Source organism: Pinus tabuliformis, chromosome 5_2, assembly GCF_031772625.1.
Source record: "Pinus tabuliformis cultivar Carrire ecotype Pingquan chromosome 5_2, CPIR1, whole genome shotgun sequence".
Lineage (NCBI taxonomy): Eukaryota > Viridiplantae > Streptophyta > Pinopsida > Pinales > Pinaceae > Pinus > Pinus tabuliformis.
The window spans coordinates 650,937,832-651,009,920 of NC_142306.1; the positions used below are offsets into that span (position 1 = coordinate 650,937,832).

Consider the following 72,089-nt stretch of genomic DNA (forward strand, 5'->3'; position numbering starts at 1 on the left):
TTGTCGATAATGAACTACAATAGAGAACCCTTCACCCACCTCTATGAGTGGAAGAGACACTCCCCCTCCTTTGCATCTTTATGCTCAATCTTCTGGATCTTGGTGGTGGCAATGGTGGCTTTGGGTTTTGCAACAACAATATTTTCCCCTTGGATTTCCCCTTGTTGTGTTCTAGCTTAGAGTTAGAACATGCATCTAACTCTAAAGCTTTTAACTTGACCACCAATGACTACTTGGCGCGACACTCATTTGTGTTATGGGTGGGGCTCTTGTGGAACTCACACCATTTTTATGTGTCCTTCTTCATCTTCTTGATGATATTCTTTGCCATTGGCTTTGAAGGATTGTTTTGGGTCATTCCACCTTTGATTTGTCTTTTGTTTTATAGTTTGGAGGTGCCTTTTTGTAGCATACCTAGGGGGGATATTATGGGGTATAGAGGGAGGTACCCAAGGGAATAATGTAATAATGTGATGGGTCATAGTTAATAAATAAAGTGGTTAACCCGCATCATGTAAGGGACCACAAGTAATTAGAAATAATGTGATAAGCCCATTGTATTAGATATATGGTATTGAGAGATCCATGGTAATCACCTATGGTATGGTATGTATGAAACCTATATAGAGGCTAGAGACTCCCCATTGAGAGGTGAAGGATTATTGTATTGGCAAGCATATGGATTGTTGAGTGTTCTCCTTCCTTAAGGAATTATGTTATGGTGTTACCCTACCTTAAGGGTTTTGATTAATAAAGAGAGGCATTTCTATATTCATATCTTGTTATTTCTAGGCATATTTCTATTTTCATATATTTGCATGTCAGATTTATTACAAGTGGTATCGGAGCACTTTCTTGGGCGAACATTTTTTTATTTTTGCAAGATTTTTTTGGGCCGACGAGTTTATAGATCAGATCTAAAACTTCTTTGCGAAAAAATACCCAAATTCAAAAAAAAATTGGCTGAATCAGAGTCCAAATGAGAGAGATATCGCGGATTTAAAAATCAACTATGTTGCAGAACTTTTTCTGACGAAATTTCGTGGACGGCCAATATCCAGTCAATTTTTGTAGTTTTGTGGGGAATTTCGAAAAACTAATTTCATATCTGAGATCCTCTTGAAAAATTACCCAAATTCAAAAAAAAAATCAGTCAAATCGGAGTCCGGATGAGGGAGATATTGTTGATTTAAAATCAGCACTTATTTTCAGAATTTTTTGTGACGGAGGGATAGTTGCAATGCGAATCTGAAATTCCAGAGTGCCTAGATCAGGATTTCTATCACATAAGAAGATACAGAATGGCTGTTCCATTTCCAAAAACATGCTATAATAAGGATTCTGAGCCATATTGACCGAGTTGTGGCCATTTTAAATTTGCCTCATAAAGTAGGTAAATTTTTTTCTTTTCCTCATTCTACTTCATGGCTTCTACTGAGCTAATTTTTATAGGAAAAGATGATGGCCTTACTATTGAAGAATTCATAAAAAGGAATAAGGAAACCTTTCAGCAATTTTGGAAACCTTTAGCATGGATTAAGTTTAGAGATGAGGCTACCAAATGGCAGAGATCACTAGACAAAACAAAGTTTTTAAGCCTTCCCGATGAAGAATTTGAAAAAGCCCTTTTAGAAAAATGGTCTCATGCTAGAAAAAAGGAGAATGAAACACGGAAAGTGTTACTTTCTGATGATATCTCCTTATTACAGGTTCATGGATGTATTCAGAAGGAGAAGATCATTGTGTTTATCAATCATGTTGCAAGTATAATTTTATTAATATATGAATATAGAAATATGTCCAGAAATAACAAGATCTGAATATAGAAATGATTCTCTTTATTAATCAAAACCCTTAAGGTAGGGTAAGACCATACAATCACTCCTTAAGGAAATAGAACACTCCACAAGCCATATGCTTGCCAATACAATAATCCTTCACCTATCTCAATGGGGTGTCTCTAGCCTCTATATAGGTTCCATACATACAATACCATGGGTCCCTCAATCCCATATATCTAATACAATGGGCTTATCACATTATTCCTAACTACTTGTGGTCCCTTACATGATGCGAGTTAACCACTTTATTTATTAACTATGGCGCATCACATTATTATATTATTCCCTTCGGTACCTCCCTCTATACCCCGTAATATCCTTCCTAGGTATACTACACTTTTCCTTGCTTCTAGTTCACAAATCCAAAGTCTCACTTCTTTTGTTTAAATTTTTGCCCGATCTTGACAACATATTGGTATGCACCGCCAAGTGAGGAGATGTCCTGGAACTCCATTTCTACCTATATGTATTTGTGTAGACAACAGCAGTACTTGAGTACTAGATGCCACTCAAAGCACTTGATACCAAACTTCGTGCGAAGGGTATGAAAAATATTTTGTGAACTCTAGCACATCTTGGTCCCTTCCCTACTGTAGTGTGGCCCACTTTATGTACTTATGTTCATAGCTCCCAATAGGGTAATAATGTTCCTTGATGGAATCTTGGAAATATTTCCAGGAGGGTGCAACTAAAAATAGTGAGGGTTCCTCCTTGTCCCTCTACTCACACCAAGTTTCCCACTAGTCCTTGATGTGGGGGGTGGCTTTGAGGAGTGAAAAAGTAATATTTTCCCTATCAAAAAATTATCGAATTTTTTTTTATCTTTCTAGTAAGTTTAACCATTTATCTAGGGCATGTATGTCTATCTGGCCTTCAAATATAGGAATGTTAAAATTAACTTGTACCTTAAAGGGGGAGGCACCCCCAAAGTGATTATTGGATGAAGATGGTTTTCCTGTTGATACCCGCCGAAATATCTAGGAAATGTTATCCATCATCTCATTCCTTTATCGCTTTAGGGCCTCTTCGAGCAACATTTTGAAAGGATCTCATGCTCCCTCATCTTTCTTTTCTTCCATAATGGTAGGTCGTCAAGGTCAATGAGGCTAGTCTTGCAAGGGTTTAACAAGTTCAAGTCCCAATTCCTTACATCTCAACCTCATTGAGGACATGAACAAAAAAATAGAGAAAGAGAAGACCGATCTAATACTAGTGATCTAGATTTATGAGGAATAAAATGAAATACAAATTAAAACTAGAACATAGAGGTACAAAAGAACTTAAATTCAATTAATAAATAGGAAGTGCTTAAAATTGTTTATATATGATAAAGAATCAAATTAGCTTGGGCAATGGTAGCTTTTCTCTAAGAAGACATGTGATGACTACATGTCTTCTGAACTTTGTTACAATGAGTCTTGTAGACCTTTTTCTCATCAAGAAACAATGGAAAATCTTAAACTTCCAGAAACATAGCCCTAAGAGATGAAGCACCAAAATTTTGTGGGCCCCGTTGGCGTTAGTTGGAACGTCAACTTCCTCAGGTTGTAACTTTGGCATATGATACCTCATTAGAAATATTTATCCAAGGACAACAAATTTTGATTCCAAACCCTTGCTGCAAATGATAAGTTTGCCCTTTTTCCAAAAATATGTCGTTTAAGGCCTCAAAATGGGAAAACTACTAAAAGTAGGAAATTGTGATGGAAATTAGGAAATTGAAAGGAAAAAATGTTGGGAGTCCAAGTGGAATAGGTAGGCGACCACCAATATTGACCTAGATCAATGTATTTCTCCCCATGGATGATAAAAAATTGGCATGACCTCCATAATTTATTCATTAGTAGGAAGATTGTCATTGAGGAATTCATGAGAAAGTGGATGGTCAATAGCCCAGATGAGAAAAGGTTAGTTTTTTAATTCCTCACCCTAGGTTTTACCCAGTGGGGAAGTATCAAATGCCAACTAAATCATTTGGTAAGCAATCACAACCAAACTTAGAGTCATTTTCCCACTATATAGATCAACTTCCAAAGGAGAAGGAACCACCCAAGGAGCATGTGACCGATGGAGTCCATTAGTGGTGGGGAATATCATGTGTATGGGAGAAACATATGTTGAAAGAACATTAGGAAGGGGTATAGGAAACACACCAATAAGTGACATTTTTTTAAGCATGCCTGCATGAAAACTCTCATAAGATGGAGGGTTATATCCAATAAATGACACAATGGTGCTTGTAGTGCTAAATTTAGTCATCAACAATATACTAATTAAGCTAATCAATAGTGACGATATTTCCTTTGTTGGGAAAGCAAAGAATGTGAAAGAACGATGACACAATAATAGTCATAGCATAGAACCAACTATGGCTAACAAGAAAAATATAGTCCAGCAGGGCATCAACAACTTTCACATTAACATTGATAATTTTTCTCCCTGACTCAATGGAAAATGTTGGAAGAACACCCTAAGGCAACAAAATATTGCTAATGACAAATTGTTTAGCCTAGTTTTGTCTTTAGTTCTAGTGTGTTTATGAACATTCAGTCTTTTCTTATGCATTTGTTATTTAGTTCTTAGTTTTGAATAACTGAATTTCAAAGTTTGCATTATTTCTCAATATTTTGGGCATTAGGTTAGGATAGATTAGGTATTTAATCCTACATATACTTTCTTGCATCTATACGTTTAGAAGCTCTAGTTCAATAACTTAATGTTGGAAATATAAGCTTTTAACTATCCCAACATTTTTGGTGCCATTTCCAGAAAGGTGCTAAAAATGGATTAGAGCATTGGAAGTTTAGTTATTTTTTTATTTTTCCCAACATTTGTGACTTGGGGGAGGAGAATTAGTAAGAAAAAAAAATACCTTATTTCAGAATCTTTATGGTGTAACAACCTGATACATCCACTTTAGTTAGTTTCTCCAAACCCTCGTCATGTTTGATAATTGTGTTTTTATGCAGAGTGTGTTTTCTTTTATGTTTGATTCATGGAAAGGAACAAGCTCACTCTTGATGAATAGATAATTGTTGTCATAAGGTCTTAGTAGTGTGATGACATCCAAGTACATGACAAATCTTGCTTTGAAATTGTTTTCTTTTAGCATATTTTATTTATTTGTTTAAAAAGTTTTTATTTGTGGGGTGTTGTGAGAACTTCCCATACTAATCCATGTGCTAGATAAGGATTATAAACCAACAAGAGGAACTCAAGATTGATTAGGAGTTTAAAGAATATTCGTCTAGGAAATATATCAAATTCTTATAACAACTAGAAAACTCTATGCACCTTAGGGATACCAAATATTTATAGAAATCGAGAATATATTTCCCTCTTCCGAAGTGATAAAAGAATGAAATATCCATGAGCCACCTCTACAAGAAGGTCCAAAATCATTCTTTGGTCATCATTTCCAATCTTTTAAGGGGGGGAAATAATCATGGATCGAATCCGACAAAGAGTAGCCATTAGAAATAGAGATCGATGAATTCTTAACATGCCTATCATCAGATCCAACATGCACTAAGGAGACCAACCATGTGATAGCAAAAGATATGTATGGCATTGTAGAGGAGGCCATACATAGTGGACCAAATGAGAAAGAGAGCTAGGAACATCATTCCTATATTGAAGGTTGGTTCCAAACGAACATCAAATATCACTCTCTTATTCAACAACTCTTCTCATAATATAATTTAAAGTAGTTTGTCTCTCATGCTCTGGTATACATTAAAGCATACTTTTAAAACCTGAGTATTAATATATTTCCATATTGTTATGCACATGGTTCCATTGGAAATACTTCTACACTTGGAGGAGAATCTTCTTTTCCAAGTAGGATCTGATAGTATAATAAGTAGATGAATAAAATAATAAAGATAAAAATAGTGTAGTTGTTAAAACTAGGTAACTAGCACAATTAGACATGAGTCTTTCTTGAAAACCAAGACTTCTAGCTGGCAAGATTCACAATAAGTGTTGTAAGTTCATCTTGGTTCCAGTGGTTCTTCAAAATCCTTTTGCTTTTATGCTAAATTTGGATGATTTGGGATTCCCTAAGGCCCATCTTCCAACATATCTTGTCCCATTGAATTCGACCCATTATTTGGGATCAAGATCAAAGTTTTTTTTTTTAGTTCCTTGGAATTTACATACATCAATGGTGAATCTCCTTGCTAGAAACAAGGGAATGCCTCAATGTCTCTTAATTTTCAAATACTACAAGTGACTTGACTTCAACACATTTACTTGTACGTATCAAAATGCACTCTTTCATGTTAACACTCATTGGCATCAATGGTGAGTTGTCTCACATTGGTTAATGACATCCATTAATGGTTGATAATCTAATGATTTGTTTCTATATTCAACATTGGAAAAACTTATTCATATAGATAGAATCTTTCTAAGATGTAAGTTTATGGTGAAGAATGTCGTGAGAATATCTAGTTCATTATTCTAACAACAATTTATAGTTTACAACAACATGCCAATAAAAAGGGGATGTCATTCTTGTTGTAGAATCTCTAGCATAAACTTATAGTTGTTTGCTTTCAACAATCTTACCATTAATAATTTTCAAAATTTCTAGAATTTTCAAACATGTATGAAGGTTAAGTTTCATTTATTTTAGTTTAGGACAACAACAATAAGTCTCTATCAACATCATCATTTACTCTATCAGCTCCAACTTTCTTCAATCACAACATTTGTTTCAATTAATATTTCTATCTTCATGGAGGAAATCCTATGTACTGCATATCAGTCCAAACTTTCTCTTCATAACCTCCACATGCTCAAGTCAAACAATCATAATAGTGAGTACTAGCAACTAAATAATTTTTTAGGTAAATACACTTTCAATTATTTAGATTTATTAGGGATAAAGGAGATTTATCAATAAGCAACTTCTCATATGATTATTATTTTATCCATGTTCCCACCCGATTTAATTCACCATTTTCATACCATGCCTATTATCTTCACTATTTTCTATCCATCTTATAACCATAGCATGAGAAATATACATCTCAGTACAAAAACTTGATTCTTGCCTTCTGTTAGAAGGATTTCACACCATATGAAGCTAAAAGAGGATGTTGAAGAATCCCCTTCCACAAAATTAGTGGGGTAGGATATCAAAATTATGAACATAGACATTCAAAACTTCTACAATACCTATGTAGGATAGTAGAGTAAGGACTTACTTTGGAAATTTTTCATCACAAACAAAGTTACTTGATAGCCACTTACCATTGTTCATTGTCTTTAATTAGGACTTGAATATGTCTTTCAGACTCTCTGGCAGTAGATGAAGCATCTGAATTATGCTTTTGGCATTGAATTTTAATTTATTTTCTTGGATTTTCTCTACTCATGAATGAAAAGTGGTGTTGCAGTAGAAGATTTTTATAGCTTGTACATATTAAAGTGCCTAAGGAAGGGAGAATTTGAAAAAATTTTCTTTGATTAGTACACTTCTCAATAAAATGAGTAAAGCTTGACATCAAGAGGATGAAAATGCATGCATTGAGATGTACTCATATTAATTTGGAAATGATATATTGGGGTCTGCAATTAACACTCAAATTTCTAAAGAAATTCACATTTTGGGTCAATGTTCTCCTTTATTAATTCATAGTTTCATAGTTTTGAAGGGTATGGGTATATCGGAATTAACCAATGCATCTAAAGCTACATTGGGCATTTTTAGTCATAATCTAAAGACAGGTGAAAATGAAATTGTTCCCAAAAGAGATGGAGAAGCATGCACTACATGGGGTAGGCAACTTTGCACAAAAATTCTTGGCTTGAGGAATATGGTTGAATTAAACTAAAGTAGTTTCACTCATTACCATTTTGATAATAGAGTTCATTTGATATGGAAAAATAATAGTTGTTGATCCAAAGTACTTGGGAATACAACTTTTGGGTAGGCGCTATGTGTTTCCTACTATTTTTCGTCTTCTTGAATCAGTTCAGGTGGAAGGAACATTTCCAAAAGGCTTGAACTTACTGTGAAGATGGAAATATTGAACTTGCATTGTATGGGTCATTCCTTATAACCCTAGTTTGGATCAATTTACTATCGTAGAAAAGAAAATCTAGCCAAGCACCTGAAACTCACTATGGTCACTCCATTAATTATACAGGTATTTAGCTCTTAGTATTTGGTGGCTATGGAACAACTGTAACATTCTTGATAGGGCATCAATGCAGTGGAGCACCTAGATATTAGATGAACCTCCACTAGCTCAGGTATATCATTCAACGAAATTCATTGGTTCACTCATTTTGTTGTCTGTTGGTTAATATGATAGAAAATATACTTTTGGTGATATTTGGTGGCTCGTACCTAAAGATGACTGGAGAGAAAAACATTCACTTTTGTCTGCAAGGAATTGCATATATTCCATAGATTCTACTTTACAAACTCCAGATTTAGCATCAGTTTGTCAAGGAAACTAAGAAAGGGAATTTCATTCCTATAGGAGAAATGTAGTTGAGACTCAAACTTGTAGCATGCCCACTGATGAGCCCCAGTGTTGCAACAAGAATGTTGCAACTCCCAAGGCTACCAACTTTAATTATCAACCCGAGGTTTGTACAAAATTAAGAGGTGACAGTGTTGTATGGATAGTAAGCTAAGATATAATCAAGATACTATGAGGCAATGGACCAAACCGGGTATACAAATACCACTCTATCAAATGAATATAGATTTGCAAGAAAAAAAGATTGCATAAAAGGAAGTTCTAATCGACTTGTGGGAATGGAAATGCTAATCTATTTGCAGAAATGGAAATGTTACTCTACTTTGCATAAATGCAAAGGATAACCTACTTGCATAAATGTAAACGCTACTCTATTTATAGAATGTAAACATTAACCTACTTGCAGAATTTAAACATTAATCTACTTGTAGAATGTAAATGTTGCATCAAAGGGAAAACCTAGTCTATGTATAAGAAATAACAATGCTTGAAATGGAACCCTAGCTTAGAAAGCATCAAACAGAGAAGGAACACCTAATATAACTTGTATAAATTAAATAATTAAATCAACCTTCAATAACTGCATTGAAAATATATTATATCTTAGTAACAAATTCCATTAAGTTCTTCATAAAGTAATCATGTAAATCATAGTTGTTCCATTCAATTCATGAACGTGTTTACTAACCCTAATTGCAAAGATAAATTGTTGTGGTGAAGAGACAAGTCCTAAGTTGCCTCTAATCTTCATCAATTGTGGTTTCAAGGCCTAAGGGGCACTATGAAGCGCTAGGAGGTAAAATTCAAGTTTTAAGGACAATTCTAGTTAAGTTTGGAGAGCTTCTACAAGGTGCTACAAGATTGCTACATGATTTCCCTATTTTTCTCCAAGATTGAAATCGTGAACATTCTGAGAGATGAAAAGGTCATATGAAGGTGAGGAAGGGTACTGGAAGGTGGAATAATGTTGTATGAGGTCCTTCCCAAGCTTAGTACCCCTCAGGGGCCCATCTTGCATAAGGATAAATGCACATGGTGTCCTTCAAAAAACCATAAATGAACTCTTGGTGAACAATATTTTGAAGGAGTTGTTGTGGGAGAAATAAAGGAGATTATGGTATGATGAGAAGTGGAAATGATAGTGCTATACCCTACAATCCAACTGTAGAAAATGCACACCATAAGAGTTACTCAATATTTCCAAACATCCAGGGCATGCTAACAATACAAATTGCAGAAAAAATGAAATAAAAAGGAAAGGATGAGTTGAATTTTATTAAAGATATAACTATTGCATTAAAATGAAAGCTATCTTGTAGTCTGCACAAGTAACTTTCTCATAAAAAAAATTATACTAGAAAGGGAAGGAAATATTGCTTGCTAGATACAAGAAAGAAAATGCATGAATAAAATACACAAAGGAGAGAGGCTAGAGCCTCAAGGTTGGGTTCTAACCCAAGGGGAATCAACCCTCTAAATAAAACTTAGATTTAAGATAACATAAGGTTTCTCATTAATATAAAACAATGCTCAAGTACATGATGAAAGGAATAAAAATGACAAGTACAAGTTCCTAGATCTTAGTAGTCTCTATCTTCACCAACAATTTGAATCCTATTGAGCCCTTAGGTTTCCTTATTTATTAAAAAAATGAATGAGGGGTAGCCTCTTTGGGAAAAGGGTTGCTTCCCTCAAAAAATCTGTAAAAACTTGGATCTAACTCCCTGAGATCCTTGCAATCTTTGAGTGCATCAGCTGTTAGTAGATCCTCAAACAGCGTGTGAGTAAATATAGGGAGAAACTCGAGTTGTAGGTGAGTAAATGTAGGGGCAAAGCCTCCTATATCTTCTGCAACTTCCTCCAACATATTACTGCACAATCAATGCACCCTTTTCTTGCACATTAATCATGTTAGGCCACAAGATATGATAAAAATCCTTTAGTATTCCTAATAAACACATTATAGTTAATCATTTGTTATCAAATGCGAGGAAATAGGTAAATATATGTTGATTGATGGATAGATGGGCCTTGTTATATACATATTAATGAGGCCCATCAACACTCCCCTTCTAAAGGTGTTACGCACCCTCTGAGAAACTCAACCACTTAATTCCATTTCATGCATAGCCCTGGTGGTTTCCCTAACATCCCAAGGTATCTCTAAAGGAGTTCCATCTTGAGGGTGGAACCCTGCATTTTTCTCTATCTTTTCCTACTCTTACGACTCTTCAATCTGCTCTTTTCTTTCTTGTATCCCTAGCAATAGAGGAGGGTTGAACTTAAGCCTAATCTAGTTGGCCTTCAATATTTGAACTATCCTTTTGTATAAGTTTGTCTTCTCCAAGGCATTCCTCAATCTATCTGGGGAGTGCTACTCTCTAATTTGTAAGCTATGGGGTAATGAGTTCCATCTATTTTGACAAGCCTACAAGCCCTCGGTCCCTAACAGTTTGAAATTGTCTTCAAAGTGCATAATGGCTTTCTCCTACTTCTTTATGCAGAGTGGTGCCAATTTTGGATCCTCATAGATGCTCCTATGGTTGATGATGACAAGGTGAGGGGTCATCAACTTTCCTCTAACCCATAGGGGCTCATTAGTTTCTTTGGATATGACCCTTTTTTTCCTTTTTAGCCCTTGCCTCCTCATGAATCATCCAAGAAGTCAATGCCAAGAATTGTACATCTCCCATCTTAGAACTTGGATCTGAGAATTTCATGTCAGTCAATATGAGGTTATGCATGTAGAATTTTTCCATCCTAGCTTTGTCCTCCACACTAGCTCTATGACAAAATTCAATGAACTATTTGTAGTCTTGGAAGGGTAGTGAACTATATTGTGCTAGAGTTTTTATTTGAAATTGAAGCCATTGCTCTTTGAGTAACATGGCATATTTTTTGAGGGATTTCTATATTGGGTGGCCTCCATAGCCAAGCTTTCCATCATGGCAAGTTTCCCTTATTTCTCCTGCAATTGCTCTTTCAATCTCTTATTCTCCATTTGTAGTTGTTCCCTCATGGTTGCCTCTCTTAGCCTCAAATCAACCATCTCTTCACCCATCTTTTTCATTCTCTCTTCCATCAAGCCCACATCCTCAACTCCCTTATATTTTTCAATATGCATCCATCGATGGGTTCGACCTCTTTCTCTTTTTAGCTCAAGGAGGATTTAGGCTATAAATTTGATGGGTATTATTTGTCCTTGCTCATAAAATTTGTAGTAGGACCCAAGCTCTGGTTGAGGAATAGGCCCTTATAGCTCATGTGGTCCTTTTCCTCCCTCGGAGTTTGCGCAACATTTTCCTATAGCACTGCCTTACTATCCTGTAGCATCTCTCCCTCTTTTTGTAGCACTTCCCTTCTTTATTGTAACACGGTAGATTCTTCTTGCAACTGTCTCATCTTGGCTCCCCTAGTGTTTGAATTCCTTTGTGAGGTTTGGGGCTACTTTCCTTTATTTTTGAGGGAGGTCACCTCTTCAATTTGCTTCTTACCCTTCTCTAATTCTCCCTCTTGGTGACTAGCTGACCCCTCAATGGTGATGGGGGTAATTGAGGAAGGTTGAGGCTTCCCCTACTTAAGTCTACTACTTCTTCTCCTTTTGAAATACAAAGGGTCTCGCTTTGACTACCTCCTTTTCACTTTGACAAGTGTACTTAGGGCTACAGAGGTGGAAACCGCTTCTTTTTCAGTGTTTCCATTTGAAAGGCTTGCTTTCTATTCTTGTCTCCTCCTCCTTTGAGGCCTAGAAGGTTCCCCAAAGGCTTCTATTTATGTCTCTAGTTTTTCCTCTTCCTTCTCTTCTTCAATTTCTTCTCATTTTTCTTCCTCCTTCTCCTCTCCAACCTCTTCTTTTGTAGAGCTATGTTTTGTGGTATCTTCATGTTCTAGTAGAGTTTGGGCTTGAGTTTCAATGAAATCCTCCCTTTCCATGTCTACAAAGTCTATCCATGACACACGGTTATTGATATTCTCTAGAGCATCCATGATAATGAGCCTTTTGAGCGCATGATGAGAAATGTGTTGATGTTTACCTTCTCTCACCCTTTAGCTCATTTCCACTATGGAATAAACAAGGAAGTGGGGAATACTTAGTCTACTTGGGATAAGCAATTATACTTGGAATCTTAGTGCATAAAGTATCCTAAATTGATAGGCATAAACAACACTGAGCCTCCCCTCACAGGATATGTATTTCAATATGTGATAGGATAATTTATCCTATGGGTAGGGAAAGCTCTCCCTTCTAACCCCATTCTAATCTTTGATTAGTCTCTCTTTAGGAAGGAAGAGCTTCTTTTTAACTGTGATGACTTATGTTCTATCCTCTTTTTCCCACCAAACTCCTAGAGATAATGTGGTCACCTTGCTAATGATTTCTGCATTTAAATGGATGACAAGCCCCGTCATAATGGTGGTGGCACTATCTTCCCCTTGAGGTAGGAGGACTACTGTAAATTCATGGGTAATTTCATAAGCAAGGAGCGCATATGGATCTAGTCTTCCTAAGGCAACAGAAATGAATCAAGGAAAAAGCAGTGGAGGACCCTCATTCAAAGACATCTTAAAAGGGAAATCAGCTGCCTCAACCAATCCAAACCAGACACACAACATACCCAGTCCCTATATCGTGGAGCAGCTAAATCAAGCCCCAGCATTGATTGTAGATCTAGCATAAACAAATGATTTGCACGTAACTTATGAGGCCCAAGACGTCATCTACATATTCAATAGTTATTGGCCAAAACCAATGGATCTATTCCACTGGATTTTTACAACTTGGACAATAAACTGCAAAATACACCTCTGCTCCAAAGGATTCTTCATAGTAAAGTTTGCATCATCAGAAGAACGAGAATATATATTGCGTGAAGGCCCATGGTTTTGGGGATCTATGGGTCTTTTTATTACCCCATGGTTCCCAGATTTTGATGCCAATACAATGGTGGTATCAAGAATGTCGATGTGGGTTAGACTACATAATCTACCCCTACATTTCTGGCATCATAAAGTACTAGAAGGCATTGGGAACCTCTTAGGTCAATACATAAAGACTGATACACAAAGAGTGGAGGAAAGAATCTTCACTTTTTCCAGAATCTGTGTAGAGGTGGATCTTAGCAAAGGGCTACTAGATCGAATCCTCTTGACACACAACAAGGAATGTTGGACTCAATTCCTAAACTTCAAGAACACGACTTTCAGATGTCGAATATGCCAAGAAACAAGACATCTACAAAATACATGTCCCAATGCTAAAAATAACCATGCAGGAAGAAGAAACATGGGCCCCATGGGGCCAACAACATTGTGCGAAAGCTCTGCACAATCAACGTTCTCCTGCATAATCAACTTTTTCCTGCATAATGAACAATTAAAACTAAATTTCATAATAAGATTTATATAAACACCGTCTAAAAGGGGATTCCTTTCTAAGAGAATATGTTGACATGTACGTATAATTAGTTTCAAATATATGAAAGCGCTTTTCTATCGTAATAGTTCTATTCTAATTATGTGCATTAGGTTAATATTGAGATATGCATATATTAATAACTAGTGATAATTATACATTGTAATATGAGTAAAATTATTACCGTAGAACAAATGAGCATATTATATATTAATAGGTAACTATGAAGCATAATACATAAGGAAGGGATAAATCCATGTTTTCATTTCAATGTACACAACATAGCAACAACACATAGTATTCACAAACCCATTCATAGTATCAATCAATTGGGGAGTATTTGTATCTTGATTTGTAAAATTTGCAATACTTCAAATTGACCGCTAATATGAAAGTACATAACTCACACATTGAACAAGTCATTGGTGGCAACCTGGTTGTACGGAGGAAGCATGTGTGCAGGTGGTTGTGCGGAGGAAACGTGTGCGGAGGTAGTTGTGCAGAGAATGACTATGCATAAGATGTTGTGCAGAAAAAGCATGTGCAGAAACAAAAATGTGAATTTTGATTTCATTAATTAGTAATAACTGCAAGCAAAAACTATGCTACAGTACAACTATTATCCTTATTTTTTAAAATATTTATAATTATATATAAAACAGAACTATTTTGTTTTTTATTCTTTAACAAAATATTTAATTAAAAATAAATGTAAATATTATATATTTGAAACTCCAAAATACAACACATTAGCATCTCATTAGTGATTGGCAACAATTTCAAGCCTGCCAAAAGCTATAAAAAAATCCTACACAAATTTGCAATACAAAAATCTATCGTTGGACAAGGCTAAAATTTGCCTCTTCAATTATAATAATAATTATAATTATTATAATTAATAATTATAATTATTATAATAATTATAATTATAATAATAATAATTATTATTATTATTATAATAATAATAAATATAATAATAATTATTATTATAATTATAATAATAATTATTATTATATTTATTATTATTATAATAATAATAATAATTATTATTATTATTATTATTATAATAATAATAATAATTATTATTATTATTATTATTATTATTATAAAGAAAAACAATGCTTCATATTCAGACAAGTCAATGCATTGGTTAGGTCGGTGAACAATGCTTTCTCTAAAAGCAACTCTACATTTAAAAAATAAATAAAAGCACTTCAAGTTAGTTAGATCCTTGCAACAAACTTTGAAGAAGGGCAACCACAAAGTTTAAACACAATGCATTGTACGCTGGTTTTTCTCCTGTCATAAGTTTCTGATAACTTTACGTGATGCATCCAATTAAAAACTCCTAGGTCTATCCACTTCAAAAATTATTTGCATTTTTTTAAAGGATATCGTTTTATATGTTGAATATGAAAAGTGTTTGTTTTGGATTATGTTGGTTTTAATTTTGTAATGTGATGAAAGTATCCATGAAAAAAAAAGCATCTTTATTTTTAAAAATGTGATTAATTGAGGTTGAAGGTATAATTTTTTTATTATAATATTGAGTACATTTAATATCACTTTCACTTTCTTTTCTAGGAGGGAATTTTCTTTAGAGGTTAATTTTAATAAGTATTTATTTTCGCAAATTCTTATAGAATTAGAATTCAGTCTTATTCTTTCATTACATTTTAAAAATGTGATTAATTGAGGTTGAAGGTATAAATTTCTTATTATAATATTAAGTGCATTCAATATCACCTTCTTTTTTAGGAGGGAATTTTCTTTAGTCATTGATTTTAACAGGTATTTATTTTCCAAAATTTTTATAGAATTAGAATTCAGCCTTATTCTTTCATCACATGTCATTTGGCAAGTGTTGTGATTTTCTTAATTTAGGCACTAGATTTGTTGTTATTTATTTTACAATTTTTGCCCAGAACTTGTATTTAACTTTGGCTATTTTAACTCATCATTAAAATAAAATGACTTCCTATGATTTAAATGCTTCTTTTAATAAAACACATACATAGTCAAACTTAGATGCTAGGTCTTATGGATATCTATTTTGCCAAAATATCTTGGGATGTGAATCTAGTGTATCCCTTTTTAACATGGCATTCAAGGAGTGTGACCTCATTTACTATAGAGGTTGGATAAGGGGCATCAGTTAAACACACAATTTCTTCACCTTAGATGTTAAATTTGATTAATGTTAACTTAACATGAACCTCCTTTATCTTAGATGATAGATTTGATGTGTGTTGATTAAACATGAACTTCTTTTAACATAGATGCCAACATTGAGAGGTATCCACTAAACTTGAACTTTTGATCTCGAGAATATAAACTAAACACACACTTTATTTGGATTAAATAAATTAGGTGTAAGTGGTAAAGACAAAATATAGAGGCCCTTTGACTAAAATGCAAAATCTAGGGGGTATCATTGAAATACAAACTCCATTCAACTTAAATGCACATTTGAGGATATTAACAAAACACAATTTTCCTTTAGCTTAGATTCTAGGTTTGAGGGTTATTTAGTAAACATGAACTTTATTTGACATAGATGTTAGGTATGAAGGATATCACATAAACACAAGGTCCATTCAACTTAGATGGCAAGCTTAATGTGATCTTCTATAAACATGAACCTTCATCCTAAACACTAGTAGGTATGAAATACATCAACTAAACATGAAATTCCTTTACCTTAAATGCTAGTGGTTGTAAGGTATATCAACTAAACAAAAAAATTATTCATTGTAGATGCTAGGTTTGGAGGGTATTAACTAAACTTGGATTTCCATCATCTCATATGCTAGGCTTGAAGGGGTATCAATTAAACAAAAGCTTCCTTTAGCATAGATATTGTTAGCCTTGTTGGCATTTGGCCCAAAAAATGGATCCAAAACACTCCTAAAGTCTTCAAGAGTTGATTTATATCCTCCCAAGATCGAAACAATCATATGCCAAAAGCCCTCAGAAGGGCGGAAATACAATATCGGGAGGCTAAAATACTCCAAAACAGTGAAAAAATAGAATATTGCAGGCGCGAACAGAGCAACACACAACTGCCGTTAGATCTAGCCGATCAACGGCCCAGATCTAACCGGCTAAATCGCAATCGGCCAAGCTGAAGGGACAGTTAATCGGCGAGTCACATCGGCAGTCACGGCGGTGGAGAGCATAATCTATAAAACCCCGGCGTTGAGTGATCAACGATTGTGATCAGATCGCATCGCTACATCGGAGCGGAACGTTACCAAGGGTCGGGGGGCCCACATCGCATCGCAGGTTCGAAATCGGCAGGAACATACGCCATGTTATATGAAGACCATTGGCTGGAGCGATATGCGATTGCGATCAGATCGCATCAGAATATTGCGAAGGAGCAGGGCCTCTATACAGGTGGTAAAGCCGATTACGATGAATCCCAAACCTAAAAGGGTTCAGTTAGCTCTGCTATGCAACGCTGACTTTCTATGGTTAGAAAGAAGCATGGATTGTTTGGTTATGTCCAAAGGGGGCTCACATTGGTCACTTTTCCCTTTCTTCCTTCACCCCGCTCCCATCTCAGCCGATAGCCTCCGCCAGGCCATTTCCGTTATCCATTTCCCCGATCTGACGGTCATCTCTCCCTCTCATCCCAACTATCCACTTACCCATGCATCCCACGTCCTCTAACCATTATGTTTCCCAAAGAAGGAGATGACCAGCTCTGTCAGCATCAGTTACAGTAATATCCCCAACAACCATATTTAACATAAATCATGGCCAAAGGAGAAAAGGACACAACACGACTCTGTAACTGAATTTATCAGTCATGGACTCCACTGGTACGAGCACTCCAACCGCCTAAAGGACAGCACAACACATGAACAGATTGAATTCACCCACTGAAACAAGAAACCTCGTTCAGAGACTCCATCAGGCAGTTAAATGTAGTTGGTGGTCAATTAAGACCCCTCCATACCTAAATGGCCAAGTGCCATAATAATGTAAACTTATAAATATCCAGAAGAAAGATGTAATCAAGGTTGGCATTTGATGTAAGGTTCAACTTCTGGAGACTATGTACATTTTGTCACTTGCAGCGTCTCATCTTCATTTTCAGCAAATACAAGCTTCTTTTGTTGTTAACTGCTCACTGTCCATTTTCCTCTATTCTAAGCTTGTACCTAATATGTTGTGTTCTTGATCTCTTGATGTTTAGCACTAGATAACTGTCATCTTATCTCTGTGTTAGAATCTTGAATGCATCACTGAATAGGTTGCTCAGGTTTCTTTCTATCTAATGCAGGAGAGTTGTCATCCTGTCTTTGCATTAATAGACTAGATTTGCAGGTTTCTGTACTAGTTGCAGCCGGCCATCACATGGTCTTGTGTATCTGCTGGTGTGGTTAGTATTCTCCATATTCACCTAATATCTAAACTGTGAGCATTGGTGGTCTAAATCCTTGTAGTTTGAGGGTGTTCATGCATGTCTGAAGTGAAACAGAGTAGAAGTGGTTATCTGGCTTGAACCAAACCATCATTCCTTCCATTAAGCCTGCAACAATAGTTTAATTTATATGTTACCAGGCATCTCTGAGCTACAACCTAGGAGAGTTTCTTGGAATCCTAACATAATTGGCGTCGTTGCCGAGGAAGAGGAGATTGAAGCTCAGCTTCCCTGGGAGAACGACACAGATCCAACTTTGATGATAGACAAAGTTTGGACACATTTTTGGTTGTAATCATCTATCTGGCAACTCTACTAGAGGTCGAACCTCTTGGCGACTCCACATCACAGTTCTGGCTCAGTTTGTGAGGCATACTCAGAGAAATCCTCAGAAATCACTAGCTGACCCAGTACCTGACCCTGAGAAGATTGTCAAGCAAAGAAAGACATCACAAAAAGGAGCATCAGGATCAGGTAAGCCTAAACAATCTTATGTATCTCTGCAAGAAAGGCTTGTAACTGAGCATGCACATGTTGAAAATATAGAGCCTAGCACTATCAGTGAAGAAATACTCTCAGAGATTCATAAAGCTCCTTATTCAATAAGTTCCCCTTTGGATATTAGCCCAAAGAAAACCTCCCCTATAGTCCATCAGTTTCCTTCAGCCCTGTCATTCATTTCTCAACTTCCTATCATCCAAACTACCAGTACCCTTCCATCTACCCCAGTCATGGCAGGTCCACAAGCACCCACCAAAATGGAAAGAATCATAGCTGCTAGGTATGGACCCCTGGTCCTACCTATTCCTTTGAATGCCATGCCTGTAGGAGAATATCAGAAATACATGCCTAAGTTCACTGGTACAGAGGGAGTAACAGCTGAAGAACACCTTGAGTCTTTTTATAGCTATGCTGATAACCTAGATATCAGTGAATATGATGTGTGGATGAGAGTGTTTGTCCAAAGCCTTGATGGAGAGGCTAGAAAGTGGTTCAGAGAGATGACCCCTAGGTCTATAACAGACATTGAAGCATTAGATGATGTGTTTTTAAAGCATTGGGGAGATAAGAAAGACCTTATATACTACCATATTGAGTTTGGCAACATGAAAAGCGAAAATGGGGAGTCATTGTCTGATTTTAATAAAAGATTCAATCGTATGTATAGCAAGATACCAGCTAAAGTCAAGCCTATCCCCACCTCTGCCAAACTCACCTATGCCAATGCCTTTGATTCTGATTTCTGTCTGTTGTTAAGAGAGAGAAGATGTGCTTCTCTAGCTAAAATGCAAGATGCAGTCTTGGAGGTGGAATCCAATATCATGGCTGCAGAGAAACTCAAAGGACATGGTGATAGAAGGAGGCAGACAGGTGAGTCTTCCTCTTCTTCATCTTCAGAACCCAAAATAGAAAAAATGACTAAAATTATAGAGTCATTGGCTGCTGAAATATCCAAGCTGAAGGTTGAGCAGAATTCTAGGAAAGCAAGGCTTCTTAATACATTTGCTCCTAGAAATCCAAATCCATTCAGAAGAGAAAATGAACAATTGCAGATCATTCAGAGGGGCAAAGAGGTCAGTGAAGAACAAAGGGTTAAGACTCCTTTCCAGAATGTAGTCATGGAGGAGGAGCAGTTTGATGAAGAGGATGAGATTCACTGCATGGAAGACAAGGGCAGTGCTGCCTTTTTTACATTAGCTGCCTACGAGGAGTCATTACTCAGGGACCAGACCAGTCAAGAGTGGGACAGAGAAGCTGTTCTACAGACTGAAGACCAGCAAAGATATAACTTGAGGTCAAGAACGAGTAATGTCAAAGAGAATCCTGCCCAAAGAGCTGTTGTCCCCACAGAGCAGCAAATCAGCAAGCAGAAGCGACCGACAGCTGATCCCATCATCCTCAAAACACCGGCTCAAGAGGTAAGAGGCCCTGACAAGTCCCCTTCCCCTTTCAGTTTTGAATCAGAAGTCCAGAAGTTAAAAATATCTGTACCTCTGATAGAACTTGTAAAGAGTGAGGTCTTTAAGAAGCCCATCCTTGATGCCCTTGAGCTGAAAGCCACACAAGCATCCAATGACTATGTGAATTTACAAGATGATAAACCTACAGTTGTGCTTAGCCCAATGACTGAACCTACTAATGACAATTCCCCATCATTTTATGTCTCCTTGACCATTCATGACAAAATCCTCCACAACTGTCTGTTGGACACAAGTGCCAGCAATAATCTGATGCCCAAAGTTGTCACGGAAGAGTTAGACCTTGGTATTACCAAACCTTATCATGACTTGTTCTCCTTTGATTCGAGAAAGGTGAAATGTCTGGGGTTAATCAAAGACTTAGCCATCACCCTAACTCAGCTGCCCATGAAAAGCATGATGATGGATATTGTTGTAGCAGATATCCCCCCTATGTTTGGTATGCTACTCTCCAGAGGGTGGATGAAGAGGTTGGGTGGGACATTGCAAAATGACTTGTCTTATGCCACCGTCCCAGTTTTTGGAGGAGAAAGCAGAAGACTATACAGGGAAGCCCAGCTGGCCTACATCATCAGTGGTGAGAAGAATCCCATTTATGCTGTGGACATTGATTTTGGAGCATGTATTCTCCAAACTGAAGAATCCCATAAGGCCTCGGTGTAGCTCAAGAAACCAGTATGTCAGGCCATGGAAGAGGAAGGAACACAGGCTTGGGATATGTTCTTTGATGGAGCCTGTTCAAAGGAAACTGTAGGAGCAGGAGTGGTGTTGGTGTCTCCAAAGCAAGAAAGCACACATTTGTCTTTTAAGCTGACTTTTCAGGTCACCAACAATATAGCAGAGTATGAGGCTCTGATATTGGGCTTAAACGCTGCCAAAGACATAGGAATTAGAGACATCAAGGTGTTTGGAGATGTTGATCTCATCATTCAAAAAGTGAAAAAAATGTTCCAAGCAAGGCATCCAAGGCTGAAATCATACAAAGATGAGGTACGGAGACTCAAAGACTCTTTTGATAGCTTTTGTATCTCATATATTCCTAGAGTAAAAAATCAGCTTGCTAATTCCCTTGCTGTGTCTGCTAGCATGTTCATCCCTCCCATGCCCCCTAGATTGTCTTATCAAGTCCAGATAAAATATAGACCATCCTTACCTGATAATGTCCAGCACTGGAAAGTCTTTGAGGATGATGATGAAGTAAATAGGTTTCTGCAAGTCATTGATGAATTTTGTGAAATACAAATTGATCAAGAGAATGAAACCTTGGAGGAATGTCCCCAGCCCCAACTAAGAAACAGAATTGGCCAAGACAGCATTGTTCAGTTGCCTAGCAATCATATACCTAAAGGGCTAGTGCCTCTAGAGAAGTTGTTTGACCATAACGATGTGCCTCATAAGATTGCCCAAAAAGAAAATCAGTCTGCAGTCCATAGGCATAACATAGGGAGTCCAGATCATCCAAAGTATATAAATCTGTCCACCCATTTGTCTGCTGCCCAAAGTTCTGAGTACTGCACCTTGATGAAGCAATTTGCTGATGTCTTTGCCTGGGAATACAGTGATCTTAAAACTTATGACAAAAATATCATCCAGCATAAGATCCCATTGGAGAAAGACACCATTCCTTTCAAGCAGAAGCTAAGACCCATTAATCCTTTGCTCCTCCCTCTGATTGAAAAAGAAATCAAGAAGTTGTTGGCTGCCAAAATCATAGTTCCTCGAGGTACTCAAAGTGGGTAGCCAACTTGGTAGTGGTGAGGAAGAAAAGTGGAGAAATAAGGCAGTGGTCTACGGTTCTTGAAACCTCACAAGGAGGCTTTCATCCCCAGAAGGAGCCAGTGTTAGCCTTGTTGGCATTTGGCCCAAAAAATGGATCCAAAACACTCCTGAAGTCTTCAAGAGTTGATTTAGATCCTCCCAAGATCGAAACAATCATATGCCAAAAGCCCTCAAAAGGGCGGAAATACGCTATCGGGAGGCTAAAATACTCCAAAACAGTGAAAAAACAGAATATTGCAGGCGCGAACAGAGCAACACACAACTGCCGTTAGATCTGGCCGATCAACGGCCCAAATCTAATCGGCCAAGTTGAAGGGACAGTTAATTGGCGAGTCACATCGGTAGTCGCGGTGGTGGAGAGCATAATCTATAAAGCCCCGGCGTTGAGCGATCAGCGATTGCGATCGGATCGCATCGCTACATCGCAGCGGAACATTACCAAGGGTCAGGGGGCCCACATTGCATCGCAGGTTCGAAATCAGCAGGAACATATGCCATGTTATATGAAGACCATTGGCTGGAGCGATATGCGATTGCGATCAGATCGCATCACAAGATCGCATTGGAATATTGCGAAGGAGCAGGGCCTCTATACAGGTGGTAAAGCCAATTGCGATGAGTCCCGGACCCGAAAGGGTTCAGTTAGCTCTGCTATGCAGCGCTGACTTTCTATGGTCAGAAAGAAGCATGGTCTGTTTGGTTATGTCCAAAGGGGGCTCACATTGGTCACTTTTCCCTTTCTTCCTTCACCCCGCTCCCATCTCGGCCGATAGCCTCCGCCGGGCCATTTTCGCCGTCCATTTCCCCGATCTGATGGTCATCTCTCCCTCTCATCCCAACTGTCCACTTACCCATGCATCCCACGTCCTCTAACCATTCTGTTGCCCGAAGAAGGAGATGACCAGCTCTGCTAGCATCAGTTATAGTAATATCCCCAACAACCATATTTAACATAAAGCATGGCCAAAGGAGAAAAGGACACAGCACAACTCTGTAACTAAATTTATCAGTCATGGACTCCACTGGTACGAGCACTCCAACCGCCTAAAGGACAGCATAGCACCTGAACAGATCGAATTCACCCACTGAAACAAGCAACCTCATTCAGAGACTCCATCAGGCAGTTAAATGCAGTTGGTGGTCAATTAAGACCCCTCCATACCTAAATGGCCAGGTGCCATAGTAATGTAAACTTATAAATATCCAGAAGAAAGATGTAATCAAGGTTGGCATTTGATGTAAGGTTCAACTTCTGGAGACTATAGACATTTTGTCACTTGCAGTGTCTCATCTTCATTTTCAGCAAATACAAGCTTCTTTTGCTATTAACTGCTCACTGTCCATTTTCCTCTATTCTAAGCTTGTACCTGATATGCTGTGTTCTTGATCTCTTGATGTTTAGCACTAGATAACTGTCATCTTATCTCTGTGTTAGAATCTTGAATGCATCACTGAATAGGTTGCTCAGGTTTCTTTCTATCTAATGCAGGAGAGCTGTCATCTTGTCTTTGCATTAATAGACTAGATTTGCAGGTTTTTGTACTAGTTGCAGCTGGCCATCACATGGTCTTGTGTATCTGCTGGTGTGGTTAGTATTCTCCATATTCACCTAATATCTAAACTGTGAGCATTGGTGGTCTAAAGCCTTGTAGTTTGAGGGTGTTCATGCATGTCTGAAGTGAAACATAGTAGAAGTGGTTATCTGGCTTGAACCAAACCATCATTCCTTCCATTAAGCCTGCAACAATAGTTTAATTTATATGTTACTAGGCATCTCCGAGCTACAACCTAGGAGAGTTTCTTGGAATCCTAACAGATACTAGGTTTAAGAGGCATCATCTAAACACATTTTCCCTTCAACTTGAATGCTAGATCTAAGGGGTATCAACTAAACACAATCAACTTACATGGTAAGTTTGAGGGTATTGGCTAAAGAAAAACTACCTTCATCTTAGATGATATGCATAGAGGGTATTTACTTAGCACACATTTTTAAGCATAGAAATTAGGCATGAGAAATATTGGTTAAACATGGAATTCCTTCACAAGATGCTAGCTCTACCTGAGTGTTGACAAAACATGTACTTTCTTTAACTTAGATATTATATCTTAAAGGTGTATGATCCATTAATTTTATTAAAAGAAACGCCATGAAGCTCACGTCAACAATAACAAAGGTTTATTAATGTATATAAAATAATTTTATTACAAATCCTCTTAATTGAAGACTCTTAATAAGTTGAAAAAAAAATATTTAGAAGAAAATTCCCCTCTCACACACATACACATGCATATATATATACAAAGAGAGAGAAACAAGGTGCATACATACTTACTTAGCAACATATAAAAAGATTTAAATAAGTGCAAATCCACTTTAATCCTAAATCTATCAAACTCTAAGAAAGATTAAATTTATTAAGTTGTAATATTTTAATAATTTAATTTCATATAATGTATTGATGCATTCATATAAATAATAATAAAGATTTACATTTAAAGTAATTTGATCCCACCCTTAAATTGATGGTAAATGGGTGCTTTGTTAAAGCACTCCATGCCACAATGTCATTGCCATGGCGTGTTTACCCCAATTAAATAAATATATCCCTCCAAATATTTAATAAATTTGGATTTAAAATGTATTCAAACTAAGAGATAATAATTTTATAACAAATTAGAAAATATTTTTTAACTGAAACTTTTATAAAAAACAAAAAAATATTTACAATAAAAATTTTTATCTCCATAATTCACTGCTACTTTGAACCTCATCAAGCATGGACACCCCCATAATATAAATACCAAATAGTTAGGTTGTCACTATAACACCAACTTTGAACCTCATCAAGCATGGACACCCCCATAATATAAATATCAAATAGTTAGGTTGTCACTATAACACCAACAACATATCCAATAGCCCACAAGTCCAATATACCAATAACTTAACTTATGAATTGGTAAGGGCTGAGACCCTCATAAATAATACTAATAATTTATGACTTAGCTCAAGAATAATACCAATAACTTTTAACTTAGCAAAGAAGACAAGTGGCTAATACCAATAACTTATTAGTTAACAAAAACTGAGACATCCATATATTAAGGGTAGAGAAAATTTTAAAAATGAAAATTTATATTGACGAATATTAGTAGTCCCTAAGATACAAATAGTAAAATACTTAACCATATTTTTAAAAATTCAAATTTATACTAATTTTATATATATATAGATATATATATATATATAACCCCTTTTAAAAATAAAAATTAATGAATAAATTTATTTAATATAAAGAATTACTCTGCCTATCAATATTAACTCCTATTCTTAAAACCTTTTCCTAGCCTTCTTTTAAACTAAAGATGATGTCTTAAAGGTGTAGATTCCATTAATTTTTCTAACAATAACTCCATGAATCTCTCCATCATAAATGACTATGATCTATTCATGCATATAAGATAATTTTATAACAAATCCTTTGAATTGAAAATTCTCGATGAGTTGGAAAAAATGATTTAGAATAAAATGTCTTTCTTTTACCCACATAAAGCGAGAAAGTGCTTTATAACTTAATATTCTTAGTATAGAATAGATTACTTACATACATGGTAATATGGAAAAAGGAAAAAAGTTTTAAATAAGGGCAAATTCATTTTAGATTTAAATCCGTCGCGATTAAATTTATTAAAGTGTAAACTTTCACATTACTTAATTTTGTGTTAAATTTTTTTTGCATATTAAATAATAAAAAAAAAAATAATTACATTGAAGACCTTTTTATCTTATAAATACTTAATATATCTAAATTTAAAATTATTTAAATTAAAATATAAAAAAATTATGTATATAATAAAAGTTTATCTATATAATTTTATAGGTAAATAATTTTATTTATATAATTATTTGACAAAATTTATTTACAATAAAGTTCTATTTCTATAATTTTATAACAATATTTGGGTTTACATTAGGGATCTATTTAATTATGTTATCATCAAGATTGATTTACATTTGAGTAAGTTTTTATATTTTATGAGATAAATTTTTTTCCCATAATTAATTCTTACTCTCAAATCCATTCAATAGATATACCAATAAAATATGACTTGGCAAAGGCGAGGACTATGACTTGACAAAGCCCAAGATTTCCAGATATAAGTACCAATAAATTATGAATTAGCAAGCGCCAAAACATCCATTGATAAGTGGGGCACCATAAAATACCACAATGTTTTAAATCATAGTGGATGTCTACTCTTATATCCTTACATAAGGGGTCAACATCTCCCTTCAAAATCCTATATAAAAAGGAAAATAAATCATATTTTTAACTATTATGTAATTACCCTTATATATATATATATAAAAGATTGAGTCTAATGGGCCTGTAGTATGCCCTAAAACTGTATTTATTTGGCTAAAAGTTTGTCTTCCTTGAAGGTAAGGAAATAGGTTAAGAGCCCACCCTAAAACTGTATATACTTGGCTAAGAGTCTGTCTTCCTTGAAGTTGTTAAGGAAAAACTGTATATACTTAGCTAAGAGTCTCTCTTCCTTGAATTTAAGGAAATAGGTTAACAGCCCAAGACCATAGCTTGTAGCAATGAAAGCTTGTCCCCTTACAAATAGGTGGGCAATTCCAAGTGACGTGATTTTCATTAAATAAGGATGATGAGTCAACCAACTTCCCATTGCGTAAAAAAAAAAAATTAAATCACTAATTCCAAATAATCTCGTTTTCCTTAAATAAAAGTGATGAGTGAACTAGCTTCCCGTTATGTAAAAATAAATAAATTAAATCTAATGCATAAACTAAATCAATCTAAATAAAATAAAATATTTATCGAAATAAAGAATGATATCACAAAAATTACCTAATATATCTATATAAAAATTCTTTTTATTCCCACAATTAACTCCTCCCACCTCACAATGTGAACTCCTTTTTATTCCTAAAATTAACTTTCATACTTATACAGTGATGTGTGGTTTAACGGTAAGTCTACTTGGGCGAAGCTCAAGAGACCGCAATTCAAATCTCATTGAGTACAATGACCTGTTGTGGTGGCAGCGGCTCAAGGAATAGATTTCCCACCCCTGCCTTAGCGACATGTGAGTCTGCTCTTGCTAAAATCATAGGATCTTAGTATATCCGACTTGCATTGAGTACAATGACCTGCTGTGGTGGCGGCTCAAGGAATAGATTCCCCACCCCTGCCTTGGCAGCACGTGAGTCTGCTCTTGCTAAAATCATAGGATTCCCCACCCTCGCCTTGGCAGCACGTGAGTCTGCTCTTGCTAAAATCATAGGATTCCCCACCCCCGCCTTGGCGGCACGTGAGTCTGCGCTTGCTAAAATCATAGGATCTTGGTATATCCGACTTGCATTGAGTACAATGACCTCCTGTGGTGATGGCTCAAGGAATAGATTCCCCACCCCCGCCTTGAGTACAATGACCTCCCCCGCATTGAGTACAATGACCTCCTGTGGTGACGGCTCAAGGAGTAGATTTCCCACCCCTGCCTTAGCGACATGTGAGTCTGCTCTTGCTAAAATCATAGGATCTTAGTATATCCAACTTGCATTGAGTACAATGACCTGCTGTGGTGGCGGCTCAAGGAATAGATTCCCCACCCCCGCCTTGGCGGCACGTGAGTCTGCTCTTGCTAAAATCATAGGATTCCCCACCCTCGCCTTGGCAGCACGTTAGTCTGCTCTTGCTAAAATCATAGGATTCCCCACCCCTGCCTTGGCGGCACGTGAGTCTGCTCTTGCTAAAATCATAGGATTCCCCACCCCCGCCTTGGCGGCACATGATTTTTCTCTTGCTAAAATCATAGGATCTTAATATATCCAACTTGCAAGTAGTTGGATGTACTCTTGGTGTTATAGAGGCAGCTATGAGGATTGATCATGGTTCTCCCATAGATTAGACCATAGCTCTTGCTAAAATCATAGGATTCCCCACCTCCACCTTGGTAGCACGTGAGTCTGCTCTTTGCTAAAATCATAGGATCTTAGTATATCCAACTTGCAGGTAGTTGGATGTACTCTTAGTGTTATAGAGGCAGCTAAGAGGATTGATCCTGGGTCTCCCATAGATTAGGCCATAAGATCTTGCTAAAATCATAGGATCTTAGTATATCCAACTTGCAGGTAGTTGGATGTACTCTTGGTGATATAGAGGTAGCTACGAGGATTGATCGTGGGTCTCCCATAGATTAGGCCATAGGATCTTAGTATATCTGACTTACAGGTAGTTAGATGTACTCTTAGTGTTATAGAGACAGCTACAAAAATTGATCCTAAATCTCCTATAAATTAAGCCTAACAATTACCCATTGACCATATATTAAAAAAATATATATATCGCTTTCATACTCTCACCCATATCTTATCCACATGCAGTCACTCAATTGGAAAAGTGTTGAATGCAATGGCAAGGTATGTTTATACGGTAACACGTGTCAAATTCGGATTGGAAAAAGTTGACTTACTATCCACACTTTATCTGAACGAAAATAACGTGTACCTATAAGTCAACTGTATCAACAATGGACGGCCATAAGATACTCTTCGAACTGTAAAGCGATCTACATCGTCCAATACAACAACACAAGGAAGGAACCTCGCCAGAGACCGAGTGTTGCTGAAGAATGGAATAAACGCGCAAATGAAGCAACTGGGCAGCCTGGAATCATGACTTTCAGTGCATTGAGATCTTATTTAAGCCCCCAGCCTACCCAAATTGTCCCCACCATGATTGCATTTCTTTCATTCTCCGAGAAAAAAATATATTCAAGCTCTGTGATTTGATTTTTGGTCTGAAGGAAGCATATACACATTGAATATAGATTGATATTCCATGGGAAATGCGCTGAGGTTTCTGTACGCAGAATGTTGTAATCCGCAGCCTGAAGGGTCGATCGGACCCCATGGAGTGCCACACGCCACAGTCGGGTTATCTGCATTGTCTCGTGATCTCTTTCAGTTTGAAACCACTGGTCAGGTATTGTTAACAAACTTATATCAGAATTTATTTACAGAGAACAGGTATGACATTTTGCTTATACTTTTGAAATGTGAGTGGGTAATATTTCATCATAATTCTATTACCCAGAAATAGAAATTGTAGTTTTGATTTGTGATTTGAATATGTGAATTTTATTCCACAATTTTATTCCCAATAGGCATGGTCATTTTCCCCTTTTGGATCTTGTGGTTTGTTGGTCAATTTTTATTTATAATTTTGTTGCAGAAAAACAGAGCAAGGATATGCTATTCTTGGCAATGCATTTTGTGTTATTGTTTTCGTGATGTTTGCCCTTCTGAATTTGTGATTTTGGTATTCTGTTTTTGCTTCATAATCCCGCTTCCAAAGAACAGAGCACATAGATGGTCTCTTCCTTCCAATCTTTATGATTGTATAGTCTAGACTTCTGATACATTTAGTCAAAATTCCACATTTTTCCTTCTGAAGTTTCCTGATTTGGTTGTCATTTTCGTTTCCAAATTAGCTGGGCCAATTCTCAATCTTTTTTGCTTAAAAGCAGAGTATAATTATAAATGTATGATCATTTTTCCCCCTTTTCATTATTTTCTAATTAAGTTTTGCTTTTCAAGTATGCACGCCATTGATATCTAGCCATTGTTTTACACAAGGTACCTGAAGGACTAAACCAGCATGTACAGTCATCAAAGAAAACACAGGCTACCTGGTATGCTTCCTACCTTTTCTCAAATGACAGATTATGCTTACAAAATGAATTCTTGAAGTTTCTTTTTCTTATGGAATTTTTGGAGAATCCCAAAATCCTCTTAAAACTCTGTTCCTATATTTTCATGGAATATAGTCATGTCTGAAAAATCAAAACTGATTTGTTCTTGCATATCCCAGCGAGTCCCTTCCGCATTGCTGATCTTTATGACCAACAATATCCAAGGCCTGAATGTTCAGGTTCCAAAAATATATATTGATTACTAGTTTCTTCCTGAGTGCTATATCAGATTCTTTCATCCTTTATGCATCTCAAGTTTGGAGGTTCTGTTACTCGTTTAAATACACTGTTCCATTAACCACTAGCTTTGTAACCAAAGATAACTAATAAGCATCATCATAAGCAAAAAAAACTTTGTAAAGCAGGTGAAGTACGAGGATTACCCCAAGATCAATTAGTCAATTCTTTGTTCTTGTGCTATAGTAAGAATTTTTATTTAAAATGCAGTTTCTAATCCAAAGAAATGTTCTAACTCCTAGATAAGATAGACCCTTTCAGTTCTCCGAGTTATATTTTAGCTCCTGATCAAAAGATATGGTCCAGCTCCCAAAAGATAGACTGCCCAGGCCCTAGAGTACTCTGAATTATATTTTAGTTTCTGATCAAAAGAAATGATCCAATTCCCAGATCAGATAGACTACCCTTTGATTACTCTGAATTATAATCTTATAGACCCAGTCCAAGTCATGTACTTGAGAGGAATATGTTTTGAAAATATGTTATATGACCAAGTGTTAGACTCAAACAAGCTGATGTTGGATTTCTTGAGCCTTATATTGGGTCTCTGCTAGTAGTTGAATTATATCTTATAGACCCAGTCCAAGTCATGTACTTGTGAGGAATATGTTTTGAAAATATGTTATATGACCAAGTGTTGGGCTCAAACAAGCTGATGTTGGAGTTTTTGAGCCTTAGATTGGGTCTCTGCTAGTAGTTGTCTAACTTCAAGTGGACTGATCGGTTCCAAAGAATTGCTCCCACATGCCCAAATTGTATTGATCTGCTCCATATCTTTGCTCTCACATGCCCAAATTAAGACGATAACATCCAAGAGTAAACTAATTATAAAATGATTTCCATCCAAGAGTAAACCAATAATAAAATGATTTCAAACTTTACTGAGTTAACTCCATCAACAAGCATCATGCAATATCTTACTAGTGCTTTGAGTTTTCTGAATTATCATATGTTTGACATAAGTGGACTTTCACATGCTCAAACTAAGATGTCTCTATCTAAGCTAGTATTTATTAGAACATCATTTCAAAATTTCAAGTGCTTAACTCCATCAGCAAGTATCATGCAAACTCCTACTAGTGGTAGGAGTTTTCTGAATTATCAATGGAAATCCATTTTAGATGGTCACGGCTAAGTTTCAGACAACGCTGAGCATATGTTACAAATTCTGTTCTATAAACCAATGTGACTTTGGGTACTAGATTTGCCAAGCTACCAATTCCTGCTAACCAATCAATAAATAATATTTTCATTAGAAAAATTCAATATGTTAATGGAAGGTTAACTACCATTAAAAAATCACCATATATCTTATATATAAATATATACATTTGTTATGTTATATTCTATATATGCTTATGTTGATGAAATCTTAACAACCTATATATTGCTTTATAGGGTTTTGACTTATCCTGTTGGAGGTTTGTTTCCTTAGGTATACGAAAATCTTAGCAGCATGGAAGGAAGCTAGACCACCCCCTAGTAATGCCGAGGAAGCAGCAAGACTTATTGTTGAAACATTGAAAAGACATCGCAAGGTCGATGTAGAGGTATATATCTTACAGCTTCAAGCTTTTGAGCCCTCATTTTCTTCATGTTACACTTTCTCACAGATCTTCATTTTCTTTATTTCTCTTTTTCCACTCTGAGTTAAGCACATACCCTAACATTTTGTAGGGCCTGTTGACATTTTATGGGCTTCCAAACCCTACTGCCCCTGTTCATGTTCAAGTTCAAGTTCCAGTTCCAATTGCAGGAGAACCTACACACAAATGGTCAGAAGGGCTGAAATATGAGCTGCATACTCTTCAAGTAAGACATGAACACAATCATCTCAAGTATACTAATTATATTCTTCCTTACTATTTCCTTATACTGAAAGGTCACATCCTACCAGGTAGATGCTAAAGATGTTGCAGATGGTGATACCATCAACGTGTATGTGGATACTAAGAACGCTAGAGAAGCTGCAAATGTTCCCATCTCAGTAAAGGAGGCAATGATTCAAAGGCGTGAAGCTCGTGCCAGACGGGACTACAAGACAGCTGATGCATTAAACAAACAAATTAACACTGCAGGATATAGGTTTGCTTTCCTTCTGTTAAAATCTCACACGTATAATACTTAAACCTTGTTGCTTAAAGAGTGAAGAATGGAAGTTGGCCCTTTTTTCGTTCAAGAACAATCCAAGAGCAAACTTGGCACTATTTAATAACAAACATCATTTGAGAAAGACAACCACCTAGATCTTCCCAACTAGACTGTATAGCACCTTGATTCTCTGTGTAAAAACAATGGCTTTCTATTCATAGAGCTGACAAATATTTCTATTATCATTTGGTTCAAAGTCTTCTAAACTAGATTTATGTATTTACAGAGAGAATGATCCCAATTGGATAAAACGCCTAATGGTTGCTTTACAATCCAATCACATGAAATAGGTTGGATAAGGAATGGAAGGTAAATTAAAATAGGTTGGATAAATTAAAATGGAAAGGAATGAAGGGAAAGATATTGTATTTCATTTTTCTTTACATTAAATTGATCAATCTTCCCACTAATTATTAGACATTTATATTTCTTATTACTTTCTGTTTGTACGAATATATCGATATATACATAACTGGTTTTGAAAATGTGAATAGCAATAGTCTAGGCAGAGAAGAAAAACTCAAGCCAAGGTCTATTCCATGGACATACTAATACATAACCAAATATAAAATTATAGAGAATCAAATTTGTTTAACCATATTAATACATAAACAAGAATCAAATCGGTTTAACTATACTAGTACAAATATATAGACAAAGATAAAAACAACTACAGAGAATCAAATCTGTTCAACAGTTCCTTTTAGATACAAAGACAATTTACATAATCAGATGAGGAGAAAAGGTTGCTTCGTATTGTTGCAAGTAATTGTCTTCCCCTAAGAAAGGTTGTAAATGCATGCAACATTGAAGATTAGATTACATGGATGCCTTGCGAGAAGAGTGTTTAATCTTTGTATTTGTAATCGTTGGAAGGATTAAAATTTCATTAATGAATGAAATGAATGTGACATTAAAAACTCAAATGAAAAGGAAGTTAAAGTGTTTAAAAATAAAAAATAGTTAAATATGGATGTATGGTTTTTTTGTTTTTGTTTCAATAAGTTTTTGGGATTATTTTTATTGAAATTGATAACTATGTTAGTGAATATAATGTTTTGTTGTTAAAACTATATTTTTAGATGTAAAACTATATTTAAGTTTTTAGAAAATCTAGAGATATTTAGATTCTGTAAACTCAATAATTTAAAATTATAATTTTCTTAATTTCTAACCAAATTTTAAATTAAATTGACCAAAAATATATATTCAAAAAAAACCCCAAAAATCACCTCTTTAAACTATTGCACTGCTTATGATAATATAACATTATTATTATTATTATTATTATTATTCTTGATGCTCATTCTACAACCCAGTATGATGTGTAAGTTTGCCTTTCAGTCATCAAAGTTGAAATTTTGCTCATGTTGGCCAAAATATTTTTTTTTTAAATCTTAAAATAAAATAACTATACAAAACATTTAAATAATGTCTACTCATAAAAATATTTTGCAAATGAAGAAATTGGTAGATCCGTACTTAAATGGATCTATGCTAGCTTAACCATTAAGTCCACTCAAAATGTATTTTGTGGGGCAAGAAACCCACCTCCCCTAAAAAATTTGATTACTAAATTTACGAAAACATACCTATTCATATTTAAATTACATATTATATTATCTTCATTATTATGTTAGTTCTTTATGTATTGATCACTTTATTCATTATGATTTTGACCTGAATGCAGGTTGTTTTAAACACCTTTGAGTTTTACAATGAAAAGCATTGCACCCTGAGACTTGATCTGTCTTCTTGAACAGGGTATTCGATGCATCAAGTACAGGTCATCACGACGTTCTCGCTCACAAATATCGAATCAGGCTAAGGTCGATAAACATGAAGCTCTTGAATTTTATTGGTTGCTTTTCACTGTTGAGTTTTCTGATGCAAATATTATATTAATACGATTGGCAAGAGTTGTGGTGGTGCAATTCTTAACGCGAGATGTCTAAAAATTTGCAGAGGTGTTGATGCACCCGAGAGCCAAATGCCTTATGGGAAGGAGGCAAAGCAAGTGCTGCTCAATCTGGTGGAGGGAAAATCTTTACGAGTACTCATCTATGAGCAGGATCGTTATGGTCGCACTGTGGCTGATGTTTACAGCAAAGGTGTTTTTGTTCAGGTGGATTTTCAGATTTTTTTAAAGAAATATTGGATATAAGTTTATTTTAAGTAATGAGTTTATTTATTTGGGGATAGAGTTTTGAGAATTTTTATTTACAAACTAAAAATGAAAATGTGTGAATAGTTTAGATTTGATAATAGAGAACATTTTTCTTGATATTTATAATTTTAGATGAAATCAAGGGTTTCCAATTTTTTTTTCATTTCAAAATTTATATAATGTCTGTTATGTCTATTGTGTAGTGACACTATAAATTCTTAACATGATAAATAATTGATAAATTAAATATCATATAAGTATTTTGATGACTACCACATTTATCACTCATTTAATTTATATAACTATACTAGTTAAATATTAATAGAACCATTTCTTATGTACTTTCCAGGAAAAAAAATTAGGCAAAACCATTTCTTATGTGCTTTGCATGGTACATTTTCAGGAAGTTCTTTTGAAAAAGGGATGTGCATGGCACTATACAGCATATGATCAACGTCCAGAGCTTGCCATGGTAAGAATCTCTGTTCTTGGCCTGGGCGAACCTCAATCACCATGTAGCCCTGAATGAGTCCCTACCTGGAACTTACAAGTTTAAACCATAATGTTCATTTTAACTTGTCTGTTCATGGTTTCAATGAAAACTTCAACACAGGTTGCATGGTGGATAGTATTTACTATTAACTTAAGCATCATGGTGGGTAATTCTAATTGATTAATATGCATGATTTCATTGATGAACCAGTGGGAGAAAGAGGCCCGTGCTGCCCGTGTTGGATTATGGGCATCATCCAATCCTGAAAAACCTTGGGAGTGGAGGAAAACCAAAAGAGAAGGCGGTGGTTAGATGGCGTTATTTGTGTTGTCTGTGACAGTGTTTCAACATCTCCAGGACTATCATGTTCAACTGCGCCGATCACCCCACCACAGACATGGCAAGCCCGAATGCTTGCACTTCAAGGAAGGGTAAACAATGAAGTGGAAGACTTCAGTTTTACCTTTAATGAACTGCTGGAGCCCTAGAGAGCTTCTCTGTAACAATTCTGAAATTATTTGTATCTTGAATTCTTTGATTCGTTGTATTTTATTTATAAACATTGTCATAAAAACAGTGTACCAACCAAACACTGAAGTGGAAAACTTCAGATTTATCTTTAGTGAACTACTGGAGCCCTTGAAGGCTTCTCTGTAACAATTCTGGAATAATTTGTTTGTTGAATTCTTTGATAAGGTGTATTTTATTTTGAACATTGTCATTAAAAAAAGTGTACCAACCAAACAATGAAGTGGAGGGTTTCAAACATACTTTTAGTGAACAAATGGAACTTTCAAGGGCTTTTCTATAATATTTTGAAATAATCTGTATCTGTGAATCATATTCTGAACTTTGTCATTTAAAAGCTGTATCAACTATGTTGTAAGATTATTTATTTTTTAGGAAGATGATGGTTTTTTTTCTCTTTTCTTTTCTGTGTCTTCACTGATTGGATTCTCCACGTAACCATATTCATTTTTGTTGAATGACACTTATCAGTGAAGATAATGTTGACATGGGAAAAAGTCTTTGAACCTGGTTGGTGGCTCCTTTCCCAATAAATGTTAAAAAAATATAATAAATTCAAATAACTTCAAAGTTTTGATTATCTGCGAAAAGTATTGTTCTGGATTGGATTGTCCACCTCACTATATTCATATTCATTTGGGACTGAATGTCACTTCTTGAAGTTTTGATTATCTGCGAAAAGTATTATTCTGGATTGGGTTGTCCACCTCACTATATTCATATTCATTTGGGACTGAATGTCACTTCTCAATGAAGATGCTGTTGTCATGGAGAAAGACTTTGATTCACAAGTCATTTTCAAAAAGACTTTGATTCACAAGTCATTTTCAAGTAACAGTTAAAAAATATAATAAATAATAAAATGTATGATTATTTATAAAAGTTATTAATAGGGTTTGGATTTTCTACTTAAACAATAATTATTTTGGTTTGAATGCTAATGAAAACAATTTAGGATTTTCTCAATAGAAAACAATGTTGTTGTTGTTTTTTTTTAATAAAATACAACTTAAACATATTTTCGTTTGAATGCTGTTTTGCTCATGTAAACCATGTTTCTTTCCCTTAAAAAAACAGAAAACAAAAAACAATATTTATATGGGAAAAGAAATTATATAATAAATTCAAATAACAAAAGTTTTGATTATTTAAAAAAATATATATATTATATATGGGATATTTTATTTAATCATTTTGGTGGTTTTGAATATTCCTTTTCAATAAAAACCATCTTTCTCAAAACAATATATTGATATGGAGAAAAGCTTTAATCCTAAATAAAAGGTTTGAAATTAAAGTGTTTAAAATTAAATAGTGAGTTATTTTGAGCTAAAATTATATATAGATATATAAAATCAAAAAAATTTATAATGAAAAGAATTAATAATATTTTTTGAAATTTAATTTACAAAATTTACACTTTAATAAAAACTATTTAAAAAAATATATGTATACTTATTAAAATGGTGATTGTTGAATAATGAATTTTATGTAGGAGAATTGAACATGTTCAACAATTTTGATTTTGATTTGAATGACACTTTTTAGTAAAGATAATAGAATTTAAAACAACTTTGATCTTAGTTAATTTATTTCCTTTTTTTTTTTGTTGGTTTGATCAATAAAAACCATCTTTCTCAAAAAATAATATTGATAGGGAGAAAAGCTTTAATCCTAAATAAAAGGTTTGAAATTAAAGTGTTTAAAATTAAATAGTAAGTTATTTTGAGCTAAAATTATATATAGATATATAAAATTAAAAAAACTTATAATGAAAAGAATTAATGATATTTTTTGAAATTTAATTTACAAAATTTACACTTTAATAAAAACTATTTAAAAAAATATATGTATACTTATTAAAATGGTGATTGTTGAATAATGAATTTTATGTAGGAGAATTGAACATGTTCAACAATTTTGATTTTGATTTGAATGACACTTTTTAGTAAAGATAATAGAATTTAAAACAACTTTGATCTTAGTTAATTTATTTCCTTTTTTTTGTTGGTTTGATGAATAGGGATTTGAACATTAAATCTCATGTTTTACCTATTACTTCATAATATAACAATTGCTAATTGAGCTTCCCCTCAAGGGCCAAGTTAATTTATCTTTAGTAGATAAAAATAAATCAGTATTTAACACACACACACACACATATATATATATATATATATATATATATATAAAAATAAATAAATATATAATGGAATTTAAAACAACTTTGATCTTAGTTAATCTATCTATTTTTTTTGTTGCTTTGATGAATGGGGATTTGAACATTGAATCTCATGTTTTACCTATTACTTCATAATATAATGATTGTCAATTGAGCTTCCCCTCATGGGCCAAGTTAATCTATCTTTAATAGATAAAGATAAATTAATATTTAACATATATATATATATATAACCTCAAAATAGCTAGTTACATTTGTTAGATATTCAATGCATACACTGTGTTCACTATACACAACTCAATTTGCCACAAGGAAAACCAGATTTATTGACCATCTATAGAGGATAAAAATTGTCCAAAATAAAACAAACTATTGTATAAAAACCATCTTAATGGCCATTGAACTACAAGTAAGAGTGCTACTATAATACATAACAAAAAATCACAAATATGAAGAAGTCACAAGAGATGGATCTTGGGCGCTAGATCCAAGAGGAGTTGGAGACTTAATGTCACACTAGAGATGACTCTTGAGGTGGGTAATCCTAGCATCCATACTCTCTAGACAAGACCGTTGGTAACATTGGGCACACATGATATCATTCAAAGCATAGATAATGTTGTTTTGTTCCTCTTGTTTCTCCTTAAGGACCCTACCCAGGAGTGTTTTCATCTACCAATGTAAAGTAATGGAGTTGAGATATTTTTTTCATCTTCCTCGTGTGACTAGGGTTAAGAACCTAGTGGGCTACCTCCTCAAGGATTTCATAGTTTGAGAAAGCTTGATGGTCATAAATTGTGAGACTCTCAAGATGGTGAATCTCATCTTGAATATTAGGGGAGGTGGTTGAATAGTAGATGGTTGCAGCCTCCTAAGCCTGAGTCTTGGCTTATGTTTTCCCTCCGGGGCCTCAGCCTCCTCCCTCTCGATGATTGTGCAGGCATTGCTAAGGCATGATGCATAGGGTAAGGCAACACAAATTAAAAAGCGCAAGAGTCAATGTACCAAAGAAGGAGAAGGAATGACAAAAAATGGGGATATCTTGAAGAGGTTTGATGCCGAGGATGAGGAGATGTCTAGTCAGAATGTATTGGAGCATCATAGGTCAGAAAGGGAAGACGGGGTGGCAGATGAAATTTCTCATGCGGGGTAGGGTTGCCAACAGTTGCTGCCACACCACAGACCATAATGCCAATTACCAAAAACTACAGTATAATGGGATAGAATAAAACCATCAAATGTAGAACTGAAAGAAATGCAACTAGAAATGAGAAGAATAGGAAGTACCATAAAGGAAGTTTCCCATGCTACCAAAATCTACAAATGTTGATGAGTTGTAAATGGGGAAGCAGTTGCTACAGCTGCAAGTTGTAGCTCCATAAAGAAACCACATAACTAGTGAGAAACCTCATCGACACTACTAACATTATCATTTACGATGTCAACTCGCTCACTATGTGTGCCTCAAGTCATCCAATCTCCATTTAATTTTCTAGAACAAGAACAAAACTTGATCACCTTAGCTCCATTGTCGAGAATGGACATACTGTTAGAAATTAATTAATGAAGCAATGAAATACACAAAATATTGTGAAAACACAAATACAGAAACACATAAAACAAGAGAGACGCAGATATATGTGGTTCACCCAATTTGGGCTACGTCCACGGAGAAGCAGTCAGTCCTTTTCCATCAAAATGAAGAGATACAACCTACAACAGATCCGTTCTAATTTCCTCTTCATTCTCACACAACCTCCTCTCTTTCTCTCAATCATAATAATAATACATAGTCACAATACAATTCCCTCATATAAACTGAGGGTTTACTTCTAGGGAAAAAAACCCTAAATTAACATTACTTCTACCATCAGATTATCTGCTTAATGAACGAACTAGATTGACTACAAAATTACAATATTTTACAAGGAAAATTGTCATATATTTTTTGCTTTGGGGGCACTTCCTGATAACCGTCACCAGGGGGGCTCATAAAAGTCATCGCCCCCCCGGGACCCCCATAATGGCGATTAGACGGGCAGCATTGCCACCCCATTAGGAATAGAGATCCAATGCAACTAAAACAAAAACCTCTGAACAATCAAGAAGATAATCAAGCTCCACACCCAACATAGGCATGTTCAAGGAAAAAATAGGCAAACATTCCCCGAGTTTACACCAAATTCACCATGCACTTGCCCCTCATCGCCGAAGGACCCCAAACTACCTGTTGCGAGGGAAGGACCTTTAGACAATATCAAAATCGCCGAGGGAATGCTCTATAGATGGAGTTGAAACAGAGTTGATAACTTACCATGTCCATAAATTATGATAGGAGTGCTTGCACATTTGATGCATGGGGAGGGTTGGCCATGCCATCCCCCCTCTTAAATGTTTTGTGAGGTGGTGGGTTGGCGATCTCACCCCTAACCTCTTACCGACATTCATTGATCAACCTGATCGGGGAATCATTTAAGCTATATTTTTAGGTATTTATTTTACATTTGGATAGAAGTATATGTCTTTGAAATATTATTTAATAGGAAGAAAAATTTACAATCAGTAGAATCAATAATTCCCTTTAAAATAAATAACTTACGAAGTCTACAATCAAAAAACAAACATAAATCCAAGAAAAACACCTTTAATTATTGTAATTCAACTCATTAAATAATGAGTTTAGTATGTGCATGAATTGAACATGCTCAATAACATACTCTTTGACCTAAAGATCATATTATATTTTTAATTTCACTTGCAAAGATAGTTGAAGATGGGAGACAAATTAAGATGGTTGAACTTGAGAACCAACAAATGTTGACTACATATCAACTTTCTAATCAATATGATTGATGCAATATACAAGCCTCTTAATTGGATTCTATCAATCATATTGATGATTATGATGATCTAATTTTAAGGCCACGACCTGAGTGACAGCGAATTGATGTATGGAACCCCCTTGTTTGTGGGAAAAGGGACTCAATTGTTTATACAAGTTCAATTGACAACATTGGAATTATAACTTCTAGTCATTGACACATATATCATTAGAAATTTCTTGTCATTCCTTAAACCTAGGGACTTATTACACTATCGAACGAATTCAATTCCAATAATTTCATGCTTGGAAAAATATTACCAAGTACACTGTTTACATAGTCATATGACTCTAACCATGTACTTTATTTACATCCCTTATGCACTCATCAACTCTTAAAAACAAATATTTCGATGAAAAGCATAACTTACACAATGTATTCATAACAATAACACAAGTATAATAATATTTCAAACAAATTCAATCTAAGTCTATCTAATTAGGAATATGGTGAACTTGTATATTGATATGGTTTGATATTGCATGAAACTTGTGACTCTTGTAAGGACCATTGATGTCCTTAGTGAATCAATGTTGAACTAATCCACATTGAAATCCCAATCAATATCTAAAGCCACTTTATGTTCTTGTTGTCTTATATACAATATACATTTGCTTCTAATGGAGATTAAAGACACACCTCATTGTTGATTTTCTACCATTTACATCTTTAGCTAAATCAACATCATCTTAGTCAACCATGCCAACTCTTTTACTACCACTTCCATTAGTCTATGATTTCAACTATCCTATACTCCCATTCACTTGAAGTCTTTTGGGTACCTATTGACCAACATTCAATGATCACCTATTTATAAACCATTATACTCTATTTGATCCTTGAAATCTCTTTTTAAGGGTACTTAGTCATTTTATGCTTGTGGGTTGGGAGCTCTATTTTCTTTTAAATCATCCAACACTTGCATCCCATGTTATTTAATTTGGACCTACATTTCCACAACCTATAAATTTCACCCTTTCAATAACTTCTGTGTGGGTTGCTAAATGAGTTTTATTCACCTTTTGTCCCACATGATACTCTCAAATATGCTTGCACGTAGCCACTCCAATCGTATGTGGGTCAATTTCCTCCCACATTTTCTTTCATTCCTGCATGGATCTCATCCCGCATAATCTTATACTAGATTGTTTAAACATGTGATTTATTTTTCATGTAAATATAGGATCCACTCCATAAAAATACCCCATATTCCTGTCTTTCATCCTAAATCCACTATTCATTATTCTTTCTCTTTCTCCTTTCAACACACGTTATCGATCATTGAAAATCATTCTAGTACTAGAATTCATTCCCATTGAGATTTGGTTATCTTTCCAAATCAATACAATACTTGTAATTTATGAACCACCTCCTTTAGACAATCTATACAACAAGCATTAATAATACATTTAAATTTATGAAAGATGTAAAATTAGCCACTTGTTGATTCATTGATCCACTTAACAAGTGTTGATAAGTACTAAACATACATGCTAAATATAGTATGAGAAGAATTTTGTAGAGACACCCTCAACACACTTGGATGAAAAAGTCATGAATTTGATTCATTTCTAGCTTATAGATGGTATTTAGATCTTAACTTAGAACAAAGGATTGCCAATAAAGCTTGGACTTCAGGAAATGAGCATGTTGGATGCATGCTTGAAGTTTTTGACTTTGTGAAATTAGTTTCATGGTGCGCTGATAAGTTTTACACTAGAAAGAGGCATATATGAATTGTTTACTCTTCCAAGACTCTTATTCATCAAACCCATAATGTGTTCAAGAAGATGCTCTTACTTCAAGAAACCAACCATAATTTTCAGAGTAAAAGAGATCAATGCCTTCCTAATGAACTAAAATGGAGGGAAAAAACATTCTAAAGAACCCAACCAGGGAGTTGGTTAACACTAATAAGATTGAGGTATGTGTGTTAGCTAACCCATATAGAGAGTGTTCCTACTTATTCACTCAAATTATTGGTTGATATCCACCAAATTTATTCCCAAGTATTTTCTTTATGTCCTACATTATTGTGTGCATGAGGGAGTCATGAATAATTGTAGAACATGCAATTTCAGCAAAAAAATCATATTAATTAGGAAAATCCATTAAATCAAAAAATTGTACATGAGTTTGTACTTGGTTCACACCATTGTCTATTGCAACATCCTTTAAAGTGCTCATGAGGTCACGACATTCCAATTTTGATCTAGACCTATTTAGTTATGGTATCCATCCCTTTGAAGACATAAGGCTTAGTTCTATTTTTATCCTCTATATAATTGCTTTCTATCAAAGTGTATAACAATGCTAGTCAGTCCATCTACTGGTAGGTGCTCTCATGAAGTCCTAACCCTTTCAGAAAGGAAGGAATTTTTCAATCAAAAGAATAATTTTCATATATTAGCCTATTTTTATTTGAAGGGCAGCCTTTGGTGCTTTGAATTTATGTTTGTGACAAATTCTTCATAGCATAATTATGTTTAAAATACAAGTCTCAGGTGCACTTTTTCAACAGAAATAGAAAGAAGTAATTTATATCTCTGCCTATTACACTAACAAATTTCAAGGTTAAGAATCTTTTTGCAATTGATGAATATGCCATTTACTTGGACAATTTTAAATTAAATGAGTTGGAAGAGGTTAACGGTTTTGGCCCTTAGCCTATTTTCTCTTCTCACCTTAATTTTACTAGATATGGTATTGCATTTCAACTGAAGCAAGGAAATGGTGCTAGAGATAATCACATTTTCAATAGAACTACTTATAATTTTCATGATGACCCAAGAAATTTATATAATACCAACTTACCTCGTAACAAGCATGGACATTCAGTCGCAAGAGTTGGCTCTACTCCCAAACAATCAAAAAAAAGTACCTCTACTTCAAAGGTTCAATCCCAAGTGGATGAACTCAAAAATAAGGTTATATTGTTGGAGAATGTGGTGATAGGAACCAACCAAGTTTCAAACATGAGAAGTCTCATGTTGTTGGAGTCAACTCAAAAAGGAAAAGAAGCAACATCCATGATGTTGGCATTATGGATGGCAACCTACTTGACAAAGATGTAGTTGATGTCAACATAGTGATAATATGATGATTGTGGAACTAATGCAACTATAAAGAATATTGGTATATATGCTACAGAGGATATGGACAGATAAATGAAAATTCATTTATAGATGGATGACAAATGTAAAGTTTGAGAAAGTATACACAGTTCCTATGAAGAAGGGTCGCGTACATACACAGGTCCCATGAGAAAAAATGGCGTACATAATTTGAACAATAGAAATATGGATACCAAGCATTATTACCATGGTATTTTCCCATAGTAATTGAGGAGAAAACATTTATTTGATCCTGTAAAAAAATATTAACAACATTACCAAAGGATTTACTTAAGGTATTAGCTAAGGAAAAAGTTATATAAGGATATGGATATCAAGGTGTTAAGTGTGATGGTAAATAGATTATTTATATTTGATTTGACCTGAAATAGATGTGCACCTGGAAGTAGGGAGAAAGCTCAAATCTGAAATTATAGTGAAGACTAACAAATACACTTGCTTGATCTACTTATGGTTATGTAGTTAATAATGCTAGAGATGTGAGTATAGTATTGTTGTGATCTAAATGAGTTTTTAGAAGTCTATAGTTTTGACAGTGAAGTTTGCAGAATGTGAGTTATGTTTACAGCGAAGGCATGTTTCAGTAGTTTAAGATCTGTATGTTGGTTTTCTTATGGATAGTCGCGTACATATGTGTATCTGTCTCTGTTGAGTTTCGTATATATTCTGAATTTTATTTTATTTTCTGTATGTTGGTTTTCTTATGGATAGTCGCGTACATATGTGTATATGTCTCTGTTGAGTTTCGTATATATTCTGAAATTTATTTATTTATTTATTTTTATTTTTTATTTATTTTTTATTTATTTATTTATTTATTTATTTATTTTTTTTTTTTCTCAGTATGTTGAGATTTGTATGCAAGTGTTGCACTTTATAAGAGTGTATACATAGTTCTATTGAATAAAAATCACATATATATTTTGAGTTAGATCTGGTCATGGTTTACAATGCTGTTTGATGATGACAGTTAATGAGTCTTGTTATATTTGTTGTTATCTGTCAATGATGTCTTGATATGGATGGTTTACATCTGCTATGGTTTGGTTGTGCATTGATTTGATCTAGTTGTAGTGGTTGATTATGTATTAATTGGGATGGTATTATAGTGGTTCAATTGGTCTAGTGATTGTATTTCAGGTCCAGTATTCAATTTGGTATTGAGCACAATGTTGGGTGTGGGTCTAGTTTGAAAATATGATAAAAGGTGGCCTATATGTTTTGATGTTTGTTTGAGGCAGGAGGATCTAGTGTGAAACATTATGAAATGTGGTCCAAAAGAGGTGCTAAGGGTTGGAGCCTTCAATAAGGGAGTCAGTGCTTCCTTCCAGTGGTAGCTAGTAAATTTATTCAGGGGTTAGGTGCTCCCTTCCAATAGGAGTCGGTAAACGAGAACATAAGATTGTAAGCTCCTATAGGTGGGTGTCTGCATATTGGTAAGAGTATTCGCCAATATAAGATGTAATGAAGTTTTATTTATAATAAAAGAAGAAGACAAGGACGACGACAACGGTGGTTTTCTCCCACATTGGGTTTCCACCTAAAATCCTGATGTTCTATGTGTGTTTCTTATGTGTTGTGATTTATCTATTATTTATTGCATACTGGATGGCTAATGAATCAATAATGCAATGGTTAAAGTTAACTCACTGATGGGATTTATGATAAATTAAGTAAACTGGGTATATGTTGTTTTCCTTCACTAAAGTCACATACACACATTGGTTGCATAAAGAATAGTAGCATACAACATTCAGAATATGAAACGAAAAGTTAAAGTGAATTAAAAATATTGATTCACCCCGCGCCCCTAAGCATTTTTGCTATAAATTGGTATCATAGCAGGTCCCTTTGAAGAATCTTGATCGCTTAAAGGGAGATCTATCAAAATGAGCATTCAAGAGGGAGTATTTTCTTCTAGCCACCCTTGTTTAATGGAACTTTATATTTTGGAAATTCAAAATGAGAGCATATATCTAGGAACTTATGTATGGGAAATTATTGAAGTTGGATATCAATCCCCAGATTCCATTCCCACAGATAATGTAGGAAAGAATCAATACAAAAACAATTTTGTTGACACCTAATCATTGGGATTGGGTGAATATGTAAAATAGTGTAAATAGAAAATAAGGAGATCTAGAATATGAAGAGACACTGGGAGATGAAGCCGAAGAGTCTCTCCCTCCATGTATATATCTATGATCAACCTTAATGCAAAATCATAATTCAGTTTGAGGAGTTACCTCCTGGCCTAACATGGTATCAAGGCCAACTCCATTTTTGGCTTCCTTCTCTAGCCTTGTAACTCCCTCCTACGCATGTTCTTCATATTTTTTCAAAATTGTTACCTTTTTCTTGCCGCTTAAAAAAGAAAAAAAATTGTTTGTTGCCTTGTCATTGGATTGTCTAGGGTCGTCTTCACTATTTTGGGAGACTGACGATCAAGAATTATTGGTTGTTGCAAGTTCTTGCGCTACTTGAAGGTGTTATGTGACTCATGTTCAAGATTCAATGGCGTTTGTGTTGAAATGTTACTTTCAACTGCATTGTTTATTTTTTTTGGAAAACTGCCAATTCCTTCCCGCACCGCCTTTTGCTGTATTGTGGTAATTCTCCGGAGGCATCGATCACACTCACTTGCTGACACGTGCCCTGAGTGGTTTTACAAAAACAACTTTCCCCACCGCGTAAAGTTCGGTGAAAAAGGTCGTGCGATACTGCCAACAGCCGTCCAATTAATGAGGGGCAGATTGTACCCTCGTTCTGGAAATTAATTGATGTGAAGTAATTTAATGAAATTTATTACGGTTGGTAAATGTAGGTGGAGATATTTTAATTTTATTGTTTATTTTATTCACGGGAGTCGTTTTTTTACAGCACAAGTAAAACGTAATGTCATGTTTTTTGTGTTGTTGAATATGCAATGTAATGAAATGTAGTGCAGCAGCACAAAAGTAAGAGAAGTAAAAAAAAAATTACACACACAGTGGTGTTAATTTTTTCAGAGGAGACAAAGTGTTTTTTGGTAATGCACAACAATGCAAACACATGAGTGTTATTTTTTTAGGAAGAGACAGAGTGAAGTCTTTGGAACTGCATCTGAAGCGTTCTTGGTGTAATCCCTCTGTTGGAGGAATAATTTTGTAACAGCAGTCTTGTTAATGAATAAAAAGTGTTTTTTGGTGTGTGAAAAAATTTGTTTCCCGTGTTAAAAATAGAGCATTATTCTCTGTTCATTTTTGTTTGGAATTATCATAAATTCCCAACATGGTATCGAAGCTTGTCCAGGCTCTTTAAAGGTGTCAAAGAAGCTGAAGGAAGGATTTCTTGCTGCAGTAGCTTCTCCAGCAGAGTGAAGGCTCAGTCAAGAAAGAATCCAAGGTATTTCTCAAGTTAGTTTTTTGTGTTACTGTTGAGGACAGTCAATTATTTTAAATACACAGTCAAGTATTTTGAAGCATAGTTAAGAGTGCAAGAATTGTTGGAGCCTGCACTAGCATGGGTATCTGTAATACTCAGCTCCCACAATTTAATGGAAAAAATGATGACTATTGGGCAATAACTATGAGAGCTTTGCTTGCTTCCCAAGACTTATGGGAATTTTTTGAGGTTGGTTTTGAACCAGCAGATGAAAATGAGTTTAATAATTTAACTCAGGCAGAGAAAGATCTGTTGAAGAGAAATAAGAAGAAGGATTCTAAAGCCCTCTACTTTTTGTATCAAATAGTGCATGAGAGTGTGTTTCCAAGGATAGCAGCAACTAAGAGATCCAAAGAAGCATGGAAAACTCTCAAGATAGCCTATCAAGGCATGGAGAAAATGAAGATAGCAAAACTACAGTTGCTGAGGAGAAATTTTGAGACTCTCTGAATGAAGGAGTCAGATAATATTGACACATTATTCACACATGTGATTGGTCTGGTCACATAGATAAGGTCTCATGGAGAGATTCTTGAAGAAAGGAGGATTGCGGAGAAACTATTGACGATCCTACCCTCAAGGTTCGATGTGATTGTCACCACCATAGAAGAGACAAAGGATCTCACAAACTTCTCAATTGATGAACTACATGCATAACTGATAACACATGAGCAGAGATTGAGTAGGAATGAAAACTCATCTCTAGAACATGCCTTTAAGACCTAGATGTTCTTTGGAAGAGGAATAGGTCAAGGAAGAGGAAACAAGAGAGGAAGAGGCAGAAGCCAAAACAGAGGTGGAAGAAACAGTCCAGCAAATGCTCAAGGAAGAGGCAGCAATCCAAACCAAAACCAAGGCCAAGGCAGCAGCCAACAAAGTGGACAACGTCATGCTCAAGGACAAAGGTATGATAAATCCAATGTCCAATGTCACTATTGTAAAAAATATGGGCATTATGCAAATGAATGTAGGAAGAAGCAGCATGATATGAGTAATAGAACTAGTGCAAATTTCACTAGAGAAAATATCAGCCAAAATAATTTGTTTTTAGCCTGTAATATGACTGAAGAAAAGAGTGAAGATGTATGGTTTCTAGACTCTAGTTGCAGTAACCATATGACAGGAAACATAGCCATGTTTTCTATGTTAGATCAGAGTGTGAAGTCACAAGTCACACTAGGGACTGATAATAAAGTTTCTGTTATGGGAAAAGGAGAAGTAAATGTCTTAACAAAGAAAGGTGAAAAGAAAACCATAGCAGATGTTTATTATGTTCTTGGAATGAAATGTAATCTCATAAGTATTGGACAACTTATTCAAAAGGGGTACAATGTTTTCTTTGTGGATGATGTATGCACCATCATGGATAAAACACCCAGCAAACAATGTATTGTTGAAGTGAAGATGACAAGGAATAGGATGTTCCCTCTCAGAATGAAAGCATATTTAAAAAATGGAGAAGAAATAGCAGCATTGACACAAGAGGCTTTCCAAAGCGAACCAAAAGATGAAAATTTGTTGTGGCATTTGAGATTTGGACATCTCAACTCTGGAGGTCTTAACTTGTTGAATAGAAAAGGAATGGTAAGAGGATTACCATTGATAGAGAAACCAGATAGCCTTTGTGAAGGTTGTATCTTGGGGAAACAACACAGAGAAAGTTTTCCATCTAGGAAAAGCATAAGGGTAAAAGCACCCTTAAAGATTGTCCACTCAGATTTATGTGGACCGATGCAAACTCCATCACTTGCAAGCAGCCACTATATACTAACATTTATTGATGATTTTACTAGAAAAACTTGGGTTTATTTCTTGAAGAACAAAAGTGAAGTGTTTGAAAGATTTTGCAATTTCAAAGCACTTGTAGAAAACCAAAGTGGGCTGCATATCAAAGTTCTAAGAACTGATAGAGGAGGTGAGTATATCTCCAAATAATTTCTACGTTTTTGTAGAGAAAATGGAATTCATAAGCAGTTTACCACTAGGTACACTCCGCAGCAAAATGGAGTTGCCGAAAGGAAGAATAGGACAATCATGGATATGGTGAGGAGTATGTTAAAGGCAAAGCATTTGCCAAATGATTATTGGGTTGAAGCTGTACACTGTGCAGCGTACATTTTGAATAGATGCCCTACAAAAGCAGTCATGAACAAAGTGTCAGAAGAAGCATGGAGTGGGACAAAGCAAGGAGTCACCCACTTGAAATTTTTTGGATGTGTAGCTTATGCACACATTCCAGATCAAATAAGGAAGAAGTTGGACAACAAAGGGGAGAAATGTATTTTCATTGGATACAGTGAGGAATCCAAAGCTTATAGGTTGTATAACCCATCCACCAAGAAGCTTATTATGAGTAGAGATGTTCAGTTCATTGAGGAGGAAGCTTGGGATGGAAGCATAGAGAAAACAATGAATGTTAAAAACTCTTTGTCTCATGATGAAGATGATGAGGAGATGGCTGAAATACATCCCCAAACAGCAGCACCAACACAAGGGCAGCAAGAGACACCCTTGAGGAGAAATGAAAGTGCTTCTCCAAGCACACCATAAGGAGGAAATTCAAGTGCTTCTTCAAGCACTTGTACACCAAATGAAAGAGGTAAGAAGTTCAGAAATTTAAGTGACATTTATGAACAAGAGGCAGCAAATGAAGGTATGAACTCTTTGTTTGCTTTATATTGTCATGTTGATGACCCTGTTCATTTCGAAGAAGCAATTAAGGATAGGAAATGGATAGAAGCTATGGATGAGGAGATCAATGCCATAGAAAGAAACAAGATATGGGATTTAGTTGAACTACCAAAAGGAAAGGAAGTCATTGGAGTTAAATGGGTCTACAAGACCAAGAGTAATGCTGAAGGCAAAATAGAAAGACATAAGGCAAGACTGGTTGTCAAAGGATATAAGCAGCAGTATGGGAGAGACTATGAGGAAAATTTTGCATCGGTTGCTAGAATGGAAACCATGAGAGCAGTGATGTCCATAGCAGCACAAAACAAGTGGAAAGTTTACCAAATGGACGTGAAGTCAGCATTCCTAAATGGAGTGTTAATGGAAGAGGTTTACATTGAACAACCTCTAGGCTATGAAAAGAAAGGCCAAGAGCACAAAGTGTGCAGATTGAAGAAATCTCTTTATGGGTTGAAGCAAGCACCAAGAGCGTGGTATAGTAGGATAGATTCCTATCTACTAGAAAATGGATTTGAAAAGTGTGAGGGAGAACCCACCCTCTACGTCAAAGAAAAGGATGGTAAAATACTAATTGTTGTTTTATATGTTGATGATGTTATTTTCACAGGTAATGATGATTACCTTATTGAAAAATTCAAAACAGTCATGAAAGAAGAATTTGAAATGGCTGACATGGGTTTGCTGAGATACTTCTTAGGAATAGAAGTAGAACAAAATGGAAATGGGATTTTTATCTCACAAGCGAAATATGTTAATGAAGTGTTGGAAAGATTTAATATGCAGGAGAGCAAAGAATCTATCACTCCCACAGTGATGGGATTAAAACTCAGCAAAGAGGATAACACCAAGGATTTTTACCCTAGTTTGTACAAGAGCATAGTTGGCATCCTCATGTATTTGAATGCAACTAGGCCAGATATAATGCATGTTGTTAGTTTGATTTCCAGATTCATGGAGAGGCCAAAAGAAGCACATTGGTAGGCATCAAAAAGGATTCTGAGGTATGTTAAAGGTACTAAAAGGTTTGGCATTTTATATACTGTTTCAGAATGTTCAGATTTAATTGGGTACACTGATAGTGATTGGGCTGGAAGTGTAGATGATCGGAAAAGCACATCCGCTTATGCTTTTCACATGGGTTCAGGAGCCATTTCATGGGATTCTAAAAAACAACCTATTGTAGCGTTGTCTACAACAGAGGCAGAATATGTGGCAGCTACAACAGCAGCGTGTCAAGCAATTTGGATGAGAAGGATGTTAAGAAGTTTATGCCAAGAGCAAGCAAAAGGAACTGTGATTTTTTGTGACAATAGCTCAGCTATTGCATTATCCAAGAATTATGTGTTTCATAAGAGAACGAAACACATTGACACAAAGTTTCATTACATCAGGGAATTGGTAAACAATGGAGAAATTCTTTTAGAACACTACAGAACTCAAGAGCAAGTTGCAGATATTCTGACCAAACCATTGGGGCAGAAAAGTTTTGAGTTTTTGAGGAAATTTCTTGGTATGACTGATAACCCAGCAGTTGAAATTAAAGGGGAGTGTTGAAATGTTACTTTCAACTGCAACGTTTATTTTTTTTGGAAAACCACCAGTTCCTTCCTGCACCACTTTTTGTTGTATTGTGGTAATTCTCTAGAGGCAGTGATCACACTCACTTGCTGACACGTGCCCTGAGTGGTTTTACAAAAACAGCTTTCCCCGATGTGTAAAGTTCGGTGAAAAAGGTCGTGCGATACTGCCAATAGTTGTTCGATTAATGAGGGGCAGATTGTACCCTCATTCCGGAAATTAATTGATGTGAAATAATTAATGAATATTTATTACGGTTGGTAAATGTAGGTGGAGATATTTTACTTTTATTGTTTATTTTATTCACGGGAGTCGTTTTTTTTTTTACGGCACAAGTAAAACATAATATCATGTTTTTTGTGTTGTTGAATATGCAATGTAATGAAATGTAGTGCAGTAGTGCGAAAGTAAGAGAAGTAAAAAAAAATTACACACACAGTGGTGTTAATTTTTTCAGAGGAGACAGAGTGTTTTTTTTGTAATGCACAACAATGCAGACGCAGGAGTGTTATTTTTTTAGGACGAGACAGAGTGAAGTCTTTGGAACTGCATCTAAAGCATTCTTGGTGTAATCCCTCTATTGGAGGAATAATTTTGCTACAACAGTCTTGTTAATGAATACAAAGTTTTTTTTGGTGTGTGAAAGACTCTGTTTCCTGTGTTAAAAACAGAGCATTATTCTCTGTTCATTTTTGTTTGGAATTATCAGAAATTCCCAACAGTTTGTGTGTGGTAATCCAGTTTAGAAGTCTGTCTATTCGATGGCAGATGAATGAATGGCGGTGTTATATGCACAAAAAAATATCTTGAGAAGTGAAATCTGATTTTTTTTCCTGTGTTAATTATTAGGCTTCATTATGGCGCTGGGTGACTGTGTTAATTTAAAAAAAAATGGGATTCATTATGTTAACCCCCAGGTTGTTCCCTATGACTCCCAAGGGAATACGGCCGGGGTAACCACTAACCAATCTTTGGATTACGGTTTCTAGCCAAACTGTAATCAGAGAGGGCTCTCTCTTTGTGATTTGTCTCTGTTTGGATAATATTTTAGGCTAGCTGTGATGTTCAGGTTTTTGGTTTTATGTTTTGGTTGAGGGATGTCTTCTGTACCTAAGGTGTAAACCTTCATATAATTCTAGTCCATTGGGCAATGGAGTCTTTGGTTACTGGTTGTTTGAGAGGTAGATTATGATTGCTGAAACTGCAGGGCCTTTTGAATATCTCATGAAACAAACTTGATATTATAGTGATGAAATGTGTGCAACCAGTGAAAAGCAATTAAGAATTTTCCACTAAGCTGGGTTGTAAGAAAGAGATGTATTGTGAAGAAGCAGACTTGAATTCCTAAACACTAATTTCTGTGAAAGATACAGTGTAGAGGTGCAGCAATTAAGAATCACACCTTTATAACCATAACTGAAGAAAACATTTGTAATAGCACAGATTGATTTCAGGGTATTCTATGAATAAATCCTGGAATTAGTCTTTTTCTCTGCTATTAATTGTGAAATCTAGAACATGGATGAGTTATGAGAAAATAACAGAAAGAAGCATAACGAAAGTTTAAAGGAAACTTATTGAGCCATGACAACATGCAGGAATCCTGTAGCACTCAGCAAATCACATCACAATCCCTCAGACAACACAGACTTTGGAAATTCCATCGGCCTTTGTATTAAACTCTGAAAATTTACAGCAAAGGAACTCTTGAAGAGTAATCAACAACAACCCCTGCAAGCTTATGCTAGGGGGGAATATATACAAACGGTCATACAAAATATCTAAGGCGTTGAGTCATCTGAGAAATGAAAGTTTTCACCAACTTTGTACAGAACAGTAGATAAGAAGTTATGACTGTTTTTAATACAACATAAAAGCTCTTTATGTTTGTCAGAAGATATTTTGGCCTTTAGAGGCCACCGAGTCGGTCTAACCGTTCTGCTTTAACTCTGAGAAATGCGTCTTTCTGGCATGTCGTGCTGTAACTTTCGGCCCTGCTACCTGTTAGCTGTCAATTGTGCTTTGTTGGTCAATTAGTTCTGCTGAGTTGGCTCAGCCCTTTCTCTTTCATGCTTGCTGATCTTTTCAAGTTTTCCTGTGCATGATCACTTGTAGATTTGAATAATAAATAACAAAATTTGATTTACATGCTCTGGTTTATAATATCATCTATATTGCCTTAGTCCACCATTCCTGTGTGGGCAATTGATGTCTGAGAATTGCATCTAATGTCTCATCTGCCTCTGTATATTTATAGAAATTGGGAGGCGCTTCAAACAGATGTTTGATCTCATCCATAATAAAAAAGAAGCTCTCTACCCTATTGTAGAGACTTTGTCCTGTTGCTGGCCCTGTTTCCTCTGAGGTGCTGGCTTTCTCTGTAATCTGATTTGTGGAAAAGGTGTTCACCCTCTTGGCGTAGTTTTCATGTGAAAGAAGTTTTCCTGCGCTGTCCAGTAAACCTGGAAGACCTCTGTTTTGCAAAGCCACAAATTTTTCCATGAATCTATTGACCTCGGTCTGCATATCCTGGGTCCTTCTTTCTAGTGTCTGCACTAGGCTTCTCAGTGTTAGGACCCTCTTTATTAGCTGAATAGTCTCAGTTCTGTTGGAGATTCCCATAGTAGCTAACTGAGCACTTGTTCTATTGTTAAGCACATTGATCATTCTATTGGCAACCTCAGGCATATTGCCTAGAGATGCCCTTGATCTCTGGATTTCCCTCTGTACTTTTGCTATTAGCTCCAACTACTCATGGATTGTCTCAATGTACTGCCATTGGTCAGTGATGGATTGGCCAATGTTGGCCCATAGCACTGTCTTGAGCTCAGCTGTCACTTTATCCAATGTGAGCTCCTTTTCCAGCTCCTTTATCCTGTCTTTAAGGGCCTTTATTTCCCTGCCCTTTTCTGCTACAGTCTGCTTGGATTTGTCATATCGTTCATTCAACTTGCCCAAATTTTCCCTGGCCTCTTTTAACTCTGACATTTGGGCTTCCAGGGCTTGGATTTCATTTCTTAGTTTCTGCATGTCCAGGCTTGAAGCCTGCTCTGTTGTTGGCGCTGGTGCTGAGGTGGATGGTGCTGCTGGTTCTGTTTGTTGAGTTGGAGGAGTAGTGGTTTGAGGAGCTTCCTCAAGGTTAATTATTTCAGGAGGAGGCTGAGAGGTTTGAACTCCTTCCTTTTGCTGCAATGCTGCCTGTAATGCTGTCTGGGCAGCCTCTGACTCTCCCAACTTCTCTTGGGTCTGGATTAGTTGTTTGTATAAGGATACCAGCAAAGCAGTGGCATCTTGATCATGCCTTAGCTGAGCAACTTCTTCAGTCTGTGGGTGAATTGTTGCTGGGACTTTGACCATCTTTCTAAGGGCTGCCATGTCTGCATCCCTTAATTTCAACAATGCTTGCACAGCCTTAATATCCTTGGGATCATGCCCAAGTTCTATAATTATATCTTATAAGGCCCTGATTCTATTATCCTTTGCTTGAGAGGATTCCCTTTCCAATTCAAGTTGGGCAGTGGTGTTATTTAGGCTATTTTCTAGCCTGTAGTTATCCAGTGTTTTGTCTGCCAAGGAGGCATACACCATCTCACCCGTTTGGTTGTGCAATTCAATTTTGTCCATCGGGTGGATGTCCTTGGCAAGGACCTCAAGATTGGTCCTTATATAATCTGCAGGGGACTGGGGCTGTGCTACAGCTGGCATAAAATGACTCATGATCATTTTGCCCTCCTGTACATCATAGGCAGACATCAGTCTTTGCTGGTTGGTAGGAGCCATTTTCAGCAGATGATTGTAGAGCTGTATTTTCAGTGGCTCATTTTTCCTTTTAATGTCAATAAACTGCTGTTTGATTCCTCCTTCAGCTTCTCTTTGGTGGCTTGAGGAGCTGACTTCTCCTCCTATTGTTCTGTCTTGTCCCTGCTGGAAGGAGCTAGCAGATGCTTCTCTACTAGGTGGGCCCATGCCCAGAGACTGTCCTATTGGCATTTCCTCCTTAGAGAAGGGATTCATTCTATGCCTTTTTCCTCCCTGATCTATGGATGATGTGAGGGGAGTCTCTCTGTCCCTTTTCCTACTTATGTCCTCCTTTTGTGGAGTTTGGAGGACTGAAGCTTCAGTAGTAGTCTCTTGCCTAGGAGGCACAGTGTTCTGAGCCTGTTGCTCAGTGAAAATTGGGGCCTCAGCTGCCCTTTCTTGCTGTAATGGTTGCTCTTTGTCATGTTGCCCCTCTTCTTGCTGTTGCTCCTGCTGTGGTGGCTGCTCTACCTGCTGCTGTTGCTGCTGCACCTCCTCATGAGGTGGCTGTTCTGTTTCCATCACTTTTTCCTTGCCTTTGCTAGAGGTTGGCTCACTAGCTTTGGCTGCTTGCTGATTTGCAGTTGAGGACGAGGCAACTGCTCCCACTTGTGTGCTTGGAAGAGTGGGTACCTGTGAACAAAGTTCAAGGTCAGCCATCTTCTTCAGATTTCTCACTGCTCTTTGATTCAACTCTTCTTGTGTAACAGGCTCCTCTAGGGTTCCTCTTCTCCATTTTACTTGATTAGCATATTTTTCTATGTGAGGAATCCTCACATGATCATAACCGGACAGCCTATACTTGACCCTTCTTAGAGATATGAAGTGACTGGGGTCATATGGTTTCCACAGGAAACTGGTTTGCAGGCCAAGGGATTCTAACATGTTATCCGCCTCCTTCCAACCTTCTTCCCTTTTGTTGTAGATGAAGTGGCCAAGTTGGTTCCTGACCTTTAGTTGTGCTTTCTTGCCTCTGCCTGAAAAGTGCAGCACATCGGCATTCCCAAATTGCCTGAAATATTCCAGGGCAAATAATCTCATGGGCACATACTTGGGCAATCTGTAGGGAGGCAGTTCACACCCATAGATCCTGATGACTGTGTGGTTCTGGTAAAAGTACCAGTCCCCAATGCTGTATGATTTGGATAATTGAAGGATCCTTTGCATGTCATCAGTGAGCCTTGGAGGAGGTGAGCTCATCAACATAGACATGGCTGGGTGGATGAAGAGATCTATGAACTCACAGTAAGTGTATGGAGAGTGAGATCTGTAGTGGAAGGCAGAGGACCAATAGACCACTGACCTTGGATTGCCTTGGGCATCCACTCTTTTCATGGCAAAATGAAATCTCTCGTGTTGATAATACAAAATCAAATGGTAGATGTAGGAGGTGTATCTGAACACCCTTTCTCTGGCCAAGTTCATCAATTGCTCATGTATTTTGTCTGATATATAGGTGGCATAGTCATAGCAGACTGGAGACTTGCCAGGGGCAAACATAAGCATCATTACCAGCACAGTTTCATCAACAAACTCGATTGAATTGTAGCCCGAAGTGGGACTAATCATGTCTGCAAGATCTCTGCCCAATTGGTTGAGGTATACTTGATTGATAGGAGGATACTTCACAGAGTCAGAGTCAATGTACAGCTGATTTAATTTGGTGACCTGAGCATCTGTCAATCTGGCTCCTTGATTTATCAAGTCTATGAGTGATAGAGGGACCAGTTTCTTCTCAGTCCTGAAGCAGAGCATCTCTTTGATAGCTTCTGGGGTGATATAGAACACAGCCGAGCCTCAAGGGTCAAGAACTGCCCTCCGAGTAGGGTCATAGTTTTCAGCACAAAGGTGGATCAAATCAGGGAATTGATTGACCTGAGGAAGCTTGAATATAGGGAGAAAAGAGTCACATATGCCCAACACATCTGTCCCACTCTCATGTTTAGCTTTTAATTCATTAAGCAGGTGGATGTGGAACTTGGTCCTCATCAGCATTTCCTCTGAAATTTGATAGTCCAGGTCTGCCAGAGGCTGCCACTCCAATTGTCTCTGAGGGGCATTCAATGGAGCAACGTTCAATGCCACCGGGGCTACTGGTGGATCCATGGATGCTTTAAGGATTTCTGTGGTTTATGGACTAGTGTTACTGTGCAGAACAACACTAAAGAGTTTTCTTTGAACAGGAAGGTGAATTACTTGGGTACAGAGGACAAAAGGTGAGTTGCAGCAATTGAAATACTGCTTTGAACACAACTAAGGCAAATGTCTGGCCTTACTCCCTCTTTTACAGCAAATTGGTATGGTTTGGGTTACTAGTTCGCGATTGCGCGAACAGAATGCAGTTTACATCAAAATTGCAGGTAAACGAGGCTTAGCTGGTGAATTTCGACGTTCTAGGTGCAAATGGGGACCGGGCACGAGGGATTTGCCGGTGAATTTTATGTTTTTTCAGTGTTTTAAGCTATTTTGGCAATTTACAGACAGAATCGGGCGCAGAAAGGATTTGCATGAGTAAATACCTGATATACAGTCAGCAATGGTCAAGAGTGTAGGTGAATTGGCGCGCCAGCGGTCTCCAGGTTGATTCAGCAGGTTGGCGGAGGCTCGGACGTAAAAAATACATGCAGAGGTTACAACAGCGTTTTTGCAGAAAGTGTAAAAAACGCGACATTTCGGCCAAAATATGGTTTTTTAGGACTTTGGCGCCTTTTTTGGGATGACGTCAGCATGACGTCATCAGGTGGGGTCAAGGTCGGATGACGTCAGCATGACGTCATCGGGTGACGTGGCGGCATACAAGGGGTCCACGGGGATGGTGAAGTGGCAGACAGGTGGGGCAACTGGAGGACGGGGCGCTGACACGGCGGTGATGCTGGTGGTGACGCTGGCAGTGACGCTGGCAGGGCAGATCACCCGAAACCGGAAGTGGTTAGCGGTTTCATATCGCACCGCTTTTGTTACGGAGGCAGGAATGTCAGATGTACCTCCGATACACTGTGGGGGTGGCGCGTGGCAGAGGCCTGACGTCACCCTCTGACAGATATCGGAAGGTAAATCTCGTACGTCGGGGCCGGTCCGATATGCACGAGGGCTGTCGGATCAAAGGGGCCCGATCCAACGGTCGACGGGACGCAAATATGACCGAACGATACGGGCGGAGGGCGGAATAAAATAATATTTCTTTTGGGATTTGCGCCCGGCGGAAAAATTTGGAACATGGCGGATTTTATGGTTTTTCCAATGTTTTTTGCAAAAATGCGCATAGCACCAGAACTTTGGATAAAATGAAAAAGTGGGTTTCTGGTGAATATTTCGCAAACGAGGCGGGTTAGGGGTATAGTAATGGGGTTTTTATAAGGTTTTAGCATATAAAGGGGTTTAAATGGGTCAAATGACTTCTTGAAGGGGGGAAGAGGGGTAGGGTTTAGGGTTCTTAAACTGGCCTGGTGCCAATTTAATCCCTGATTGTGAACATATGGCTATAATGCCAAGGGGAGGGATATTTATACCATGCTTGGGGTTTATACACCATAGTGTTATAATAGTAGGGAAAGGGTAACATAGGGGATTTAGATAATAGAAGTCAGGGGTTAGTATGGATGGAAAAGGTGAATGAGGAGTGAAGTCACTAAGTTTATTGGGAAATCACTTAGCTTAGAGAGTAGATCAAAATGAAAAGAATTTTAGACAAGAAATGTGGCTTTTAAAGGAATAAGAACCACTATAAAACCACCAATTCTTCCATAAATCTCAACTGATGAGGGGATGTTAGGAATGGGAGTGAAAGGGGAAACTGGGAGGTTAGACATGCTCCTTAACTTTGCTGCAACATAATGGAGAAGAGGATCTTCTCAAACCATTGATTTTCCTTTGTGAATAGTTTAGCCCCCATTCAATTGTAAGGAATGACACTTCTGCAACCCCTTCTGCCTACCCATCTATTTGCCTAGCATTTTTTATTTCTTCATGGAGGGTGCACTTAGACTTGCAGACCCTTATATGCCTTTTTCTTTTCCTTGGCTTTTTCCTTTTGATTTTCTATCTAATGCTACCCTTATTGCTTCCAAGGTCCCAGATTAAGCAGTTGGGAACCTTAATTCTCTACCTAAGCTACTGGTCTGCCAAGATTGAACAGTTTGGACAGACTTTCTTTTCTCTATGCTACAACAGAAAATTGAAACATGGCATGATCCAGATTAGGCTGTTGGACCATCCATCAAAATTGAGTCCACCTCAAGCTATATACACACATTGTCTTCTCTGGGAAATATGGGATCTTTGCATCATCAAAGCAGAGCATATTTGGAACTTTCTTTGCCAATCATGACATATGAAACCTATTGATATAGGTAGCTAACACATTACACTGTTTTCACTGAACGTTATTTAATGCCTCCACTTGATTAACGCCTCCCAAATATACCACGCTCCACACCACCCTCTGTAATACCTCCCATTATTCCACCGGTTGACCTCCCACCACTTACCATCCACCATACACCATCTTTCCCCTCTGTTCAGTGGAACTCTCTGTTTTTTTAATTGTGGTATAACCATGATCTACTCCCAATATGTTGAATTCGCTCCTGGTTTTTTAACTGTGGTATAACCACTGCATACCACAGTCCTCTGTCATATGATACTTCCTCTCACATAACAGTCTTTTGCCACAGTTCCCAACCCCTCCTCATTAAACATTGTATTTGGTCCATGCTGGCCTCCACATTGTTGCCAGGCCCGAATAACATAACTTTGGTTTTTAATACAAGTGTTTTGTTTTATGATATAACGTAGGACTGGAATTTCATTTTTTATATATTATTGTGTGGCCTAAACCCACCTCCCCATACCACCTATGTCACATTATGTTGAACATTGAATATTACATTGAATGTATTACGTTACAACTCCGCTCAGTTGAATGTATTGCGTTGTATTACAACTCCACTCCTTTTGTTGAATGTATTACATTGAATCTATTACAACTCCACTCCCTCCTCCACCATATATATCCTCCATCCATATAACCCTCCCTCATATACTCCCTCCCCCATATAATACCTTTGCTCCATATTTATATCTAAATTTTATTTTTTTACAAAATTACCACCAAAAGTGCAATTTCTTACAGTATATTGGCAGAAAAATCTACAATTTTTTTACAGTACACAAATTTTAAAATGCATTCATTGATATCTATTGTTGGAGTAGTTTTCTCGGGAAAAGAGAACTATCTTGAATGGTCAAGGAAGATAAAACACACTCTCATTTTCAATGAGTTGTGGAAAGGAGTTTATGTAGGAGAAGGAGATAATGAATCTGCAAAGACCACCTCAAATGAGGAGATTGTCATTTGGGAAAACAAGAACAGGAAGGCCTATGCCTTGATTGCAACATCTGTAGATGAAGAGGTGAGTCTCCATATTTCACCATTTTCAAATGCTTTTGAAGCCTTACAGAAGTTGAAAGAACTTTATGACTAACACTCTGAACTTGAATTTGTCTAATGGATGATTAAATTATTTAGTCTTGAATTGAAAAATGATGATCCTCTTACTTTAGCATCAGAAGTAAGATATATTATACATGATATCAAAACCACTGGTGTTCAAATAGACATTCCTCTCGTAGCTTATGTCAAGGCACTACATCCCACTTATTCAAATTATCTTGAGTCACTGAAAGCAACTAAAAACCTCAAGGAGTTTACCTTTGGCTCCCTTGAGAAGAGGTTTTTTGAGAGACTTTAGGAAGAAGAAAACTCCTCAGTCTTCTGAAGAAGTTGTCTGTTTTTCACATAAAGAGAAGAATCATGCACAAGATTCTTCTAGAGGAAGAGGTGGTTGAAGAGGAAGAGGAAGGATAAATTTTAGAAGCAGGGGGGGAAGACAATTCCAAGGAGAAAATTTTAATCTTCATTACATACGTTGCAATAGAGATGGACATGATGCATCCACATGTAAGTTGTCTTGGGACAAAATTGAGCAGGAAAGAAATGAAGTGAAAGGTAACTAATGACAAAGGGAAAGGTAAAGCACCTAAATCTGTGCACTATGTTGTAGCAAATTGTAATATTGGAGTAGTTGAAGACTTGTTTAATGCTTCACTTGATTCTTGGAAAAGTGATTGGTTGCTTGATTTAGGAGCAACTTGCCACATGACCTTTAGAAGATATTTTTTTGAATAATTTACTAGCAATGTTGATGGAGCAGTATATTTTACAGAAAATTCAAAACTGAAGCCATCACGGCTTGGCACAAGCAGGCTCAAACTACCTGGTCTTCCAGACTTTCTTCTGCATGATGCTTTATATCTCCTGGAGCTAAGGAGAAACTTGTTGTCTTTGGTCGACATCTGCCAGGAAGGGAACTCCATTTCTTATGTTTTATGGCAAGGTTGAGGTCAGAAAAGCATCAGATCACTCACTTGTCATGACGGGGATAGAAGAAGAAAGACTTTTGAAGCTGCAAGGTACTTCTGCTCGTGCACAAAACTTCTCATACAGTTCTCATTATGATGAAGGTACATTTCCATCAATTATTTTATGGCATGCTAGATTTGGACACTTGAATTATGATAGCCTTCGTATGTTGAAGAAAAGTGGTGTTACTGATTTGCCTACAATTCCTAGGAAACTTAAGAAATGTGATGCTTGTATCTTAGGAAAGCACAACAAACATTCTTTTCATGATTCACGTTCTAGAGAACATAGAAAAATTGAACTTATTCATTTAGATTTACGTGGCCCAATGCTTGTTCCTTCTGCAAATGGAAATAAATATATGATGAAATTTATTGATGGCTACACCAAAATGTGTTGGGTTTATTTATTGAAGAACAAATGCTTTGCAAACATTCCAGAACTTTCATGCATGGATTTAAAATGATGCACAATCTCATATTGGCTCTATTTTCACTGATAAAGGAAAAGAATATACTTCAAATGAATTTGAAAACTATCTTCACTAGCATGGGATCAAACATCAAACGATTGTGCCTTATAATCCTCAACAAAATGGAGTAGCTGAAAGAATGAACAAGACAATCTTAAATATGGTACGTTCCATGATGTTTTTCAAGAATGTAAAATTGATGTTTTAGGATCATGTAGTTCTATCTGTTGTGTATGTAAAGAATAGGTTTCCATATAATGCTATTATAAACAAAACTCCTTATGAAATGTGGTATGCCCACATTCCTTCGGTAAAGCATCTCAGTGACTTTGGCTCCACCTGTTATGCCTTGATACCTAAGGAACAAATAAACAAACTTGGTGCAAGGAGTCGTAAGTGTATCTTCTTGGGGTATTCAAATACCTCCAAAGCATATTGTCTCTATGATGAAGTTAATAAGAAGTTTGTAGTGTCTAGAGATGTGATATTTCTTTAATCTTCCAAAGCTGACAATGTTGTTGAGAAGCAGCTTGATCGCTTGGATAGATTCGAACATGCAAAGTCTTTCCAAGAATTTGATAATGAGATTCCACATCTTGAAGGGGGGATTCCTATGTTGGATCAATCTATGGAATCTTCTTATGAATCACTCTCTCCCCCACATGAAGTTCCAACCATTGATGCCACTTTGTGTGATTTGATTGACAGAATTGGGAGACTCAATCTTGATTCGAACCCAACTCATTCAACTAAGAAACCTGGGCCATCTTAGAAAGGTCCTCCAAATTGGATGGAAAAGAAACTTGAAAGCTTTCATCCTGATAAGGTTGGAAAGACAGGAACAAGAAATTCAACCAGGAAAAATGGAGGTGATGTAGATGATTCTGATTCACCTGTTGATATGGATGTTTCTTATGATTGTGAGTTGAATATGTCTTCATATTTTGAACAAACTTCCTTCAAAGAATTCGCTTCTCATGATGAATGGAAAGAAGTGATGTAAAAGGATTATGATCCCTTGATAAAGAATGACACTTGGAAGCTGGTTTATCCTCCATTGGGAACCAAACCAATAGGTTGCAAGTGGGTCTACAAGAACAAGTATAAAGTTGATGGATCACTTGGCAAGCACAAATCCAGGCTTGTGGCAAAAGGTTTTTCACAGAACGAAGGGGTTGACTATGAGGAAACTTTTTCCCCCACATCAAAATGGGCTACCACCCGAACATTGTTTTCCTTGACAGCTCAGAATGGTTGGAAATTCCATCAAATTGATGTAAAAAGTTATTTCTTCAATGGAGATCTGAAAGAGATTGTTTTTATGTCCCAGCGAGAATGACTTGTTGTGAAGGGTCAAGAACATAAAGTGTGCAATATTGTAAAATCCTTGTATGGCCTCAAGAAAGCACCGCGAGCCTGATATGAGAAGTTAACGGAGCATATTTTGAAACTCCACTTCAAACATTATGATCTTGATGATGCAACTTTGTTTGTCAAGAATGTTGGAAAAATAATTGTATAGATTGTGGTGTATGTAGATGATATATGGGAGCTATATTGCATCCATAAAACAAACATAAATCCAAGAAAAACACCTTTAATTATTGTAATTCAACTCATTAAATAATGAGTTTAGTATGTGGGTGAATTGAACATGCTCAATAACATACTCATTGACCTAAAGATCATATTATATTTTTAATTTCACTTGCAAAGATAGTTGAAGATGGGAGACAAATTAAGATGGTTGAACTTGAGAGTTCAAACAAATGTTGACTACATATCAACTTTCTAATCAATATGATTGAGGCAATATGCAAGCCTCTTAATTGGATTCTATCAATCATATTGATGATTATGATGATCTAATTTTAAGGCCACGACCTGAGTTGACACCAAATTGATGTATGAAACCCCCTTGTTTGTGGGAAAAGGGACTCAATTGTTTATACAAGTTCAATTGAAAACATTGGCATTATAACTTTTAGTCATTGACACGTATATCATTAGAAATTTCTTTTCATTCCTTAAACTTAGGGACTTATTACACTATCGAACAAATTCAGTTCCAATAATTTCATGCTTGGAAAAATATTACCAAGTACATTGTTTACATAGTCATATGAATCTAACCACATACTTTATTTTACATCCCTTATGCACTCATCAACTCTTAAAAACAAATATTTCGATGAAAATCATAACTTACACAATGTAATCATAACAATAACACAAGTATAATAATATTTCAAACAAATTCTATCTAATTAGGAATATGGTGAACTTGTATATTGCATTGCATGAAACTTGTGACTCTTGTAAGGACCATTGATGTCCTTAGTGAATCAATTTTGACCTAATCCACATTGAAATCCCAATAAATATCTAAAGCCACGTTGTGTTCTTGTTGTCTTATATACAATATACATTTTCTCCTAATGGAGATTAAAGACACACCTCATTGTTGATTTTCTACCATTTACATCTTTAGCTAAATCAACATCATCTTAGTCAACCATGCCAACTCTTTTACTACCACTTCCATTATTCTCTAGTCTATGATTTCAACTATCCTAGACTCCCATTCACTTGAAATCTTGTGGGTATCTATTGACCAACATTCATTGATCACCTATTTATAAACCATTATACTCTATTTGACCCTTAAAATCTCTTTTTCTAATACTTAGTCATTTTATGCTATTTGACCCTTAAAATCTATTTTTCTAATACTTAGTCATTTTATGCTTGTGGGTTGTCAAATGCCTTTTTACCCTATTTATCCTACATATTTTGAATTAACATGAACCTTTTTTTCCTTAATCTCTCTTATGTTTACTGGTTGGGAGCCCTATTTTCTTTTAAGTCATCCAACACTTGCATCCCATGTTATGTAATTTGGACCTACATTTTCACAACCTACAAATTTCACCCTTTCAATAACTTCTGTGTGGGTTGCTTAATGAGTTTTATTCACCTTTTGTCCCACATGATACTCTCAAATGTGCTTGCACTTAGCCGCTCCAATCATATGTGGGTCAATTTCCTCCCACATTTTCTTTCATTCCTGCATGAGTCTCATCCCACATAATCCTGTACTTGATTGTTTAAACATGTGATTTGTTTTTCATGTAAATATAGGAGCCACTCCATAACAATACCCCATATTCCTATCTTTCATCCTAAATCCATTATTCATTATTCTCTCTCTTTCTCCTTTCAAGACACGTTATCGATGACTAAAAATCATTCTAGTACTAGAATTCATTCCCATTGAGATTTGGTTATCTTTCCAGATCAATACAATACTTGTAATTTATGAACCACCTCCTTTAGACAAATCTATACAACAAGCATTAATAATACATTTAAATTTATGAAAGATGTCAAATTAGCCACTTGTTGATTCATTGATCCACTTAACAAGTGTTGATAAGTACTAAACATACATGCCAAATATAGTATGAGAAGAATTTTGTAGAGACATCCTCAACACACTTGGATGACAAGGTCATGAATTTTATTCATTTGTGGCTTATAGATGGTATTTATATCTTAACTTAGAAGAAAGGAACACTAATAAAGCTTAGACATTAGGAATTGAGCATGTTGGATGCATGCTTGAAGTTTTTGATTTTGTGAAATTAGTTTCATGGTGCGTTGATAAGTTTGACACTAGAAAGAGGCATATATGATTTTTTTACTCTTCCAAGACTCACATTCCTCAAACCCATAATGTGTTCAAGAAGATGCTCTTACTTCAAGAAACCAACCATAATTTTCAGAGTAAAAGAGATCAATGCCTTCCTAATGAACTAAAATGGAGGGAAAAAACCTTCTAAAGAACCCAAATAGGGAGTTGGTTAACACTAACAAGATTGAGGTATGTGCACTAGCTAACCCATACAGAGAATTTGCCTACTTATTCACTCAAATTATTGGTTGAGTATCCACCAAATTTATTCCCAAGTATTTTCTTTATGTCCTACATTATTGTGTGCATGAGGGAGTCATGAATAATTGTAGAACATGCAATTTTAGCAAAAAAAATCATATTAATTAGGAAAATCCATTTAATAAAAAAATTGTACATGAGTTTGTACCTAGTTCACACCATTGTCTATTGCAACATCCTTTGAAGTGCTCATGAGGTCATGCCATTCCAATTTTGATCTAGACCTATTTAGTGATGGTATCCATCCCTTTGAAGACATAAGGCTTAGTTCTGTTTGTATCCTCTATATAATTGCTTTCTATCAAAGTGTATAACAATGCTAGTCAGTCCATCTACTGGTAGGTGCTCTCATGAAGCCCTAACCCTTCCGGAAAGGAAGGGAATTTTTCAAGAAAAAGAATAATTTTCATATATTAGCCTATTTTTATTTGAAGGGCAGCCTTTGGTGCTTTCAATTTATGTTTTTGACAAATTCTTCATAGCATAATTATGTTTAAAATACAAGTCTCAGGTGCACTTTTTCAACAAAAAAAGCCTATTACACTAACAAATTTCAAGGTTAAGAATATTTTTTCAATTGACGAATATGCCATTTACTTGGACAATTTTAAATTAAATGAGTTGGAAGAGGTTAACAGTTTTGGCCCTTAGCCTATTTTCTCTTCTCACCTTAATTTTACTAGATATGGTATTGCATTTCAACTGAAGCAAGGAAATGGTGCTAGAGACAATCACATTTTCACTAGTACTACTTATAATTTCCATGATGACCCAAGAAATTTATATAATACCAACTTACCTCGTAACAAGCATGGACATTTAGTCGCAAGTGTTGGCTCTACTCCCAAACAATCACAAAAAAGTACCTCTACTTCAAAGGGTCAATCCCAAGTGAATGAACTCAAAAACAAGGCTATATTGTTGGAGAATGTGGTGATAGGAACCAACCAAGTTCAAACGTGAGAAGTCTCATGTTGTTGGAGTGAACTCAAAAGGGAAAAGAAGCAACATCCATGATGTTGGAATTATGGCTAATGTGTTGTCCTTGATGGCAACCTGCTTAACAAAGATGTACATGATGTCAACATAGTGATAATATGATGGTTGTGGAACTAATTCAACTATAAAGAATATTGGTATATATGCTACAGAGGATATGGAAAGAGAAATGAAAATTCAGTTATAGATGGATGACAAATGTAAAGTTTGAGAAAGTATACACAGTTCCTGTGAAGAAGGGTCACGTGCATACACAGGTCCCATGAGAAAAAATGGTGTACATAATTTGAACCATAGAAATATGGATACCAAGGATTATTACCATGGTATTTTCCCATAGTAATTGAGGTGGAAACATTTATTTGATCCCGTCAAAAAATATTAACAACATTACCAAAGGATTTACTTAAGGTATTGGCTAAGGAAAAATTTATATAAGGATATGGATATCAAGGTGTTAAGTGTGATGGTAAATGGATTATCTATATGTGATTTGACCTGAAATAGGTGTGCACCTGGAAGCAAGGAGAAGACTCAGACCTGATAGATCTGAAATTATAGTGAAGACTAACAAATACACTTGCTTGATCTACTTATGGTTATGTAGTTTATAATAATGCTAGAGATGTGATTATAGTAATGTTGTGATCTAAATGAGTTTTTAGAAGTCTGTAGTTTTGACAGTGAAGTTTGCAGAATGTGAGTTATGTTTGCAGCGAAGGTATGTTTCAATAGTTTAAGATCTGTATGTTGGTTTTCTTATGGATAGTCGTGTACATATGTGTATCTGTCTCTATTGAGTCGCGTATATATTCTGAGATTTTTTTTTCAGTATGTTGAGATTTGTACGTGGGTGTTGCACATTATAAGAGTGTATATACGCAGGTCTATTGAATAACAGTCACATATAGTTTGAGTTAGATCTAGTCATGGTTTACAATGCTGCTTGATGATGACAATTGATGAGTCTTGTTATATTTGTTGTTATCTGTCAATGATGTCTTGATATGGATGGTTTATATCTGCTATGGTTTGGTTGTGCATTGATTTGATCTAGTTGCAGTGGTTGATTATGTATTCGGTGGGATGGTATTATAGTGGTTCAGTTGGTCCAGTGATTGTATTTCAGGTCCAGTATTCAATTTGGTATTGAGCACAATGTTGGGTGTGGGTCTAGTTTGAAAATATGATAAAAGGTGGCCTTTATGTTTTGTTGTTTGTTTGAGATAGGTGGATCTAGTGTGAAACATTATGAAATGTGGTCCACAAGAAATTCTAAGGGTTGGAGCCTTAAGTAAGGGAATCAGTGCTTCCTTCTAGTGGTAGCTAGTAAATTTATTCAGGGTTAGGTGCTCCCTTCCGATAGGAGCAGGTAAATGAGATCATAAGATTGTAAGCTCCTGTAGGTGGGTGTCTGCATACTGGTAAGAGTCTGCGCCAATATAAGATGTAATGAAGTTTTATTTATAATAAAAGAAGAAGACAAGGATGATGACAACGGTGGTTTTCTCCCACATTGGGTTTCAACCTAAAATCCTGGTGTTTTATGTGTGTTTCTTATGTGTTGTGATTTATCTATTAGTTATTGCATATTGGATGGTTAATGAATCAATAAAGCAATGGTTAAAGTTAACTCACTGATGGGATTAATGATAAATTAAGTAAACTAGGTATATGTTGTTTTCTTTCACTAAAGTCACGTACACACATCGGTTGCATAAAGAATAGTAGCATACAACATTTAGAATATGAAATGAAAAGTTAAAGTGAATTAAAAAAAATTGATTCACCCCTCGCCCCAAGGCATTTTTCCTATAAATTGGTATCAGAGCAGGTCCCTTAAAAGAATCTTGATCGCTTAAAGGGAGATCTATAAAAATGAACTTTCAAGAGAGATTATTTTCTTCTAGCCACCCTTGTTTAATGGAAGTAACTTTATATTTTGGAAATTCAAAATGAGAGCGTATATGAAAGCACTAGGAACTGATGTATGGGAAATTGTTGAAGTTGGATATCAATCCCCAGCTTCCATTCTCACAGATAATGTAGGAAAGAAGCAATACAAGAACAGTTTGGTTGACACCTAATCATTGGGATTGGGTGAATATGTAAGATAGTGTAAATAGAAAATAAGGAGAGCTAGAATATGAAGAGACATTGGGAGATGAAGCCCAAGAGTCTCTCCCTCCATGTATATATCTATGATCAACCTTAATGCAAAATCATAATTCAGTTTGAGGAGTTACTTCCTAGCCTGACATGGTATCAAGGTCAGCTCCATTTTTGGCTTCCTTCTCTACCCTTGTAACTCCCTCCTGCCCATGTTCTTCATATTTTTGCAGAATTGTTACCTTTTTCCTATCGCTTAGAAAAGAAAAAAAAATGTTTGTTGCCTCGTCAATATATTTTCTAGGGTCGTCTTCACTGTTTTGGGAGACTGGCGAGCAAGAATTATTGGTTGCTGCGAGTTGTTGTGCTACCTAAAGGTGTATCTGACTCATGTTCAAGATTCAATGGCGTTTGTGTGTGGTAATCTAGTTTAAAATTCTATATATTCGATGGAAAATGAATGAATGACAGTGTTATATGCACAAAAAATAATCTTGAGAAGTGAAATCAGATTTTTTTTCTTGTGTTAATTATCAAGCTTCATTATGGCGTTGGATGACTATGTTAATAAAAAAAAAATGGGATTCATTACATTGTTTTCGCTGAACATTAGTTAATGCCTCCACTTGATTAACGCCTTCCAAATATACCACACTCCATACCGCCCTCTGTAATACCTCCCCTTGTTCCACCGGTTTACCTCCCACCACTTACCATCCACCATACACCATCTTTCCCCTCTGTTCAGCAGAACTCTCTATTTTTTTAATTGTGGTATAACCATGATCCGCTCCCAATATGTTGAATTTGCTCTCGGTTTTTTAACTGTAGTATAACCACCGCATAACATAGTCCTCTGTCATATGATACTTCCTCTCACATAACAGTCTTTTGCCACTGGTCCTGACTCCTCCTCATTAAATGTTGTGATTGGTCCATGCTAGCCTCCACGATGTTGCCAGGCCCGAATAACATAATTTTGGTTTTTAATACAGGTGTTTTATGATATAACACAGGCCTGACATTTCACTTTTTTATATATTATTGTGTGGCCTAAACCCACCTCCCCATACCACCTATGTCACATTACGTTGAACATTGAATATTACATTGAATGTATTATGTTACAACTCTACTCCGTTGAATGTATTGTGTTGTATTACAACTCCGCTCCCTTTTTTGAATGTATTACATTGAATCTATTACAACTCCACTCCCTCCTCCACTAGATATATCCTCCCCCCATATAAGCCTCCCTCATATACTCCCTCCCCCATATAAAACCTTTGTTCCATATTTATATCTAAATTTTAATTTTTTACAAAATTACCACCAAAAGTGCAATTTCTTATAGTATATTGGCAGAAAAAATGTACATTTTTTTTACAGTACACAAATTTTAAAATGCATTCATTGATATCTATTGTTGGAGTAATTCTCTCAGGAAAAGAGAACTATATTGAATGGTCAAGGAAGATAAAACACACTCTCATTTTCAATGAGTTGTGGAAAGGAGTTTATGTAGGAGAAGGAGATAATGAACTTGCAAAGCCCACCTCAAATGAGGAGATTGTCATTTGGGAAAACAAGAACAAAAGGGCCTATGCCTTGATTGCAACATTTGTAAATGAAGAGGTGAGTCTCCATATTTCACCATTTTCAAATGTTTTTGAAACCTTATAGAAGTTGAAGGAGCTTTATGACTGACACTTTGAACTTGAAATTTTCCAATTGATGATTAAATTATTTAGTCTTGAATTGAAAAATGATGATCCTCTTACTTTAGCATCAAAATTAAGATCTATTATGCATGATATCAAAACCACTGGTGTTCAAATAGACATTCCTCTCATAGCTTATGTCAAGGCACTACATCCCACTTATTCAAATTATCTTGAGTCATTGCAAGCAACTGGAAACCTCGAGGAGATTACCTTTGGCTCCCTTGAGAAGAGGTTTGTTGAGAGAGTTTGGGAAGAAGACAGCTCCTCAGTCTTCTAAATAATTTGTGTGTTTTTCACATAAAGAGAAGAATCATGCATAATATTCTTCTAGAGGAAGAGGTGGTTGAAGAGGAAGAGGAAGAAGAAATTTTAGAGGCAGGGGGGGAAGACAATTCCAAGGAGAAAAGTTTGATCTTCATTGCATACGCTGCAATAGAGATGGACATGATGCATCCACATGTAAGTTGTCTTGGGAAAAAATTGAGCAAGAAAGAAAGGAAGCCAAAGGTAACTAATGACAAAGGGAAACGTAAAGCACCTGAATTTGTGCACTATATTGTAGCACATTGTAATATTGGAGTAGCTAGAGACTTGTTTAACGCTTCACTTGATTCTTGGAAAAATGATTGGTTGCTTGATTCAGGAGCAACTTGCTACATGACCTTTAGAAGAGATTTTTTTGAAGAATTTACTGACAATGTTGATGGAGTAGTATACTTTACAGAAAAGTCAAAACTGAAGCCATCACAACTTGGCACAAGCAAGATCAAACTACCAGGTCTTCTAGACTTTCTTCTACATGATGCTTTATATCTCCTGGAGTTAAGGAGAAACTTGTTGTCTTTAGTCCACATCCCCCGGGAAGGGCACTCCATTCATATGTTTGATGGCAAGGTTGAGGTTAGAAAAGCATTAGATCACTCACTTGTCATGACAGGGATAGAAGAAGAAAGATTTTTGAGGCTGCAAGGTACTTCTGCTCATGCAAAAAACTTCTCATACAGTTCTCATTATGATGAAGGTACATTTCCATCAATTATTTTATGGCATGCTAGATTTGGACACTTGAATTATGACAACCTTTATATGTTGAAGAAAAGTGGTGTTACTGGTTTGCCTACAATTCCTAGGAAACTTAAGAAATGTGATACTTGTATCTTAGGAAAGCACAACAAACAGTCTTTTCATGATTCACATTCCAGAGCACATAGAAAAATTGAACTTATTCATTCAGAATTATGTGGCCTAATTCTTGTTCCTTCTGCAAATGGAAATAAATATATGATGACATTTATTGATGACTACACCAGAATGTGTTGGGTTTATTTATTGAAGAACAAATTTGATGCTTTTCAAACATTCTATAACTTTCATGCATGGATTTTAAATGATGCACAATCTCATATTAGCTCTATT

At 36.1% G+C, this 72,089-nt stretch overlaps 1 protein-coding gene across 1 annotated transcript; it reads left to right on the plus strand.

Annotated features, from left to right (window-relative positions):
- The first annotated feature begins 28,565 nt into the window (after positions 1 to 28,565).
- On the plus strand, positions 28,566 to 35,547 carry LOC149160738 (putative 38.1 kDa protein). The gene is made up of 9 exons (XM_089436784.1): positions 28,566 to 28,960; positions 29,614 to 29,669; positions 31,402 to 31,516; positions 31,644 to 31,778; positions 31,864 to 32,051; positions 33,881 to 33,946; positions 34,083 to 34,242; positions 34,688 to 34,756; positions 34,988 to 35,547. The coding sequence occupies exons 1-9, from the start codon at positions 28,817 to 28,819 to the stop codon at positions 35,087 to 35,089; spliced, it is 1,035 nt and encodes a 344-aa protein (XP_089292910.1). The 5' UTR covers positions 28,566 to 28,816; the 3' UTR covers positions 35,090 to 35,547.
- The last annotated feature ends 36,542 nt before the right edge of the window (positions 35,548 to 72,089 follow it).

What these genes read in the sequence shown, in the direction of transcription:
- LOC149160738 (XM_089436784.1), top strand. Translation starts at nt 28,817, where the DNA reads ATGGGAAATGCGCTGAGGTTTCTGTACGCAGAATGTTGTAATCCGCAG. An exon ending in AGTTTGAAACCACTGGTCAG is followed by an intron (nt 28,961 to 29,613) that starts GTATTGTTAACA and finishes GTTTTACACAAG; the next exon opens with GTACCTGAAGGACTAAACCA. An exon ending in AAATATCGAATCAGGCTAAG is followed by an intron (nt 33,947 to 34,082) that starts GTCGATAAACAT and finishes AAAAATTTGCAG; the next exon opens with AGGTGTTGATGCACCCGAGA.